General features: G+C 43.0%; 4 long non-coding RNA genes across 5 annotated transcripts in view; 2 read left to right on the top strand and 2 right to left on the bottom strand.

Annotated features, from left to right (window-relative positions):
• The window catches only part of LOC311518034, a 13,885-nt gene extending 13,716 nt beyond the window's left edge, over window positions 1–169 (bottom strand). The window contains exon 1 of one of the 2 annotated variants that reach the window (XR_014710865.1): window positions 96–169. This is a non-coding gene — a long non-coding RNA (uncharacterized lncRNA). The other variant, XR_014710866.1, reaches the window with a different exon arrangement.
• A 16,032-nt stretch (window positions 170–16,201) lies between these two features.
• LOC311518032 lies at window positions 16,202–24,857 on the bottom strand. The gene is made up of 4 exons (XR_014710863.1): window positions 24,789–24,857; window positions 22,385–22,472; window positions 20,112–20,238; window positions 16,202–16,517 (listed from the first exon to the last, which is right to left on the bottom strand). It is a non-coding gene; the product is annotated as an uncharacterized lncRNA (long non-coding RNA).
• A 5,062-nt stretch (window positions 24,858–29,919) lies between these two features.
• On the top strand, window positions 29,920–41,121 carry LOC311518033. Its single transcript, XR_014710864.1, has 4 exons — window positions 29,920–30,034; window positions 30,812–30,899; window positions 36,250–36,379; window positions 40,901–41,121. It is a non-coding gene; the product is annotated as an uncharacterized lncRNA (long non-coding RNA).
• A 27,033-nt stretch (window positions 41,122–68,154) lies between these two features.
• On the top strand, window positions 68,155–70,037 carry LOC311518922. The gene is made up of 3 exons (XR_014711145.1): window positions 68,155–68,247; window positions 68,752–68,878; window positions 69,843–70,037. It is a non-coding gene; the product is annotated as an uncharacterized lncRNA (long non-coding RNA).
• Window positions 70,038–72,089: the final 2,052 nt, after the last annotated feature.

The following is a 72,089-nucleotide window of genomic DNA, read 5'->3' on the forward strand; positions in this document are numbered from 1 at the left end:
TCTTCTCTTTCTGGATCTCACGGCCGTCTCCCTAGACAGAACATTAAAGAAAAAGTTAATAGGGTGAGCATGAAGGAAGTCACTTTAGTAGTTACCAGACTGAGGGTGCTGTCTGTAGCCAGGAGATGACAGTCCCACTCGCTGTCTCTCTCATCCAGATATATGAGCTTCACATGGATGCGTTGACCCAAACTGCCTGTTTTATACAGATTCTCAGGGCTTGGTTTCTTCTTGGCAAAGCTGCTGTGGGCCAATCAGAAAGTGACCCCTGCTTCTGGGAAAAATTTGAACTGTCCTACCACAATCTGGATGCTGGAATTCTTGCAACTCTGTCTCTGGAAAATTCCATGGTCTTTGTGCAAAACGTCTTGTGCCCTCCCAGATTGTGTAAGATATGTTAGGCCACAGTGTCTTGTGCCAAACATCTTGGGACATATAACGAACACCTGCTGGTTTAGCTCTGATCAACAACTTATTTCTGTAGGCCACTTCCCACAGGCCTCCCTGCGGTGTGGTCCTTGGCCAACTTGACACAACTCTGAGACCTTCCTGAAGTGGCAGTTTCCCTGTCAGCACTTTGAGCTGCCAGCAGAAATACCCAATCTGTAGGAGAGATACTTTGCATAAAGCCCCTTCACTGATGATGATTCTGTATGTTTTTTCATAACTTATAATGCTGCAATATAAAGTCATTTGACTCGTTGGCTTGGTTAATGACTGATAAGGTTGGGCACAATTAAATCAATATATAAGACAAATTGCTCTGCATGACTCTGTACCAGTAGCTCGATAATCTCTACATTTGATTTGTAAAATCATAGGATTGACTCGTGTTTACATATAGTAATAATTAATACTTATAATTATTAGTTTCAGAGTAACAGCCGTGTTAGTCTGTATTCGCAAAAAGAAAAGGAGGCCTTGGGGCACCTTAGAGACTAACCAATTTATTAGAGCATAAGCTTTCGTGTTTTTTTTTTGTAGCTCACGAAAGCTTATGCTCTAATAAAATAATTATTAGTAATAATAATGTTAAAATTAATCAGGCATTGTGGTTGTTTAGTCCATACTACATTTTAATTAAGTTCACCTTACACATTTTCACTTCCTATTGGTTTTGAATGTATCACATGTAGAATATAAACCACATGCTTTCTTCCCTTTGTTTAAATTAGTTAGACATTATAGGTGTCACCGTAGGTAGCGACACCTTAATTTGAGATTGGTCGACACATTTTTTTATATGCCCCTGTTTCAGTTACTTAGAAATTTGCCATATTTAAAGTGTTTTAAGTTCTCTGTGCCATGCAGTGAACAGAGAATGTTTGGATTGTTTTGTTTGTTTGTTTTTAGCAACAGGCCGTAGCAAGCTCTACTGAGGAAAACACATATGTGAAATGGGCTTTTTGATCATTTATAATTTAACCAAATCTGAATGGCTTTCCATGGAAGCAGAAAAGAACCTCCCTGGCTTCAGGGCTGCTTGCCTACCAAATATTGCATTTCTACTGCAATCCATGGAAGCTTTAGAATGCTCCAAAAAAAGAGCTGGAAAAATATAATAATAAAAAGAATTAAGCAACCTAACCCCAGCCTCAAAAATATCCCTCTATACTATCCCTGGATTTTATTTACTTCTTACCTGAAGCAATCTGGTACACAAAAACAGCAAGGAGAAGGTAAAGCATCTTTGCATCATAGTGCCATTTAAGATTTTAGCATCATTAGAGACAAAAAGCACACACACAAAAAGAGGAGCTAGATAATCCCCATATTTAAGGTGCTGGGGATTGTGACATACTGAGTTGCAGAAGTCTTGTTTTGATGGAAGTGATATTTAAAGTACGTCTGCTGCAATGAATAATACTGAATATTATATGAACAGCACCAGCATGTTAGGGAAATGAAATTAGCAGGTCCTTGCTTCCTTGTGGAAGTAACAACATCATTATTTACACCTGGCAAACATCTATGGCCTGTACAAATCCTTGTAGTCTATGGAAAGACCACCCATTGACAACGGTATGGAGAGGTCCTTAGTGCAGATTGAAACTCCAGCAAATAGCCTCCTCCCCCCGCCCCCCGAATGTTACTTGCAAGAGGGGATTTTGTGTGCATCTGAGTGTATCAGTTTTAAACTATTTTATCAACTTTTTTAAATATAGGATTTCCCCCCTGCAATCTTATGCATCCAAGCAATTACAGGAAGGTATAACATCCTTGTAAAGACTAAAAATAACATTTATAACAAGACAATCATGTGAGCCATTAATTTATGGAGGTTATTGTAGATCTAACATGATACATTTAACAGCTTTTGCCAGGACCAAGCTGTGATTTTTTTCCCATTATTTTTGTCATCACTAGCCACCATTATTAACAATAACAGTTAAAAGTATAGACACAAACTATTGATGAGTCAAGCTAGGCAAAACCCAGGGGGGCTGCTTGTGCTAAGCACCTCATAGACTCATTGACTTGAAGGCCAGAAGGGACCATCATGTGATCTAGTCTGATGTCCTGTGCATTGCAAGTCAGAGAACTTCACCCACCCACCTCTGGCTGAGTTACTGAAATCCTCAAATCTTGGTTTATAGACTTCAAATTACAGAAATTCTACCATTTACTCCAGTTCAAACTAGTAAGTGACACATGCCCTCTGATTCCTCTCATTCACATGATTCAAGAGGGCAAGAACGAGAAGACATTTGGCTTGCACCCTTGCCAGGAAAATTCAAGACAAATTCTAAGGGTTTTATGATGGATGCCATGGTTACTGGACCGATTGCACCTCTGTCCCATTACTGGCATCTCAGTGCCCCCCTTACGTATCAGGCCTCGGGCCCTGACTGGTCATGGGGTAGAATTATTTAACTGTCTGGGTATAACACCCCATCTATGCTAACTGCTTATTGTCATGCTTGTCTGACTGGAAACTTGCATCTCTTCCCTTTGGGGGCCTATGACCAGAGCTATCCAGTGACAAAGGGCCTTCTGAAAACAACTGGATTTAAGTAGCAAATGGAAGAAGGAATTAGAGAAAATGATTTTAAAACAATAAACAGCCAACACATGTTTAGACCCATCTCACCTTATGCTTCACAGCAAATTAAGCTAGACAGGCTTCCTTTCTGAGTTACAGGAGCAGAGCAAGCTGAAGAAAGGGCTTGTCTACATGGGGAAATCTACTGGTATAACTACACTAGTGTAATTATACCACTATAGTTATACTAGAACAAACCTGTGTGGAGACTCTTAGTCCCTAAGAAGGGTGCTGTTTCCCAGTTTAGCTTATGTCTCTTTGGAAGTGGTTTGGAGCAGGGGTGACCTGTCGATCTAATCCCTCAGTCATTGCACCCTATTTCAGTTGTCTGCTGTGGTTGGAGGGAGGCAGCAGTGATGGTCACCTCTCCTGCCACTTTCTCCACAGAGACAGGACAGGTACACAGAATGCTTCCCTGTCCAGTGGAGACACAAAGAACTGCCACAGCAGCCTGGCTGGCCAGCTCAGTCCCCTTCTTTTCCCAGAGGTGCTGATGCTCCAGCTGGGTCCCTTCCAGCTGCTGATGGGTGTCTCAGCACCTCTCCTTAATTGGCATCCAGCTTTTGCACTGTTGACCACAGCTGGCTTTGTGAGAGGCTGGGGTTTGTGGGTGTCCCAGGCATGGATGAGTGAACTGCTCCAGATAAAATGACAGTCAGTCCCTGCACAAATAATAAATGCCCCTTCTTCCCCTTCCTCTGCCAATAAACCCCACCTTGCCCTCTTTTCAGAACCAACTGGAAGTTGGAGCAAAACTTAACTGAAGTTTGAGGAAGATTTACTAATACTCAAATGCGCTGTAGATATTTAACCCATGTTATTGCAGGTTAATTGCAAAGGAGAAAATAACATAGGGGCTGTGCTCCTTTTTGCCTTTTTCTAAGGTATCAAGAAACCTGAAGGTTTTTGTTTATTCAAGTGCAGGGGAGGGTTCTCCTTTTGGTTTCCCTTACGAATAACAGGAAAGTCACGTCTGGTTTGCCTTCTTTTGTTGGAGGTCTCTTTGAAGGGCCCAAAGAAATGTCTGTGATGTTCCTCCTCCCTGAACTGCAGAAGTCAGTTTGTGGAGTCTTTAAAATAGAAAGATTTTCTCCTAAGTACCAAAAAAGCATTTGAATGAAATAGTTGTTAATAATAAAAATAATAAACAGGGAGGTTTTTAAATACTTCCTTGGTACCTGCAGTGTCCCAATGTTAACAGTTCCCTCTTTTTGTGCATGTGTCTATCTATCTGTTTTTTTACCTGAAGACAACAGAAGGGCTCAAAACCCAAAGGACCTTATCACAGTACTAAATATTGAGAAGGAAGTGTGAGCCATTGGACTGAATGAGCTCTTACCTGTCACTGGTTGATGAACTGGAGGAACAGACCTCCTGAGCAGACCTTAGTTGCACAGAGACACCTACTTTGCCAGTGTGCTCAGTTTTGGCTGGTTGGGGTTAAAATTCACTTATGTATTAGATGCAGGGGTAATGAAATCACATTGGTTCCTTCTGGCCTTGGGATCTATGAATTCATTAATCTGTGACATGTTGTTGTCCTTATTGTGTGACTAAAGGGCAGCAGAGCTGCATTTAATATACGCCCTATTTTGGGGAACTGAAACCTCACACTGTAAGCATGGAGTAGTGAGTCAACTCCAAGTGAAAGAAAGAGAGGGAGGGAGTGTTGGGTAGGAGAAAGGTGTTCCTACCTGTCTGTCAGGCTTTTGTTTAAGGGTCTAGAGGCTTTTTGACCCTTTCCTCCAATGTTTAAAGATAGGTCAACTGAGAATGGTTGTCACTCCTCAGTGATCATCAGAGCTGAAATCCCTGATAAATGGGTCAAGGGGCTTAACTATTAAAGATTCAACAAAACTTTTGTCAAAACAAAGGCACTTTGCTTGGTAACCTTCTGGTGCTTCAGGGTCCAGAGATGTGGTATGCAGGGGGTGCTGCCAGAGTCTTGGATGGACCTTGGACTCTCTTGGTTGTTAGGCTCCGTGCTCCATGATGGGAGCCTTGGCCAGAACTTGGATTCTTGGGGCAGCTTAGGGCAACAAGGACCCCAGAAGCACTATCAGACCCAGCTAGAGGAGAAGCTTTCAGGGCTGGCCAGGCTCCTCCCTCCATGAAATTTCATCAAGAAAGTTTGGCAAATTTGGTTTTGCAGAGTGAACCCTAATTCAAAAGACCCCAAATTTCTCAGAAACCAAAGACTGTGACTTTTGGCCAGCTATAGTCCAGATCCCCCTCCCACCGATGCAGAACAGGAGTGGAGAGCCAGGAAGCAGACCTACTAGTGGAGGGTGAGCAGTCAGTGAGCAACTGTGTGGCACCAATTGGAGGAGGGACAAAGTGGGACCAACTCCAGCAGATATTACATGATATCAAGCTAAAAGGTCTGACAATGCAGCTCGGTGGAAGAACAGCTTCACATACTTCCATTAGGACTGCCAACCAACCCAAAACTAATCACTAACAGTGACTAATTAAATTATACTCAATTAAAAATATTGGGCACGCATTAGCACCTTCCTTCCAGGAATATTCAAGTTCTGCTCATAATTAATTAGCCTCACACCATCCCTGGAAGGCAGACAAGTAGTTACCTGCTGTTCTAATTAAGCCAAAGGCTGTATCACAGAATTAACCTTAACCCTTTAATTATCAAATTAAAATTTTACACAAAGCAGACAAATAGCACATCTGAAATTAACGTGCATTGCAAATTGTCTGAGGTTCTCAAACCCCTCCTTGCATCCTGCCCTGTGAGCTTCCACGAAGAACACTGATGCGCTTCTCTAGCGAATGCAATGTTCTTAGCAGTATTTTGCAATTTTTACAAAGATTTGAATCCTCTCTCTAAGGGAGTGGATGCATAAAAATAGGAAAATGAACTCAAATATATATAGAATATTGATCAAAAGTACATAAAAGAGATACACAACCCACATACACATAGTCTGGTCCCAAGGCACTTCTCAGGGGGAGCTGTTCCCTGAATTCTTCTCTGCACCATGGAGCCTTGTGTAATGCCCACTGCAGTCAATGAGATCCTTTCCATTCACGTCGATCCATTGTCTATCAGGGTGATGATGTTTAATTGGTGTAGATGTTCAGGATGTGATCCTGGCCCCAAGGAAGTCAATGAGAAAACTCCCATTGACTTTCCTGGGGCCAGTATTTCACTCTAGACTGTAATTTCCTCCAGATAAGGATTTGTCAACTGTAATGATGACTCTGAAAACATGTTTCAGAGTAGCAGCCGTGTTCGTCTGTATTCGCAAAAAGAAAAGGAGTACTTGTGGCACCTTAGTCTCTAAGGTGCCACAAGTACTCCTTTTCTTTCTGAAAACATGGAATTTATTACTAATAATAACGTCACATAAATCCAGGCATAGCCAATAATCCTTGGCATCATTTCAGCCTAAATTCTTAAAACATCTCAAACATCACATGCAGCTAGTGAAGATAGCCACAAACTATCAGTAAGTTCTGAAGCAACTTCAGCTTTTAACAGTTTCTTCTATATTATTTTCTTTATGCCTTAGTGTTCATAATAGAGATACAGTAGATCAACTCTTACGTGATATGGCAGTATAACCTATTATTTTATAAACTGTATAAAGTATTAAAATCTATCTTAAGGATTTGGCAACAGAGCCCTGCAGTCTGAGGACGTTTCATTGTCAAGGTGATCTCATTAAAAGGAGTACTGTAATGCATTTTAGACAATGTTGTGAATTAATGATTAGCTACAGACATATATATATCTGTAACTAATCATTAACAAAGGTAGAACAAGGCATATTGTGCATTCAGATAACTAGAATTTCTGAATGAAGTGAATTTGAATAACTGGAATTATCTTGTTTTAACTCAAGTAGCTTTGAAATAATCAAGTTTTCATTGGGATAAACAAAATGCATGTAATTGTGTCACTCATCCATTAAAACTGGCATGAAGGCATGTTCTCCAGGGATCTGTATGGCCCTGAGTGGTCTTTCAAGATACCTAGAAAGTTCTTTCAGGTAGTTCAGTCACTCAAAGGGTTATAGCAGCTGTGTTCTTGTTTCTTTCTGGATCTCACAATCATCTCTCTAATTAGGACTTTAAGGAAAGTGTTAATAGTTTGAATAAAAGGGAAGCAACTTTAGTAAATACCAAACAGGAGATGCTCTCAGTAGCCTGGTGATGACAGCCCCACTCGCTGTCTCTCTCATCCAGATATATGAGCTTCAGGTAGTCATGCTTTGACTCATACTGCCTGTTTTATACAGTTTCTGAATTCTTGGTTTCTTCTTGGCAACACTGTCGTGGGCCAATCAGAACGTGATCCTCCGCACACACCTTGGAAAGATATGAAATGTCCAACCACAATTTGGACATTGAAATTCTTGCAACTCTGTCTCTGGAAAATCCATGGTGCAAAATGTCTTGTGCCATCCCAGATTGTGTAAGATTTGTGAGGCCACAGAGGTTTCTGCAAAATATCTTGGGTCATATAATGAACACCTGCTGGTTTAGCTTTACTCAGCAACTTACTTCTGGAGGCCACTTCCCATAGGCCTCTCTGCAGTATGGTCCTTGGCCAGCTTGACACAACTCTGTGTCCTTCCCCAAGTGGCAGTTTCTCTGTCAGGTCTTTCTTTGAGCTGCCAGCAGAAATGTCCATTTTGAATACAGGGCAGATTCTTTGTGTAAAGTCCTTTCACATTCCTTGATGATTCTGTATTTTTTTAAATATATTTTATCATGCTGCAACATAGAATCATTTGACTTATTTGCTTGGTTTATTACTAACAATGTTGGTAACAATTAAATCAGTATTAAGACTAATCACTCTACATGGCTCTGTATGAGTCACTGGGAAATCTCTACATAAAAGAGTAGGACTGCATCATGTGTTTAAAAATACTAATAATTAATAATGTTAAGGTTAATTGGGCCTTTTGGTTGTTTAGACCTTATAGCATTTTATTTGAGTTCATCTTACAGATTTTCACTTCCTATTCGTTTTGTGTATATCACGTTATTGAATATAAACCAGGTTTTCTTATCTTTGTTAAAATTAGTTACACATTGTAAGTGGCACAGGTAGAGATACCTAAAGTTGGGATTGATTGACACATTCTTTTATATGCTCTTTTTTCCGTTACTTAGAACTTTGCCAAATTTAAAGTGTTTAATGTTTCATGTACCAGACTGAAGCAAGACCATGTGCAGTGCACAGAGAATGTTTGGGGGGGGGGGGTAGCAGCAAGCCTGCAAGTTCTACAAGGAAAACACAGCTGTGAAATGGTCTTTTTGATCATTTACAATTTAAGTAAATCTAAATGGATTTGAATCAAGGCAGGAAAGGAACATCCCTGGCTTCAGGGCTGATTACCTACCTTGTTCAGCATTGTTCTGCCATATCTGCCCTGTCTGGCCTTGTTTAGTTTCAGACAGTCTGACTTTGCAACATATTGTTGCAAAATCCCCAGCATGACTGTTGCGAGTGCCTCCAGGCCGGAGGGCCAAGGACACTTGGGCCTAGTGCGAGGGGGCTTCATCGACACTCGTGATCTTCCATCCCCTCGAGTTACCTAGTGGCCATACCCAGTGTCCCCAACAGATACAACTAGTAAGGAATACATTGTAACCAAGGCATAGAGCCAACAACATTTCAACCCCACCCCTAAGCTTCAGACCATCCCTCCCAGCGCTCAGATTTCCCCTCTCCCTCCATAAGAGGTTTATTACCACTGAGCTGCTCTCTTCCATTGCTTCTTGGCAAGTCCTTTACAGTCCAGCTCCACTTTGACCGGCCCCAAAAATCTTTCGAAATAAAATTTTCTCAAACACAAAACCTTCAGAGCAACCCCCACGCCCACCAGTATTTTGTAGGAAGTGGGACTTGTGTGGGGGGGTGTCTGTCCCCCTTCTACAGCCTAGAAGGGAGACACTGGGGCACCCTTTTTCCTCCAGGGGCTTTGCCAATCCACTAATAAACACCTCCTCCCTCTTTCTTCACCCCTCCCCAGAATGTGTCTTGATAGGTTTGGTGATTGACAGAGAGACCACAAGGCTCCTGGTCCTAGGACCTTAAAGAAATAGCCTGCTTTCTCCCCAGATACGCAACTATCCCTCCCTGGGATCATTTCCTCTCTTTCAGCACCTGCTACTCCCAATTCTCAGCTCTTTATTTACTTCAGAATTCATGGAATGGAGTAGCCTCATGTTAAAGGGCTGGTGTACCCCATTATATCCCCACTTCTCCCCATTGGGAGGCAGTATTATATTAATCTCCCCAGAGAAGTGAAATCCCAACACTTGGCATAATTGAAGGCCGATTTTCAGTGGCTTAACATGGTCTGCAAATCTGGGTGGGAAAATGCATGGGGAAATGTTGACTTGCATGCCCTGCTGTGTTGCAAAGGCAGGCAGAAAACAGAAGCTGTTCAGAAATTTTGCTCATATGCTGTGACAAAATTACATTGGTTTGTTTGGCTGCCCTATTGCATTACAAACAGGTCTGTGTTATGGCTGTTTAGCAATACAATGTATTTGCAACAGAATGGCATCAGCTTTGGGAGGGGTTTGCAAACATCAGAAGGTCTGCAATGAGTATTCATTTCTGATGTGTTATTTATCTGCTTTGTGAAATGTTTTAATTTGGTATAGAACCATAGAACCATAGGGTTAGAAGAAACTGCAAAGATAATCTAGTCTAACCCCGTGCCAAAATGCAGGATTTGTTGTGTCTAAACCAGCCAATACAGATGGCTATCCAGGCTCCTTTTGAAAAACTTTAGTGAAGGCTATTCCATGACTTCCCTAGGCAGTTTGTTCCATTGTCCTACTGTTCTCACAGTTAGGAAGGTTTTCCTGAGATTTAAGCTAAATCTGCTCTACTGTAGTTTGAACCCACTGCCTCCATCTTTTTTTATGGTAGTCTTTCAAGTATTTGAAAACTGCTATCATATCCCCCTTAATCTCCTCTTTTCCAAACTAAACATACCCAGTTACTTCAGCCTCTGCTCAACTCCGGCAGAGTTCTGATGGCTACAGCAGTAGGAGTCACAGAAGCCCACTAGAGCAGAATTTCTCAAACTGGGGTCCGCGGGCCCCGCTGATCAACTCCTTCCCCTCCCTCCCAGTGCCTCCTGCACACTAAGAGTCTGGTGGCGCAGTGGGGCTAAGGCAAGCAGCCGACACGTCCCTGCAGGGCAGGGGGTCTCTGCGCACTGCCCCCGCCCTAAGAGCCAACTCCGCAGCTCCCATTGGCCGGGAACTGCGGCCAATGGGAGCTGCAGGAGCGGTGCCTGAGGGTGGTGGCAGCGTACGGAGACCCACTGCCTCCACTCCTGCCAAGACCATTGCCAGAGGGATGTGTCGGTCGCTTTTAGGAGCTGCCACAGCCCAGAGACCACTCCCCCACATTCAAACTCCCTCCCAGAGCCTGCAGCCAAACTCCCTCCCAGAGCCCACACCCCACACCACCTTCTGCCTCCAAACGTCCTCTCAGAGCCCAGAGCCTGCACCCTGCACTCCAACTCCCTCCCAAAGCCTGCACCCCACATCTCCTCCTGCACCCCAACCCCCTTCCCCAGCCTGGTGAAAGTGAGTGAGGGTGGGGGAGAGCGAGCAATGGAGGGAGCGGGGATGGAGTGAGCAGGGGGCAGGGCCTCAGAGAAGAGGCAGGGCAGGGGCAGGGCCTCGGGAAGTGGGCAGAGCAAGAGCTGAGCGAGGGGACTTGGGGGTCCCAGAACATTTTTAACTCAAAAAGGAGGTTCTTGGGTTGCTAAAGTTTGAGAACTGCTGCACTAAAGTGCTCCCCACTCTTTAAATGGATACTACCCAATTCCTATACACCACATAATGCCACCCTTCCCACACACATATATTCATGGCTCACAGTATCCTCCTAATTATGAGGGATATTTTGAGGTTTTACCAGGATTTAAAACCTCTCTGTAAGGGGGTGGCTGCATAAAAATAGGATAATAACTTTATATACACATAGAATATTTATCAATAGTACAGAAAAGAGATATACAACCAATACACACAAACAGTTGTATGCTAAACCACTTCCAGGGGGAGCTATTTCCTGAATTCCTCTTTGAAACATGGGGCCTCATTGAAAGCCCGCTGCAGTCACTGAGATTCTTTCCATTCTAGTCAGTTTTGGACCAGGTCAATGACGTTTAATTGGTTTAGGTGATCAAGATGTAATCCTGGCCCCACTGAAGTCAATGACAAAACTCCCATTGACTTCCATGGGGTCAGAATTTCACTCGAGATTGTAATATCTTCCTGGCAAGGACATGTCAGCAGTATTGATGACACAGAAAATATGAAATTTATTATTAATAACAATGTCATAAACATCCAGGCATGGGGCATAATCCCTGGCATACTTTAGGCCTAAACCATTAAAACACATCAAACAGTAGATGTGGAGTCTGTGGTTCACAGAGGAGTTAAATTGAGTAACAGCAACAGTCCCTAGCTAAACTGACCACAGTCTCTCACTAATTTCTGAAGTAACTTCATCTGTTATCAGTTTCTTCTATATTATATGCTTTATGCTTACAAGTTCATAATGGAGCTATTGTAGATCAAGTTGTGACTTGATATGGCAGTATAACATACTATTTTAGAAACTACATAGAAAATTAAAATTTATCTTGAGCATTCTGCAAGAGAGCCATCAGTTTAAGGAAATTCAATTGACACAGTGCTGTCACTAGAAAAAATATTGCAAGCATTTTGGAGAAAGTCAAACATTTTAAATAGAAACCGTGTCTGTGTGCGCACACAAGTGCATACGGGTGTGTCCACCTAACTAATCATAAACAAAGGTATGACACTGCGTTTTTTATAATAAAGAAGCTGATGCACTCAGTTGTTACGTTGTGAAGTCAATGAAAAGTGAAAATCTGTAAAGTGAATCCAACTGAAATATTATTAGGCCTGTATGATGCTTGGCTTGATCTTCTTCTGTCTGCCAGTTTCACAGCGATCTCATAACATATGTAGTCATCCTCCTAACTAACAAATAAAGTGTAGAGAATAATCAGGTATGGGTACAGAAGGGACAGCTATTTTGTTTTATAGTCCAGTAATGTTATCAATATTATTAGTGGTGAACCAAGTAAATAAGTCAAATTACTTGTAGCATGATGACCTATGAAACAGGAACAGAATCATTAAGGAATGTGAAAAGCGTTTAATGAATCTCTCCTGACTTCACAACAAACATTTCTGCAGACAGCTTAATGTGCTGACAGAGAAACTGTCATCTGGAGAAGGATACGGAGTTGAGCCAAGCAGGACTAGGACCACACCATGGTGAGGACTACACAGGAAGAGGCCTGCAGAAAAGGCCTTCAGAAGGAGACTGATCATCAGAACAACATGAGAAGGTGCTCAGCGTGTGTCTCAAGGCATTTTGCACAAACCACTGTGACCTAATGTGTCTTACACAAACTGGGATGGCTCAAAATGGGTATGCATGAAGAGGAATTTCATAGAGACAAGGTTGCAAGAACTCGGTTAAATTGTAATTTCCTGGAGCTAAAATATCTGGGTCAAAGAGACAGAGAATACGTGGCATTTTCTGGCCACTGAAACTGCCCTTTGTCTGGTAACAATTAAAATATCTTCCTCGATAAACACCTTATTAACTGTCCTTTAAAGTCCTATCTAGGGTAACTGCAACAAAATCTAGACTGAGTACAGAGTTGTCATAACGACTTGGGGAAATGAACTTCCTGAATTAACTTTTTATGTATATCAAGAAACCAGTCAGTGTGGCTGACATGAAGAAAATGGCCTCATGCCACTTTCAATCAATACCAAGTGAAAACTTGTTACTTTAAAGTTAAATACTTCTTTGAAAGTATGTACCTGAGTTAAAACCATCTGAATGTTTAAAATGTATGATATCTATTTGTTTTCCACTCACAAATTGAATCTCAGTTGTTTAGAAATTGCAGTAACTTAATACATAATTGAGACTATTGATGTCTAGAAATATCTATGCAGTACATCGCAAAAAGAAAAGGAGTACTTGTGGCACCTTAGAGACTAACCAATTTATTTGAGCATGAGCTTTCGTGAGCTACAGCTCACTTCATCGGATGCTTCTGACTATTTTCCTTATGAGCTGTAGAGCCCCCATGCTTTGCAAATGAGACATGAAATTTGGTGGGGGAATAGCCCTGCAGTCAGACAGGTACCCTTGCTGACCCCATGAAAATCCATTGGATTTGACTCAACTAGGACCAGTCTAAAATCACCATTACCCCTCCATGTTCTCATCACTGTATACTGCTATGACTTGTTGCTTAAACCCAACGTTCTATCTGCCATGCATATGCTCTTCCTAGCACAAACCACACAGAACAGAACATCCAGATGGGAAACAGACAAATGAAGTCCAGCCAACCACTTTCAAAATACCCTTTCTCCCAGGAGAAAGTATAGTCATCTGGGAGTCAAAAGACCATAAATTAAAATATAACTTCTTCTGCATCAACACTATTAATTCAATCAGCCCAACTTGTTATGTCATCAAAAAAAGATATCACGTTTGTTTGACAGGATCTATTTCCATAAACCCATGTTGCTTTGCATTAATTATATTATCTTCCTTTCATTCTGGATTAAACGAGTCCCTTGTCATCTGCTCCAGGAAAATGAATACCCTGCTCTGAAGTTAACCGGGAATATTTGCACTCACTAGTCAGCGATTGGGCAATTCCTGCTGTGCCTTTCATTTATAATCAAATGTTTTCTTATTCCTGTTCTTATGGATGTCCACAAAAAATCTCAGTGTGTCTTTTCTTTTGATGTGTCTAATTTTCCTGGCAGGATGTCTGGGAATCTGGGAGTCATCCTGTCTGGTGTAAACCAGGAGTGACTCCACTGAAGCCATCGTGATAACTCTGGTGTGAAACTGCCAAGAGGCAGAAGAGAAACAGGTGCATAACTTTTAATGAAGAGAGCAAAACAAGGGAAATATTTCAGCTATTTCTGCTGGTCATCTGATAGCCCAGAAAACCTTATCCAATCCCATCTTGTGTGAGCTTGAGATGTGGGCCTGTCCCAGATGTCTGCCAGTGTGCCAAAGGGAAAACCTGAGTGTGTGAGGTGAGCACCATTTGGCCCTGTAGGGTAAGATTTCACACAATGCTGTCATAAGTGCTGTGCTAAAATCCTAGCATGTGACATCAATGACGAGCCGCTGAGCCTCTCATTTTATTATTCTATCACACAGAGCACTCAGGTGTGTCTAGCAAGGATTGTTGTCTCCAAACCCACGTCCTGCTCCTGTCCATGGTTCCATTATCCCCTACATCCAGACTCTTATTTTATGCTTTGATCTATCAGAGTATAATTTAATTATCACATAGTAATTCCCAGCATCACTCTGTTTTCCTTTGCTATAATTCTTAGGCAGGAAGGATGGTTTATAATTCAGTCTTTAGAGGAGACTGAGAAAGTCAGGGGTTAGTTCCTTGCTCTGCCATAGAATCCGTGGGTGACCTTGGTCATGTCATTTGGGGACAGATCTGTAAGGGTATTTAGGTACCTAAAGATGCAGACATGTGCCCAGTGAACTTTCAAAAATCTATGCACTTGAGATGTCTAAAAAACTTTACAAATCTGGCCCTTTTGTCTCTGGCCCTCTGATCCTCACCTGTTAAATAGGGTCAATAATACTTCATCTGTCTCTTCTGGTTGCAATTTGATTGGCTCCAGCACAATACTTTCCTAGGAATATGTGCAGTGCTTAGCAGAATGGGGCTCTAATCTAGAGGCCTCTAAGCATAACCATAATAATAACCACTGAAGGTATGTTTTGAACAAAAGGTCCCCTGGTGCTGCAAATAACAATCTCGCATTGACTACAACAATCTGCATTTTGGCAGACCCTTGGGACAGGCTAGAATAAGCTCACACAAGAAAGCTTCCTAGATAATGTACCCACTGTGTTTGGCACAGGGTAGAATTCATGAATGTTGCTCTAAAGTTCTCAAGCCACCAAGAGACATGTCAGATGAAACCTATAGAAGAAGACAATTTCAACCTGACATGTCCACAGCCTTGGAGCACCCTCTGGAGTCTGACCCCCAACTCCCCAGCAATCAGACTCTCCATACACCCTAAGAACGGCCAGTTCCACCACTACATTTCTATTTTTAGATCGCTAGCTGAAGCAGAACTAGTGTGGGTACATCTACCCAAGCTGGAAATGCGACCTCAAGCCCCAGTGTAAAGTTACCTTTAGAGGATGTGAGAATTGATAAACTGTGCACAGCAGTGGAAAAGAGAGATTAAGGGGTCATCATACATGATTACTGTAATTTCAAATGTGTCTTAAACTGGTACTCCCGGCTCTCAACCACTCCAGGACAGCAGCGTCAGAAAGATACTTCTAATTTAGCATCATCCTCCAAGTAGGAATCTGCTGTCTCAGAGTACAACCTGCTGGACTTTAGTGACACTACAATGAATACAGTGATGGAAGGATGACAACCTCTGCCTAATTAAGGCTAGGATAAAAAATTTCAAATGTAGATTTTGTCACATCAAGTGGATTAAAAAAAAATCCGCCTGAAATTTCTGATGTGTGGTACAATGGTAAATTGTTGCTTCAGGGAATATCATGTTCCATTGGGAGATCATGTTCCATTGAAATAATCAGAAACTTTTCCTTTTGCAAATTTCATATCGTCTTTTTGTGCACAAAAGCGGGCTTGATTCTGATCTCAGTTATGACAGTTTTATACCATTGTAACTATGATGGTGGCTTCAGTGGAGTTACCATTGATTTACAGCAGTCTGTATAACAGGAAGGAGAATCAGGCCTTACACTGGAATCCAGATTGGCTTGATTTCCTCTGCTGTCCTCAGTGTGGATGATGAGTTTTGGAAGATAGGGAGGGGGTCTCAATCCCATGCAGCTCCACAGGGTTTGTTACTCACCGTATAGTCAGTCTGTGACTGAACCCAGCTCCTCTGACACCACAAACTGAAAGGATTTGTACAAGTTGTAAAAATTAAAGATCTACCTACAGGAGTTCACTGAAATCTACAGAGATGTGTGGACCGTGGTCTATAAACAGCCATTTGAGGAAATAACATCTGACAGGGCAGTTTTCAGGTTATTTTATTTTATTTTATTTTAATTTTTTTAAAAAAATAAACAAGATGGCTTTCTAAGGGTGATGAATGATAGAAACAGCCCCCTGGCCTGCCACCTACACATCAGCAAGATTATTTCAAACCAAGTTGTTTTGGTTAAAAGGAGAGTAACAAATCTGATATGGGCGATACAAGGCTCCTCTCTGGAATTTCTCCAGCTCATGAGGTTCTTTCAAGTCCAAATGAATTGCACTTCAGGGTTCCATTGAAGCAAGATCTGATGATTTTAGAAGCAAGTGGCTGTCTGCCAGATTCGCAGAGGTCCTGCCTAGACAATCAGAACCACCATTTCCTGTAGAAAAAAAACCAGAATCAGATGTTTTGATGATTTCCCATAGAACAGGAATAATATGATGTTTGATTTCAAATGAAAAGGCACAGGAGGAATTCCCAAGTAACTCTATGGTGAGTGAAGAGGTTCCTGGTTAACTCCAGCACAGGGGATTCATTTTCCGTACTGCAACATTCTGTTACAGAGTTTTAATGCGGATACCCGTATGTATCTACACAGGTGCTGCCAATGAAAACTGTACTGCAGAAAAGGACAACACTCATCCAGGTTCAGTTGTTCTATCACACACACCTTGTGCACAGCTGAAGCTAAAATGATGGATAACTACTTAGGTGATAAATAAGTTACTCTTAAAAAATGAAGGGAAATTCCAGTCTTATATGAAAGTTGACTCCATTCTGGTAGCAGTTGCACATTAGCGGCCTGGCCTTGTGATAGCGTGGGACTCTCTGCATTCTCAGTGAATCAACCAGGAGGGTTGCCGAGCAGCTGCATGGTCACTCCAGCCTGCTTCCCTTACTCTCATTCTGAAGGCCCAAGGGGCTCCCAGCTTCACATCGCCTGCCCTTGACCTACATCTCTGATGTTTTAGTAGGTAGGAAAATCTCTCACCCTCCCAACTGCTTCTTGGGGTGCTGTACTTGATGCAAAATTAATATATCCTGACTGGGTATCCTGAATACTTTATGGCTGATATTGTGGAAACAGTCCAAACATGAATAGAAAGGAATAGAGATTTACAGTGTGGCCAGTCTAACTTTAGATAGGAACCTTGATGTTTAAACCATTCAAACAAATTAGGTATAGTGCTCACATTGATGTCACCAAGCTTTTTACAACTACCTCCCTTGGTTAAGGGCTAAGATTTTGTACTGAGCTGCTTTAAGGACGGAGGGAATCATGAGCTCTTAAATGGCTTTAAATCCTTTGTGGACTGGTGCTGTTTTAATTATATAGAAGACTGAGCACTTCCGATAATATACCTGTGTCATATGCCTGGTCAGTGTGTCTTACATGTCCCCTCTGTGCCTGATCTAAAGCGAATAGGAGTCTATTACAGCCCCAGCTAGAGAGCTGGTCCTTCAGTGTTTAGATTCCCATGAGCTTCATTCTGGAGATGTCTGCTTCATTCCCCAATCTGTTGGGCAAGATAGCGCCGAGCACACTGATGTGTTCTACAGCATCTCCAGTCTGTAAGCTCTCATACACAAGCTACCATATTTTAATGTAGCTCCTCATATGCATTACTATTAGCAGCATCTGGACCCACATATACTGTAAGGAAGCCCAGTGACATGCTGCACAGTGCTGGTCTGACTGCAATTTTAATGAATATATTAGTTTCCACTCAAAAATTGTTCACACCAGGTCTGTCTGGAAGGACCCTTGAGTGAGCACTAGGACATGTGTCCAGTAACAATATTTTGAGTTAACTAGTTTGAAAATACTGTACCTTATTAATTTTTATACCTTCCCTTCACACACACAAACTTATATCCACCCTGAGGTGTCAGTAAACTCCAAACTCTGAGGCTTTTCTTTATTATAAAGCTGTAGCTTTACAGTTTGAAAGTTCCTGCAGACAGCAACCATTTTGTTCCCAGAATTTCATAGGTTTTAATGCCAGAAGGTACCAATAAATCTTCTAGTTTGACCTCCTGTAAGACATAGGCCATAGAATTTCCCCCAGTTACCCCTATAGTGAGCCCAGCAACTTGTATTTGATTATCTTCCACAATGCATCCATCCTTGATTTGAAGACACCAAGAGATGGAGAATATGTCATTTCCTTGGTAGCTTGTCCCAATGGTTAAACACCCTCACTGTAAACATTTTTCTGTTATTTCTAACTTGATTTGTCTGGCTTCAGCATGCAGCCAGTGGTTCTTGTTTTGCCTTCTCTACTAGATTAAAGAGTCCTTGAGAATCTGGTATTTTCTCCCTGTAAATATACTTAAGCACTTTAATCAAATCCCTGGAGACACCCACATTAGATGATGATTCCCCATTGACAAATTATATTATATTATATTATATTATATTATATTATATTATATTATATTATATTATATTATATTATATTATATTATATTATAGTAATGTGTGCTTTACTGAGATCGTATGGTGCTAGTTTTTTACTCAGAATCTTGTGCAGTATAAGTCAAGCTTTTTGAAATAATATAATTATGTTACATCCAGGCAGGTATCTTTATCAAATAACTTTAAAGTCATCTAAAAATAAATTAATGTTTTTTTAAGCAAGACTGAATATGCTAAAAACCCTGTTCACTGGCATTAACTATATTCCTAATCTTTAATTCTTTATTGATTGAGTCATCGTTTCTATTATTTTGCCAGGAACTGATGTCAAGCTCACTGGCCTATAGTTTCCTGGGTCATCTTGCCTGTCCTTTGTGCCCATTGGCATAACATTAACACTCTTCCCATCTTCTGGAATTTCCCCAACATTCCAAAATGTATCAAAAATGATCAGTGGAATTAAGATCTCCTCCCCCAACTCTTTGGGGATTCTGTGATGGAAGTTATCTAGGTCTGCTGATTTAAAAATATTTATCTCGAGAATATGCTGTTTAACATCCTTCTGAGTTACTAATGGACTAGATAAAAGTCATCATCCTCTTGTAATATCAGTACATCAACGTGCTTCTTTCCGCATACAGAATAGAAATATGTAGTGAACACTTCTGCCATCTATGCCTCATTATTCACAACTTTTTTCACTATCTAGAAATGGATCTGTACCATTGTAAAGATTTATTTTCTTCCTGATATTTTAATTCAATGCTTTCTTGTCCTTAGCCCTCCAAGCTATGGTTTCTTCCCTCTTGTCCTTAGCTTCCCTTTTCATATTGCTGCACTTCATTACTTCCAACTTAGATTGATTGCTATCTATTTCCTCTGTATCCATTTGTGATAGATATTGTTTTATTTCTTTCGCCTGCACTTCTCCTGCAGACTGATACACAGTAGACACAGCTTCTGCACGCTCTCCTCCAGACTTTTGTTTTTCCTGCTTGATTTTTGATTCTAAAATATAAAAGCAATGTAGACAAAGGTACGTTTGGGCCCCAATCCCTTCGTATATATGAAGCTTCGGCAGCATATGGAGGCTTTAAAAGTGCCACTAAGAGGTCTGGGGAAAATTCTTCCGAAGCATGAGCAGCACATGGTTGCCATAATAGGTCTGTGCTGTCCCTGTTGCAAATGCTGGGGTGATGCTGAAGATGTTGCTGGGAGCTGTCAGGTGTAAGGGGGCAATCCCAGCAGCACTGAGCACTGCAGAGAATCTGGGCTGCTCCAGGCTGAGGAGTAGCCCACAGGCAGCCTGGGTAAGGCTGCTATATGCAATAGAAGCCACTGGGGCAGTTCTAATACACGCTGAGGCCACTCTGCCCCCAGGTGGCCTAGAATGTGAGCAGCACAAAATTTGCTTGAAGCCTCCTTTGACCCGTGCCCATGGGCCACATGCGCTGAGCCTCGAAGAGCATTAAACAACAGCTCAGATGTAGGAAGGAGAGGAACAGTCATTTCTGTTCACACTGCAATGTTTCCGTTGTGGAATGTTGAACTTACCTGCGACAGCACAAAAAGCGTCCAGCACATCTGCTAATGAGTTTAGAATTGAAGGGACATCTCTTATAGGAGCAGAAACCCCTGCGGGATCGACAGAGTTTGAAGGGATCCTGAGCCTCAGAGAATTCTTCAGAAAGAAAAAGAGTCAGTCATCATTCTGCAGAGCCGGGTAAATAAGCTCTGTGATTCCAAGAGGACAGGCATTTCTCATTCACTGATGCCTGGCCATGTCAGCTCTAAAGTTCAAGTCCAAAAATGTATCACAGCTTTAGAGCTACATTAGTGCTGTGACTAAGAAGAGAATGGAGAAAGTTAATTAAACAGGGGCGCTGGCTCTCAGTCTGCAGGGTTGAGAACTGTAGCTCTCAGCCTGCTGTCCCTTGCTGCCCTCTGCCTTTAAGTGATGGAAAGCATTTAGCTGCTCAAACCTCCAAGTTCCCTGAGTGGCTGCTGCTGTGGGTTTGATTCCCTCTGTCTCTAGTAGTGATGTGCCAGGCAGTATCACAAATGCAATTTGGTGAAGCAGGGTTGAACTGGCTCAGCACCAGGTTGGATGACTACACATTTTTGAAGGAGAAGGGTTTGAAAAAATCCCTGCCGGTTTCAACGCATGCCTGTCTGGGAGAGTCTGTGCAGATTTTTTTTTCTAAAAATTTGCTTGGAAATAATGTCTTTATGACTAGTTGTCAGGTTTTGGTTACACTCAAAGGGCCTGTTATTTTGAAAATCCAGCCCCAATGTGCACACCCAAAGCTTGTAGAATATTTAGGTTAGAACATTTTTAACTGAAGGTTGTTGGGCAACCTAAACCAGCGGTTCTCAGGACAAATTTTTTGGTGGCCTCAGAGTATGGCCACCAACTCTTGCTGGTGCCGCTCTCACACTTTTTCCTAAAATACTTAATTAGCTTTAGGAAAACCAAATAAATGTGCACATATACATGTCCAAATCATTTCAATTTATTTATTGCTAGCTAGTAAGTCTGTTGTGAAAAGTGCTATTAACAAACATATAAGTATCACTTTCACAGCAGACTTACTCAGCCCTGGCAAGCCTGGAAACCAATTAAGCCCTGGATGGAGGGTTGTGGGAGGTAGTGGGGGCCAGGGGAGATGGAAATGGAACCCAAAGCCCTGCGGCCAAAACCCAAAGCCCCTCAGCCAGAGGACGGGGCCCAGGGATGGAGACTGAAGCCATATGGCTGAAGCCTGCCTCTGTGCAGCCATAGCCCAGGGCTGGAGCCTGAAGCCCCTCGGCCAGAGCTTCCTGCCCCACCACTCCAGGGCTGATGCCCAAAGCCTGAACTACACAACCCCTGGGAAGGTGAGGAACTCGCTGGCTGCATGCTCCTCTAGCATTGTGCCCCAGGTGTCTCCAGAGGGGGGCAGGGCCCAACCCCTGCTGCTGGCCCCAGCAACCAACACCAGAGCAGTGCATCCAGGAGCAACAGGGAGTAGGAGGGGCTGTTACTTTGCCCTCCCCCCGATCACAGCCCAGGAGGCTGTGGCCACAAGAAAAGCCCCTGGTGACCGCATGTGGCCATGGTGGCCACATTTGAGAAACGCTGACCTAAACAGATACCTTGTCATGACGGCAGACACTCTCCCACCCTCAGATAATATAATTTCTTAGAAAACTGCCAAGCACATAGGAATGGCAGATTCTTAGAGACAGTGGGGTTAAGACACTGAGATGAGGGGCTGCCATTTTAAAAGGTTTGGGTTCTGTTCCCAGTTGTGTAACCCGCCAGTGGGCTATGAGATCTGACTTTATAATACAGTTTGTGACAGGCACAGAATTAGGAACACTAGCCTGCTGCAGAAGTTAATTCACAATCTCCTGGCTCCAAACTCCATGTAGTTTGTCCTAAACCAAAGTGTATATTGAATGAGGTTGGTCACACTTCGTTTTATTTATATTTCATTTTGATATTCAGTTTTGTCATTGCCACTTCGAGGAAGAGTACATGCAATGCAGGTATAATATGGAGTGGTTTAAGCAGCAAGCCTCAGAAAGATCTGAGAAAAACCCGATGGAATTTTTTTTTCCCACTAGTCATAATTCAGTCAAACATTTTTCCTTGGGGGCATCAAAGACATAACACAGATCTCTGAACAATGACCCTGCCAAATTTCATGTATCCTCTACAAACTGCAGAGGTACTAATACTCCTAAGAAAAAAGTCAGAAACTTGTTTCTAATGGAAAGCATTAGGCAACCTTAGACTCCCAGAGATCCCTCTGCATCATCCCTTGCTTGCATTTATATCTTACCTGGAGCGTCCTGAAGCACAAGAAAGAAAACAGCAAAGAGCAGATAAAGGATCTTCATGGCTGAAGGTCAGCTGGGAACTCAGCGTCACTGGAGAGAGGAGACACCAAGACAAAGCGGAGTCAGAGTACCTATATGTACAGATCATGGGCATATGCTGAGTTCTAGAAATATTATTTTAATCCAAATTACATTTATAATATTTGTTCTGGAAACTCTTAATAATAATAATGATTCTTATCTATACAGCTCCATAGAAATCATAGAAGGATTTCAGAGAGATAGTTGTGTGAGGCAAATCACATTTTACAAACACAGGTTTTATAACTAATTTTCCAGTGTCTTAAATTAGGTTTCTTGTGGTCATCTCTTTCTCCTTAGCCAAAGTACAGACTCGAGAATTATCGAGCATTTACATATTTTAGTAGCCAATACAGAATTGAAAGCAATTTAGAAATTGCAGAAAGCGCAAAAAAGATGGTTGGTTATTCATGTTTATAAAATTTATAAAAATGAATTCCTGATTTGATGTTACAATTTACTAAAAAGTAACAAATCCTATTAATTCATTCAAAGCCTTATCATAGTTGTGTTACACGGACAAACTTTACTCTAGTTCTGTACTGTGCTGTGCAGGTAACGTTGATAGCAACAGAAACTGTGAATCCTTTAGTGCACATTCTTATCTATTGCTAATCAAAAGTGTTCCCCAGCGGAATTATGGAAGCACCTGTGACAGTTATAACCAACAGCTCTAAAGTTACAATTTAGAAAATCAGACAAGTCACTTAAGATTAAGAATTACAATTCAATTAATTTTCACACTTTATGCAGATAATGATTAAAACAATTTGAATTTCTCTCGAATTTTACCAGGATTCTTTGCTCTTCGGCCACTTGAACTAAATATTCAAAGTTAACTAAATATTCAGGTAGTGGGAACAATCTTTAGCTTACCAGCCAATTCAAAGCTTCTTCCTGCTTTTGGGAAAGAAACTGTCAATTTCTCTCAGCGACAAACTGTGCATGATAGCTAGGCTAAACTCTGAAGTATTCAGGGTGTCTCTTAGCTATCGTCTATGGAGGAGACATTCCCTTTTACAAATATTTCTGAACTTTAACGCTTATAATCACATACTGAGCTACCCTAAATTTCTAGACCATTAAGATTCAGTTTGGTAGTGAAAGATATGCATACATCACACATTCTATTACAGCACCCTCTGGTTTATCCAACTGGCCTGGGGGATATTCAAAATTTGGAATATTTGGATAAACATAAGAAGTGCTTCTAAATGCAGTGCTAGAAGCCAGAGGCAGCAGAAGAGGAAGGAGTGGTGCTCATTTGCATTTTGCCCCTGCATGCTGTGGTGATGGCAGTCCCCAAGGTGCTGCATGGACAGAGCACAAAGGGAGGCAGAGAGTAGAGGATAGAAAAGGGGAAGAAAAGACAGAGGAGAGAGGGGGAAAGAGGGTGAGGAGCTGCAGGAGACAGAAGCCTCCTTGGTGCTGCTTGAGCATTTCCTAGCTCAGACAATCCCAGGGGAGTGAGCCAGCCCTACCCCTCAAGATTTCTACTAGCACTTGTGGAGCCTAGGCCTATTGGTGTCATGACACCCTCAAGAAGCCACAAAGAGGCTCCTGTTTCCTGTGGCTACTCCCCCCTCCTCCTTCTTTCCTTCCCTTTTTCTCTCCTCTACTCTCCTTTGCTTTTCTTTGTTCCTCTCCCTCCTGCCCTGGTCTCTTTCCTCCTCCATAACTCCTGTTCTGTCTCCCTTTGTCCTCTCTCTCCTTGAACGGTTCTGCTTTCAATCTTTATCTTAACCCCCTTCATCTGTTTCTTTCTTGCCTGTTTACTTTTTCTCTCCCTCCCCACATATTCTCTCCTCCCCACCTTCTCCCTAATTCTTCCCTTTTCTCCTTGTCCTCATCTCTAACTCTGGAAATCCTCCCAAATCTCATTTCCCACACCCCTGAGGTTTGTTCATCAGTGGGTGATTAACTAACACAGCATGACAGAGAGGGGCACACTGTGCATTCAGATAGGTCATATTTCTGGATAAAGGGAATTCAGATAACTGGATTTATTCTGCAGATGGTTTTGCCTCAGATAGCTTTAAAATAACCAAGGTTTTTTGGGGGGGTAAACAGAACGTACGGAATTTTGCTCCTTATTGATTAAAATTGGCATGAAGAAGCCATGTTCTCCAGCTTTCCATGACAGTGGCCCAGGCCAGAATGGTTTCTCGAGATAGCTAGAAAGTTCACTCAGGTAGTTCATTCACTCAAGGGGTTATGACAGCTATGTTCTTCTTCTCTTTCTGGATCTCACAGCCATATCCCTAGATAGAACTTTAAAAGAGGAGTTAATAGGGTGAGTACAAGGGAAGAGAATTTATCAGTTACCAGACTAGGGGCACTCTCTGTAGCCAGGTGAAGACAGTCCCACTCACCGTCTCTCTCAGCTTCAGGAAGTGAGGCTTTGGCACAAACAACCTGTTTTATATAGGCTGTGAAGACTTGGATTCTTCTTGGCAAAGCTGCTGTGGACCAATCAGAAAGTGACCCCTGCACATGGGAAAGATTTGAAGTATCCAACCACAATCTGGAGGCTGGAATTCTTGCAATTTCTTTCTGTCTTGGGAAAATTCCATGGTCTTTGTGCAAAACATCTTGTGCCATCCCAGATTGTGTAAGACATGTTAGGCCACAGAGGTTTGTGTAAAATGTCTTGGGACATATAATGGACACCTGCTGATTTAGTTCTGATCAGCAACTTACTTCTTCAGGCCACTTCTCATAGGCCTCCCTGCGGTGTGGTCCTTGGCCAACTTGACACAACTCTTGTCCTTCCTCAAGTGGCAGTTTCTCTATCAGCTCTTTCTTTGAGCTGTCAGCAGAATTGTCCATTTTGAAGGTAGGAGAGGTTCTTCATATAAAGCCCTTTCACATTCCTTGATGATTCTATAAGTTTTTTCAAAGCTTATAATGCTGCAACATAAAGTCATTTGACTCATTTGCTTGGTTTATTACTGATAATGTTGACCACAATTAAATCAATATTAATACATAAAAACATAAGGACGGCCATACTGGGTCAGACCAAAGGTCCATCTAGCCCAGTGTCCTGACTTTTGATAGTACTTCTATCTTTTAACCAGTTACCAATCCATGAGAGGACCTTCCTGCTTATCCCATGACTTCTTACTTTGCTTAATAGCCTTTGGGGAGTGACCTTGTTGAAGGTTTTCTAAAAATCTAAATACACTATATCCACTGGATCCCCCTTGTCCACATGCTTGTTGACCCCCTCAAAGAATTCTAGTAGTTTGGTGAGGCATGATTTCCCTTTACAAAAACCATGTTGACTATTCCCCAACAAACTATGTTCATTTATGTGTCTGACAATTTTGTTCTTTACTATAGTTTCAAACAGTTTGCCCGGTATTGAATTCAGGCTTACCAGCCTGTAATTGTTGGGATCAGCTCTGGAGCCCTTTTTAAAAATTGGCACCACATTAGCTATCCTCCAGTCATTTGGTACAGAAGCTCATTTGAATGGTAGATTACAGACGATAGTTAGTACTCCTGCAATTTCATAAGTTCCTTCAGAACTCTTGGGTGAATACCATCTGGTCCTGGTGACTTATTACTGTTTAGGTTATCAATTCATTCCAAAACCTCCTCTAATGAAACCTCAATCTGAGACAGTTCCTCAGATTTGTCACCTAAAAAGAATGGCTCAGGTTTGGGAATCTCCCTCATATCCTCAATCATGAAGACCAATACAAAGAATGCATTTAGTTTCTCCGCAACAGCCTTATCGGCCTTGAGTGCTCCTTTAGCATCTCAATTGTCCACCCGGGGAACTATACCTCTATTACTATTGCAATATAATTCCACCATTATAGTTACTCCAATAAATTTCTCAGTGTAGACAAGCCCTTATGTTCTTTTTGAAAGCACCACAACTCTAAAGACAAAGCCTGGGCTCAGTTTCCCTTCCAGAGAAAGTGATCCCCAGTCTATTTGTCCCTTCTCAGGGAAATTCTTTTTACAGAACGACCCACCCCATGCATGCCTGAGCTCAGTTACCACACTGCCCAGTGCCTTTTTGTTAGCTGGACCGGGACAGAGTCTTCCTTTGCCTGAGATTGACTGTCTGGGCAAAACCAGTCAGGCCATCTAAGAGTATCTCCCATGATGGTTTTTCCATTGTTTGGCTGTTGCACTAACTCAGACTTAATGGCTTGCAGTCAGAGGCACTGTGGCTGTGGGGAGTGTGCTGAGATTCCCACCCTCCATCTCAAGAAATCCTAGACAGAAAACACATTTTGGGGACCAGACCAATGTTCTGTGCCAGGCACACCCACATTCATCACCATAGAGTTTAAACCTCCCCTTGACTTCCATGGGGCCAGTATTTCAACCAAGGTAGTAATTTCCTCCAGGCAAGGTTTGGCAGCTGTAATGATGACAGAAAAGATGGAATTTATTTTTAATAATATCATATATATCCAGGGACAAGCAAGTATCCTTTGCAGAACTTAGGGCTAAGCCCTTAAAACATGTCAAAAAGCAGATGCTGTGTCTGTGGCTCACAAAGATGTTTGTTTGAGTAACAGCAACAGCCATTAGGGAAGCTAACCACAAACTCTTTCTAAACTGTGAAGTAACTTCACCTTTTATCAGTTTCTTCTATATTATGTACTTTATGCTAGAAGTTCATAACAGACATAAAAGATCAAGTTGGGACTTGATATGTCATCATAATATACAATTTTAGAAATATATAGACTATATTTCTAATATATAGAAAATTAGTCTATCTGGCACAATCTGCAACAGAGCCTTGCAGTTTGAGAAAGTTTCACTGACAAGGTGATTTCACTAGAAAGAGTACTGAGAGCATTTTGGTGAAAGTTGTGTATTTTAAAAGAGCTGGCTGAGAAGCTGGCTGACTGGACCATTAATGTTGGTTTTCAGTAAGTCTCGAGCACCAGGGAACTTCCAGAAGACTGGAAGAAAGCTATTGTTGTGCCAGTATTTAAAATGAGTGAATGGGAGGCCCTGGGCTATTATGGGCCTGTCAGTCTGACATGTAGTGTTAGAAGCCAGAGGCAGCAGAAGAGGAAGGAGTGGTGCTCATCTGCATTTTGCCCCTGCATGCTGTGATGATGGCAGTCCCCAAGGTGCTGCATGGACAGAGCACAAAGGGAGGCAGAGAGTAGAGGATAGAAAAGGGGAAGAAAAGACAGAGGAGAGAGGGGGAAAGAGGGTGAGGAGCTGCAGGAGACAGGAGCCTCCTTGGTGCTGCTTGAGCATTTCCTAGCTCAGACAATCCCAGGGGAGTGAGCCAGCCCTACCCCTCACTATTTCTACTAGCACTTGTGGAGTCTAGGCCTATTGGTGTCATGACACCCTCAAGAAGTGGAGGGACACCAGAGCAGAGTGGGGAGGGACTACTCTCTCCTTCTCCCATGATGCGATGCCCCTATGTAGGGAGCCCCAACATTACAATGGCCTTCTTTGCTGCCATGTTGTATTGCAAACTCAGCTCTGTGTGAGGGCTGTTTAGCAATTCAATATATTTGCTAGAGAAAGGCATCAGCATTCTTTGTGGATGCTCGCAGGGCAGGATGTAGGGAGGGGGATGGGAACCTCTGAAGGTTTGCAATGTACATTGGTTTCAGATGTATTATTTGTATGCTTTGTGCAACAGTTTTATTTAATAATTAAAGGGTTAAAGATAATTGTATGATGCAGCACATGGTTTAATTAGAACAGCAGGTAACTGTTTGCCTGCCCTCCAGAGATGTTGTGAGTGTAATTAATTGTGGGAAGAGCTTGGATAGTCCTGGAAGGAAGGTACCAATGAGTGCCCAATATTTTTAATTCAGGATAATTAGTGACTATTAGTCATTAATCTTGGGTTGGCCCACCAATGGAAGTACATGCAGTTGACTCCAAAGCTGTAACCAGGGGGTTACATGGCCAGATATTTTGCCTTGATATCATGTTATATCTGCTGGAGTTAGTCGCACTTGGTGCCTCCTCCCATTGGTGCCACACAGTTGCAAAACTGACTGCTCGTCCTCCACTAGTGGGTCTGCCTCCTGGCTCTCCACTCCTGTTCTGCATCTGTGGGAGGGGGCTCTGCCTAGAACCTGCCAAAACTCACAGTTTTTGGTTTGCAAGGAAGTTTAGCATCAGAGGGGTAGCCGTGTTTGTCTGGATCTGTAAAAGCGGCAGAGTCCTGTGGCACCTTATAGACTAACAGACATATTGGAGCATAAGTTTTCATGGGTGAATACCCACTTCATCGGATGCATGTAAGCAGTAAGTAAAATCCAGGGATAGTACAGTGATATATTTGTGACCCTAGAATATGGCTGCCTAAAGTTTTCCATTTTTAACCTTTTTCCAATACTTTTTTTCTGAAGAGCTCTAAAGCCTCCATGGATTGCAGCAGAAATGTGATATTTTGTAGGCAGGGAGATTCCTTTACTACCTCCATGGAAATCTATTCAGATATGGCGAAATTATCAAAAAGCCCATTTTTCCAGTTGTTTTTCTCAGCAGAGCTTGATACAGGCTTATTGCTTTAAAAAAACCCACCCCAGATATTCTCCGTGCAATGCAGATGCCCTTGCTTCACCCTGGCACAGGAAACTTTAAACACTTCAACTTTGGCAAAGATCTAAGTAACTGAAAACAAGGACATATAAAAGAAAGTGTCGAGCAACCTCAACCTTAGATGTTGCTCCCTGTGCCACCTATAATGTCGAACTAATTTTAACAAAGGTAATAAAATATTTGGTTTATATTAAAGAGGGTGAAAATCTGAAAGGTGAATTCAGATAATATGTTATAAGGCATAAACAACCACAGGGTCCGATACACCTTAATTTTATTATTCTTAACAATTACTAGTATTATTTATTGGTATTTTTAAACATATGATGCAATCCGACTATCTCACAAATAAAATGTAGAGATTACACAACTCCTGGTACCGTACCATGTAGAGCAGTTTGTCTTAATATTGATTTAATAGTTATCAACATTATTAGTAATACATTAAGCAAATTAGCCAAATGACTTCCTTGCAGCATGATGAACTATGAAAACCATACAGAGTCATCAAAGACTGTGAAAGGATTTTACATAAATGGACATTTCTGCTGGCAGCTCAAAATGCTGACAGAAAACACTGCCTGGGAGAAGGACACAGAGTTGTGTCAAGCTGGCCAAGGACTGCACCGCAGAGAGGACTATAGAGGTGTCCCACAGAAGTAAATTGCTGATCAGAGTTAAAGCAGCAGGTGTTCATTATATGTTCCACGATATTTTACGCAAACCTCTGTGGCCTAACATGTTTTACACAATCTGAGATGGCACAAGATATTCCAGAGAGAGAAAGTAGCAAGATTTCCAACGTCCAACCTGTGGTAAGGCAGTTCAGATTTTCCCCACAAGCAGGGTTCTTTCCGATTGGCCCATAGCAGCTTTCCCAAGAAACCAAGCCTTCAGCAAGTGCATTAAACAGGCAGTTTGGGTCAAAGCATCACTCTCTGAAGATCTAATATCTGGATGAGAGAGACAGCAAGTGTGATTGTCGTCACCTGGCTACTGAGAGTGCCTCAAATCTGGTAACTACTAAAGTCGCTTCCATTATACTCACTCTTTAAAGTCTTTATAACTCTTCCTTTAAAGTCTAGGGAGATGATTGTGAGATGCAGAAAGAGAAGAAGACAGCTGTGATAACCCCTTGAGTGAATGAACTACCTGAATGAACTTTCTAGCTATCTCAAGAATCCATTTGGAGCCACTGTGATGCAAGGCTGGAGAACGTGCCTTCATGCCAGTTTTAATGGATAAGTACCAAATTCCATGCATTTTGTTTACTCCAATAAAAACTTGGTTATTTTAAAGCTATCTGAGTTAAAACCATCAGGATAATCTCAGTTATCTGAATTCCCTTTATCCAGAAATCCTAATTATCCGAATGCACAGTGGGTCCCTCCCGTAGTGCTGTGTTAGTTAATCACCCTCTGATGAACTAACCTTAGGGCTGTGGAAGCTGCGATCTGGGAGGATTTCCAGAGTTAGCGATGAAGACAAGGAAAAAAGGGAAGAATTAGGGAGAAGGTGGGAAGGAGAGAATAGGTGGGGAGGGAGAGAAAAGCAAACAGACAAGAAAGAAACAGATGAAGGGGTTAAGGTGAAGACTGAAAGGAAAAGGGGTCAAGGAGAGACAGGAGAAAGGGAGAGACAGGACAGCAGTTAAGGGAAAGAGAACAGGGCAGGAGGGAGGGGAATGAAGAGAGACAGAGGAGGGTAGAGGAGAGAAAAAGATCAGTATTTCCCAATGACCTATAAATACAGGGACTTTGTCTCCTCTCTGTCTTTGTGTCTCTTCTCTCCAGTGACACTGAGTTCCTGACCAACCTTCACCCATGAAGATCCTTTATCTGCTCTTTGCTGTCTTCTTTCTGGTGCACCAGGGTGCAACAGGTAAGAGGTAAATGAAAATGAGGGATGATACAGAGGGGTATCTGGGAGCACATACTAAGGTTGTCTAATCCTTTCTATTAGAAAAACATTTCTGATGTTTTCTTAAGAGCTCTAGCACCTCTTCAGTTTGCAGACAGTACATGAAATTTGAGAGGAATTATCCTGAGGTCAGGGATGTGTCTTTGCTGCCCCCGGTGAAAATCATTGAGATTTGACCGAATTATGACCAGTGGGGAGAAAAAATGTTTCCATCATGTTTTTCTCAGATCTTTTGGAGGGTTGCTGCTTTTACTGCTCCACAGTCTACCAGCACTGCATGCGCTCTTCCTGAAATCGGAAATCACACAATTGATTAACTGGATGGGATACAGACAAAATGAACTCATGCCAACCCTGTTCAATATACCTTTGGCCTAGGAGAAGGTGCATAGGTCTGGGAGCTAGAAGACTGTAACTTACAATGTATCATCTGCTGGCTAGTGTTAGTAATTCTATGCCTTTCACAACTTGTATTATGAAGTCAGGCCTCCTGTGCCACTAAGACGTTACACAGCTGGGAACAGAACCAAGGTCTAAAAAAAATGGCAGCCCTTCATCTCAGTGTCTTAGCCCCACTCTCTCTCAGAACCTACCACAACTATGTGCTGTTAAGGAAAAGTTAGCACATGTGACTCCATTTTGGTTTGGGGCCCACCATTGTCTAAAAGCAAGCATATCATACACCAGGAGGAGTGATCCTTAGATACTGAATCCCTGTGAAAATCCTCCTCCTTGTCTCCAGCCTGCCTTGACTCCCAGTATTTGTTTTTTGTCAGTCTCTAACTCCCTATCTCTTGGCCTTTGATGTGAGGCCTCCCATCCTGATAATAAAAGTTACTGATGCATGGCTTTAGGACCATGCTGTGTAATTAACATACTGGTTTAGCACGAGGAATGCACCAAGCAGGGATAGGTGGTAGATAAGAAAAGGGTTTGTTTATTGGCTAAGGTTTCCGATGCACGAGGGCAACATGCTTTGCTAAAAAGTATATAACCTTTGTATAATCTGTATTCAGCGTCCCCTCCTGGCTAGCAGGGGGGCACCACGCTCGAGCGTAATAAACTTAGTGTCTTTTGGGAACTCTGCAGTTGTGGACTTTGTTTATGTGCCTAAGCCTAGATTTGAACTGTGCGTGACCTATCAGGTATAATTCGCAGCATTGGTGTGCGTGTCCTACCAGGTGTAATTCGTAACAGTGCTTAGCTTTGTTCCTAGAAATGATATCATCAGCGTGGGACAGTGTTTGCAGCTGTAACGATGTACCCGTTTCAATTGCCCAGTGACCGCCAATTAAAAATGTTCTAATCTAACTATTCTACAAGCTTTGACTGTGCACATTTGGGCTGCATTTTCAAAACAACAGGTCCTACGGGTATAACCGGAGAGTGGCAATTGGTCATCAAGAAACTATTCCTAAGTGACTCTTCAGAAAAAAAAAAATCTACAGTCTCACAGACAGTCAAACTTTCAAAGGGGAAGGGACTTTTTCAAGCCCTTCTCTTTCAAAAAGCTGTAGTCATCCAAACCAGCGCTGAGCCAGTTCAACCGTACTTAGCCAAATTGCATTTATGATACTGCCTGGCACATCATGGTCAGAGCCAGGGGGAATCAAACTCACAGCAGTAGCCACCAAAGGAAGGTGGAGATGTGGGCAGCTACTTGCTTTCCACTTGTTAAAGGCATGGGCAGCAAAGGATGTCCATGCTCAGGCTGCAGATTGGAGAAATATACCTCCGAAAGCCAGCGGCTGATTTAATTAACTCACTCTGTTCCCTTCTTAGAGTCAGCCACTGAATTTGCACAGAACTACAACCATTCAAGTAGTAATGAAGCTGTGATAAACTTTTGCACTGGCAAATAATTGGGCTGACTTGGACAAGTGAAAGTGAATAGGAAATAGAAAAGGAGGACTTGTGGCACCTTAGAGACTAACCAATTTATTAGAGCATAAGCTTTCGTGAGCTACAGCTCACTTCCTCAGATGCATATCGTGGAAACTGCAGCAGGCTTTATATATACACAGAGAATATGAAACAATACCTATTCCCACCCCACTGTCCTGCTGGTAATAGCTTATCTAAAGTGATTTCCAGCACAAATCCAGGTTTTCTCACCCTCCACCCCCCCACACAAATTCACTCTCCTGCTGGTGATAGCCCATCCAAAGTGACAACTCTTTACACAATGTGCATGACAATCAAGCTGGGCTATTTCCTGCATAAATCCAGGTTCTCACATCCCCCCCACCCCCATACACACACAAACTCACTCTCCTGCTGGTAATAGCTCATCCAAACTGACCACTCTTCAAGTTAAAATCCAAGTTAAACCAGAACATCTGGGGGGGGGGGTAGGAAAAAACAAGAGGAAACAGGCTACCTTGCATAATGACTTAGCCACTCCAAGTCTCTATTTAAGCCTAAATTAATAGTATCCAATTTGCAAATGAATTCCAATTCAGCAGTTTCTCGCTGGAGTCTGGATTTGAAGTTTTTTTGTTTTAAGATAGCGACCTTCATGTCTGTGATTGCGTGACCAGAGAGATTGAAGTGTTCTCCGACTGGTTTATGAATGTTATAATTCTTGACATCTGATTTGTGTCCATTTATTCTTTTACGTAGAGACTGTCCAGTTTGACCAATGTACATGGCAGAGGGGCATTGCTGGCACATGATGGCATATATCACATTGGTGGATGTGCAGGTGAACGAGCCTCTGATAGTGTGGCTGATGTTATTAGGCCCTGTGATGGTGTCCCCTGAATAGATATGTGGGCACAGTTGGCAACGGGCTTTGTTGCAAGGATAAGTTCCTGGGTTAGTGGTTCTGTTGTGTGGTATGTGGTTGTTGGTGAGTATTTGCTTCAGGTTGCGGGGCTGTCTGTAGGCAAGGACTGGCCTGTCTCCCAAGATTTGTGAGAGTGTTGGGTCATCCTTTAGGATAGGTTGTAGATCCTTAATAATGCGTTGGAGGGGTTTTAGTTGGGGGCTGAAGGTGACGGCTAGTGGCGTTCTGTTATTTTCTTTGTTAGGCCTGTCCTGTAGTAGGTAACTTCTGGGAACTCTTCTGGCTCTATCAATCTGTTTCTTTACTTCTGCAGGTGGGTATTGTAGTTGTAAGAAAGCTTGACAGAGATCTTGTAGGTGTTTGTCTCTGTCTGAGGGGTTGGAGCAAATGCGGTTGTATCGCAGAGCTTGGCTGTAGACGATGGATCGTGTGGTGTGGTCAGGGTGAAAGCTGGAGGCATGCAGGTAGGAATAGCGGTCAGTAGGTTTCCGGTATAGGGTGGTGTTTATGTGACCATTGTTTATTAGCACTGTAGTGATGATAACACCATCCTGGCCACTATGGATGTAGAAGCCCTCTACACCAACATTCCACACAAAGATGGACTACAAGCCGTCAAGAACACTATCCCCGATAATGTCACGGCTAACCTGGTGGCTGAACTTTGTGACTTTGTCCTTACCCATAACTACTTCACATTTGGGGACAATGTATACCTTCAGATCAGCGGCACTGCTATGGGTACCCGCATGGCCCCACAGTATGCCAACATTTTTATGGCTGATTTAGAACAACGCTTCCTCAGCTCTCGTCCCCTAAAGCCCCTACTCTACTTGCGCTATATTGATGACATCTTCATCATCTGGACCCATGGAAAAGAAGCCCTTGAGGAATTCCACCATGATTTCAACAATTTCCATCCCACCACCAACCTCAGCCTGGTCCAGTCCACACAAGAGATCCACTTCCTGGACACTACAGTGCTAATAAACAATGGTCACATAAACACCACCCTATACCGGAAACCTACTGACCGCTATTCCTACCTGCATGCCTCCAGCTTTCACCCTGACCACACCACACGATCCATCGTCTACAGCCAAGCTCTGCGATACAACCGCATTTGCTCCAACCCCTCAGACAGAGAAACACCTACAAGATCTCTGTCAAGCTTTCTTACAACTACAATACCCACCTGCAGAAGTAAAGAAACAGATTGATAGAGCCAGAAGAGTTCCCAGAAGTTACCTACTACAGGACAGGCCTAACAAAGAAAATAACAGAACGCCACTAGCCGTCACCTTCAGCCCCCAACTAAAACCCCTCCAACGCATTATTAAGGATCTACAACCTATCCTAAAGGATGACCCAACACTCTCACAAATCTTGGGAGACAGGCCAGTCCTTGCCTACAGACAGCCCCGCAACCTGAAGCAAATACTCACCAACAACCACATACCACACAACAGAACCACTAACCCAGGAACTTATCCTTGCAACAAAGCCCGTTGCCAACTGTGCCCACATATCTATTCAGGGGACACCATCACAGGGCCTAATAACATCAGCCACACTATCAGAGGCTCGTTCACCTGCACATCCACCAATGTGATATATGCCATCATGTGCCAGCAATGCCCCTCTGCCATGTACATTGGTCAAACTGGACAGTCTCTACATAAAAGAATAAATGGACTCAAATCAGATGTCAAGAATTATAACATTCATAAACCAGTCGGAGAACACTTCAATCTCTCTGGTCACGCAATCACAGACATGAAGGTCGCTATCTTAAAACAAAAAAACTTCAAATCCAGACTCCAGCGAGAAACTGCTGAATTGGAATTCATTTGCAAATTGGATACTATTAATTTAGGCTTAAATAGAGACTTGGAGTGGCTAAGTCATTATGCAAGGTAGCCTGTTTCCTCTTGTTTTTTCCTACCCCCCCCCCCAGATGTTCTGGTTTAACTTGGATTTTAACTTGAAGAGTGGTCAGTTTGGATGAGCTATTACCAGCAGGAGAGTGAGTTTGTGTGTGTATGGGGGTGGGGGGGATGTGAGAACCTGGATTTATGCAGGAAATAGCCCAGCTTGATTGTCATGCACATTGTGTAAAGAGTTGTCACTTTGGATGGGCTATCACCAGCAGGAGAGTGAATTTGTGTGGGGGGGTGGAGGGTGAGAAAACCTGGATTTGTGCTGGAAATCACTTTAGATAAGCTATTACCAGCAGGACAGTGGGGTGGGAATAGGTATTGTTTCATATTCTCTGTGTATATATAAAGCCTGCTGCAGTTTCCACGATATGCATCTGAGGAAGTGAGCTGTAGCTCACGAAAGCTTATGCTCTAATAAATTGGTTAGTCTCTAAGGTGCCACAAGTCCTCCTTTTCTTTTTGCGAATACAGACTAACACGGCTGTTACTCTGAAACCTGAATAGGAAATGCCTGTCATCCTGGAAATAAAGCCCTTATTTGCCCTGCTCTGCAGAATGAGGGTGACTCTTTTTCTTTCTGCAGAATTCTCCCAGGCTCAGAATCTCAACAGGAGATGTATACTCCGGGGGGGTACCTGTTTCTATCTGAGATGCCCCCCTTTTGTAAGGACACTCATTGGAAGATGCTTCAGCGGTGGTGTTTGTTGTGCAAGGTAAGTTCAGCATTCTACAAGGCAGACATTGCAGTGTGAACAGAGGAACAGTTGTTCCTCTCCTTCTTACATCCAAGCTGTTTAATGCTCTCGGAGGCTCCGCACAGATGGCCCAGCCCAGAGGCAAAAGAGGCTTCAAGCAACATCTGTGCTGCCCACATTCTAGGCCACCTGAGAGCTGGACTGGCCCCAACATGTATGAGAACCATTCCTCTGGCTGCTCTTACATACAGCAGCCTTACCCAGGCTGCCTGTGGGCGACTCCACAGCATGGAGCAGCCCAGAGTCTCTGTAATGCTCAGTGCTACAGGGATTGCCCCCAGAGACCTGACATCCTCCGTCAATGTCTCCAGCACCACCCCAGCTCCAATGCTTGCAACAGGGACAGCAGAGGCCTATTATGGCAGCTGTGAGTTGCTCATGCTTTGGGAAAGTCTCCCACCTCCAAGTCCCTTTATGGTTCTTGTACAGTCTCCATATGCTGCTGAAGTTTCATATATGGGCAGGGGTTGGCACCCAAACACCCCATTGTCTACATTGCTTTTATATTTTAGAATAGGGAAGTCAAGTAGGAAAAACAAAAATCTGGAAGAGTGAGTGCAGACCCTGGGTCTACTTTGTATCAGTCTGCAGAGGAAGTGAAGGCAACAATTAGAAATAAAACAGTATCTATACCAAATGGGAAACAGGGGAAATAGATAATAGTCAATCTACATTAGAAGTGATGAAGTTTAGCCTTGTGAAAGGGAAAGCTAAGGACATTGTGGAAGAATCCATGGCTGGCAGGGCTAAGAATAAAATGGCATTTTAAAAAAAAATCTAGAAGAAAAGAAATCCTAACAATCATATGGGGCCATTCCTAGATGGCGATAAAATTGTTTATAATGAGGCAGAAAGGGCAAAGGTTGTTCCGTTCTGTATTTGGAAAGAAGCAGGCTGATGCACTAATAATACGTGAAGATGGTTACTACTATCTATCCATTAGAAAATAAGGAAGATGTTAAATAACATCTGCTAGGGATAAACATTTTTAAATCAGCAGAGCTGGATAATTTCCATTATGGAATCCTCAAAGAACTGGCTGAAGGGAGCTCTGTTGCATTGACCATTGGTAACAAATTTTGGAACATTGGGGAGATTCCAGAAGACCAGAAGAGTGTTAATGTTCTGCCAATAGGTAACAAGGGCAGGTGGGATGGTCTGGGTAACAATTAGTCTGACATCAGTTCCCAGCAAAATAATGGGAAAATGACTCCATCAATAAAGAATTAAAGATTAGGAATATAGTTGATGTCACTCAGCAGGTCTTTTAGGACATTAGGACTTGATAAACAAACCTAATGTAATTTTTAGATGACATTACAACCTTAGTTGAGAAAGGTAACTGTGTACGTGTAACAATTGTTATTGCAAACAGTTTGACTTAGCACTGCACATGTTTCTGAGTAAAAGCCTAGCACCATAGAACCTCATTAAAGCACACATATCATACAATGCACAACCTAAAATAGTTGTCAGTGGGGATTCATCATTGTATGTGGGTGCTTCCAGTGACTTGATTAAAGTGTATAAGTGTAACCCACACACCTCCTGGGTGAGGTGTTCTGTCCCATCTAGTGGCACCGAGACCACTTAGAGAGCAGTTAATGAGTCTGCTCTACAGCCTTAGCTAACAAGCAGTTGTCTTTTAGCTCATGCGGTAGAGGCTCATGCACTAAGCTCCAGAGGTCCCTGGTTCGATCCCACCCGCCAACGACCGGGGTTTGTGTCGGCGTTACATAAGCACAGTCACAGGGAGATAATACCAGGTTCTCAAGGGTTCTTTGATCTAGCAGAGAAGGCAGAACAAGATCCAATGGCTGACAGCTGAAGCCACACAATTTCAAGTTAGAAATAAGACACAGATTTTTAACAGTGAGGGAACAAACAGCCAAAGGAAATAGTGTATTCTCCATCTCTTGGTGTCTTCATATCATGGCTGGATGCCTTTCTGGAAGAGAATCAAATACATGTTACTGGGCTAAATAGAGGGGGTAACTGGAGGAAATTCTATGGCATGAGGTCAGACTAGATGATCAAATGGTCCAAATTCTGGGAACAAAATGGCTGCTGTCTGCATCAACAGAATATAAGGCTTTAAAACTGTAAAGCTAAAGCTTTATGACAAAGAAAAGCCTAAGAGTTTGGAGGTTACTGACACCTGAGGGTGAATGTAAGTTTGTGTTGTGCAGGAAAGGTAAAAAAGTAAATAAGGTAAAGTATTTTCAAACTATTTAACTCAAAACTGGCAGAACATTGTAATTGGGCGTGTGTCTCAGTCCTCACTCAAGTCCACACCACCAACCCAGTGTGAAAAATATTCAAGTGGAAGCTTACACATTAATTAAAAGTGCAGCCAGACAGACACAATGCAGCATTTCACTGGGCTTCCGTATGTTATATGTGGGTCCAAATGTTGCAAGTACTAATGCACATCAGGAGCTGGATTAAGAGTATCATTGTTCATGGGTGTGACATCTTTCAGACTGGAGATGCTGTAGAACACAGACATGTGCTAGGCGCTATCTTGCCCAACAGATTGGGAATTAAAGCAGAAACCTCTGAAGTAAATCACAAGAGGGGCTCTCTAACTGGGCCTGTAACAGACTCCCATTCTCTGTAGATCAGGCACAGAGGGGACATGTAACACATGCTGACCAGTGGGTGAGATCTGCATGCTATTGGAAGTGCTCACTGTTCCATATAAGTAAAACAGCACCAATCCACCCAGGATTTAGAGTCATTTAAGAGCAGATGAATCTTTCAGTCCTTAAAGCAGCTCAGCACAGATTCTTAGCCCATGATTCCCCCCCATTATGAAGACAAAGGGAGATAATTATAAAAATCTTGGTGATGTCAATGCAGGGGTGAAAGTAACTTAAAGGACTTTCCGGTACGCCAGAGTCCTGGGTGGGGCGTGGCCTCAACCGGAAGGGGCGTGGCCTCAACCGGAAGAGGCACTTTAAAGGGCCTGGAGCTCCGGCAGCTGCAGAGCTCCCGGCATTGTAAATCTCTGCTGGAGCCCGGTTGCTGGAGCCCCAGGGCTCTGGCAGCAAAGCTTGGGCGGGGATTTAAAAGGTCCGGGGCACCTACCACTGCAGGGAGCCCCGGGCCCTTTAAAGCACCGCCCAAGCCCCACTGCCGGAGCTCCAGAGGTGATTTAAAGGGCCTGGGGCTCCCCGCAGTGGCAGGAGCACCAGGCCCTTAAATCACCACCAGGGAAGCCAGTCCGGCACAGCGTACTGGCTCTTGCCAGTATGCCGTACCGGACCATACTGGCTTACTTTCACCTCTGTGTCAATGTGAACACTATTCATAAGTGTTTTTTTAATGTTTTAAACATCAAAGTTTAGATGGTGTAGAGAAAGTAGATAAGGAAGTGTTGTTTACTACTTCTCATAACACAAGAACTAGGGATCACCAAATAGAATTAATAGGCAGCAGGTTTAAAACAAATAAAAGGAAGTATTTCTTCACACAACACACAGTCAACCTGTGGAACTCCTTGCCAGAGGATGTTGTGAAGGCCAAGACCATAACAGGGTTCTGATAAATTAATGGAGGATAAGTCCATCAATGGCTATTAGCCAGGATGGGGAGGAATGGTGTTCCTAGCCTCTATTTGCCAGAAGCTGTGAATGAGTGACTGGGCATGGATCATTTGATGATTACCTGTTCTGTTCATTCCCTCTGGGGCACCTGGAACTGGCCACTGTCGGAAGACAGGATACTGGGCTAGATGGACCCTTGGTCTGACCCAGTAGGGCCATTCTTATGTTAAGGTTGCTATAGAAAGTTAATTTGGCAACTTTGCATTTCTCTAGCCATTTTTATTCCTGCTTTTATTGTTTTAGACCATATCTGTCATAAATTTTACAGGAGGCCTAGTTTGGTCATATTGTTGTATCAAGCACAGCTCCCCAAGAAGGAGTTGGGAGGATGAGAGATTTTCTCCCCCTACTAAAACACCAGAGAAACAGATTTAGGGCAGGAGATGTGAAGCTGGGAGTCCCTTGGGGTTGCACAGTGAGAACCAGAGAGCTAGGCTGGAGTGGCCCTAGTATGCAATTGTCCTTCAAACAGAGTCAGCCTTCAGTGAGACTTGGAATTTCCCTTACTCTTAAAGGATGAAGTTATTTATCACTGAATTAATTAGCTCTCATTTTAATTTCAGCTGTGCTCAAGGTGTCTTTGATAGAGCAAATGTACCTGGATGTGAGTTGTGTTTTTTGGCAGTATAGTTTTTATAGGCAGCCTGTTCGCCTGTTTAGATACATAAAATTATCCCTCTTAAAATTCTGTAACAGTATGTTGCAGTAGGGAAATGAATTCCCTGTGCCAGAGTTAACCAGGAACCCCTTCACACGCCACACAGTGACTGGGGGATTCCACTTGTGCCTCTTGATTTGAAATCAAACTTCATATTATCCCTGTTCTACAGGAAAACATTAACAAAATCTGATTCTCTTTTTTTTCCTACAGGGGACTGTGATTCTGATTGTCTAGGCAGGATATCTGGGAATCTGGGAGACAGCCACTTGCTTCTAAAATCATTGGATCCTACTTCAAGGGAACTCTGAAGTACTGTTTGTTTAGGCTCTAAAGAACCTTATGAGCTGGAAAAATTCCAGAAGGGAGACCTTGTATCCCCCATATAAGATTTGTTACTTTTCTTTTAATAAAAGCAAGATGGTTTGAGATAACCTTCCTGAAGTGTGTGTGTGTGTAGCAAAGGATCTGTTTCTATAATTTGTCTCTGTGATGGGTTGGATCACAGAAACCCCCTTGGGGCTACCAACTGATGTGCCAAGACTACTTCTGCCCCTGCTTTCCCTGCCCTCCCAGCTTGGGACTTCAGTGCCCTGCCTGGTTTGAGCCAGGCCTGCTAGCCTGCTGCAAACCCAGACCCAAGTCTGAACCATGCCCCCTAACAGCTGTAGGTTTAAACTGAAAGCAGCTTAAGAAGTGTTCCTGTCTTTAACACTCAGATGCCCAACTCCTAATGGGGTCCAAACCCCAAATAAATCTGTTTTACCCTGTATAAAGCTTATACAGGGTAAACTCATAAATTGTTTGCCCTCTATAACACTGATAGAGAGGTATGCACAGCTGTGTTGTCGCCCCCTGTCCCCAGGTATTAATACATACTCTGGGTTAATTAATAAGTAAAAAGTGATTTTATTAAATACAGAAAGTAGGATTTAAATGGTTCTAAGTAATAGCAGACAGAACAAAGTGAATTACCAAGCAAAATAAAATAGAACACGCAAGTCTATGTCTAATACAATAAGAAAACTGAATACAGATAAAAACCTCACCCTCAGAGGAATTCCAGTAAGCTTCCTTTTACAGATTAGTCTTCTTCTAGTCTGGGTCCAGCGATCACTCACACCCCCTGTAGTTACAGTCCTTTGGTCCAGTTTCTTTAAGATATCCTTGGGGGTGGAAAGGCTATCTCTTGAGCCAAGTGAAGACAAAATGGAGGGGTCTCCCAGGGGTTTAAATAGACTTTCTCTTGTGGGTGGATACCCCTCCCTCCCCCTGTATAGAATCCAGCTACAAAATGGAGTTTTGGAGACGCTTGAGCAAGTCACATGTCCATGCATGACTCAGTTTTTACAGACAGCCATTACCCATCTGCTATCTTGAATGTCTCCAGGAAGACTTCTTATGTGGATTGGAGCCTTCCAAGATCCATTGTTCATTAAGAACAATGAAAAATCAATCAGGTTCTTAAAAGAAGAATTTTAATTAAAGAAAAGGTAAAAGAATCACCTCTGTAAAATCAGGATGGTAAATACCTTACAGGGTAATCAGATTCAAAAGACAGAGAATCCGTCTAGGCAAAACCTTAAGTTACAAAAAGACACAAAAACAGGAATATACATTGCATCCAGCACAGCTTATTTTACCAGCCATTAAACAAAAGGAAATCTAACGCATTTCTAGCTAGATTACTTACTAACTTAACAGGAGTTGTAAGGTTGCATTCTTAATCTGTTCTCTGCAAAAGCGACAGACAGACAGACAGACCCTTTGTTCCCCCCCCCTCCAGATTTGTAAGTATCTTGTCCTCTCATTGGTCATTTTGGGTCAGGTGCCAGCTTCTTACCTTAGCTTCTTAACCCTTTACAGGTGAAAGGGTTTTGCCTCTGGCCAGGAGGGATTTTATAGCACTGTATACAGAAAGGTGGTTACCCTTCCCTTTATATTTATGACAGTAGCATACAACATATTCCAGTTATGTCATATATACATTCATCAGCATATTTCCATAAAACCTTATGGAGTGCACCATCACAGTGTCCTTTAGAGAGCCATTTAGTTTTTCTTTTTTTAAATTAAAAATAAAATGCCCTTAAAACATCCCTCTCACATGTTGTTTCAACACCTGGGTATTTTTAGACCATGGTCCACATATCTCTGAAGGTTTCAATGAGCTCCTGTGGGTAATCTCTATTTCTTATTATTGTTACAAATCCTTTGAGCTTGTTGGTATCGGGGGGCTGGGTTCAGGTCACAGACTGACTGTACAGTGTGTCACACCCACCATGGAGTTCCATGGCACCTTAGACACACACACCCCTCCCTCCACACCTCTCTGCTCCAAAACCTCATCTTCTACATTGGGGAGAAAAGGGAAATCAGGCCAAACTGCATTCAGGTCTCATGCCTGATTCACTTCCCTGTTACACTGACTGCTGTAAATCAGGATTAACTCCACTGAAGCCATTATTGTTACACTAGCATAAAACCAGTATAATTGACATCAGAATCAAGCACAGGATTGTCCATAAAAAGGTGGGAACTAATTTAGGAAAGGTAAAAATTTCTGGTATTCCAACTGATCCCATGATACCCCTTTTAGCATATAGTCTTCTTTGTTAGCCTGAGATAGAATTTGGGGTTTGACCTTTTGCTACTCTTATATCTTATACTAATACGTGTGAAGAACAATGAACAAAGAAACTGTGTGTTGCATTTCCCACAACCAGATGGGACTTTTAGTACAATGGGAAGAGATAAGGGATAGATCAGTTAAAGTGTTACAGGGCATGGTGGGAATGTAATATATGAGCACACCCGGGAAGGCTGCCTGGCTCTTCTCACAAGCCAAGGTCAAGCAACCAGTTAGGAGGGGCAAGGGGGGAATTGAGGGGGAAGATATAAAACACTAAAAGCCAAAGAAAAGCCTGGCCTTGGCAAGAAAACAACCCCACTCCTTACCCCTCCCATGGGGTACAAAAGGGGTGGGATGAAGACCACAGACCAATGACCCCCCAAAGTGGAACATGACCATAAGTTGTAAGGGGTGTGACTGGGGTGTGCACTGCAGGTATATTTGGACCTTCTAAGAAGAAGGAGGTGGGAATAGGGAATAGGGAAATGGGGACACAGGCAAGGCTCTGCGGCATGAGAGCTGGGAATGGGATGCTGGGAAACAAGGCTCTGCGGTGTCAGGGTTATGGTATACATGCTTGCTGGAACTAACCCCAATAAACTTTGTATTGCCTGCACTTCGAACTACTGGTCTTCTGTTTTCTGTCTGCATGACGAGAACCCGGGGAGAGGGTGTTGGTCCTGCTTTGAGCAGGGGGTAGGACTAGATGACCTCCTGAGGTCTCTTTCAACCCTAATCTTCTATGATTCTATGAAGGGAAAGTCCTCCAACAACTTCAAAATTAATTTCTGATTCCCATCTTCACGTTTCCCTGAAACTCACCTCTGTCATTGGACCATAAATCAGAAATTCCCGGTAGATTTTTTTTCACCCTTTAGACGTGTGGGATTTACATTTGAACATTTACAACAGCTTTAATTTGTCAGAGGCTGTCGCCATTCTCCAGTTGTCTTCGTTGTTCTGTCGCTAAAATCCAGCAGGCGGCACTGTGAGACAGCAGGTTCCTACTTGAAGGAAGATGTTCAACTAGAGGGAGCACCTTTCTGATGCTGCTGTCATGGAGTGGTTGAGAGTCAGGAGTGCCAGTGAAAGACACTTTGGAAAGGTTGCTAGATCATGGATGATGAGCCCTCTGACCTCTCCCTTCCCCAACCGTGCAGAGCTTATCAACTCTGGCGTCCGCGTAAGGGTGTCTTTAGACTGGGGCTTGAGGTGTAATTTCCAGCTCAGGTAGATGCACCTGCACTAGTTCTGCTTCAGCTAGGGCACAGGAAGTAGAAATGTAGCTGTGGCAGCAGTCGCGGTGGAACTGGCTGACCAGCTGGTGTGTGATCCCTTCTGAAACCCGACACGCCTACGCAGGGCGGCTAGCCGAAGTTACATCTCTGCCTCCAGAATAGCCATTCGCTTACGGACAGTTGGATTTGCAGGAGGTGGGGACGGGGTTTAGGGGGTTTGGGCAGCTAGGAGTGGTTGAAGCTGTTCTTGGGGTGTAGGGAGAGTTTGATAGCTCAGGAGGTGGGGATCTAACTCCAGAGGGTGCTCAGAGGCTGTGGTCATGTCAGGTTGAAATTGACTTCTTCTCCAGGTTACATCTCAGGTGTCTTGCTGGCTTGAGGGCTTTAGAGCAACCTCCATGAATTCTACCCCATGCCAAACTCAGTGGGTACATTATCTAGGAAGCTTTCTCGTGTGAGTTCATAGAATCACAGAATATCTGGATTAGAAGGGACCTCAGGAGGTCACCTAGTCCAACCCCATGCTCAAAGCAGGACCAATCCCCAATTTTTGCCCTGATCCCTAAATGGCCCCCTCAAGGATTGAACACACAACCCTGGGTTTAGCAGGCCAATTCTCAAACCACTGAGCTATCCCTCCCCGAGTTAATGTGGCCTGTCCCTAAGGTCTGCCAAAATACAGGTTGTTGTTGTCAATGACTGAGTATTACTATAGAGCACCAGGTAATTTTTGTTCAGACCATACCAGCTATTATTATGGTCGTGCTTAGAGGCCTCAATCTAGAGCAAAGCCCCATTGTGCTAGGCACTGTACATTTACCTAGTTAAAGACAGTGTCTGCTTCAAATGGCTTGCAATAAAAAAAGTCAAGACAGAGACCATATTATTAACCCAATTTTACAGTTGAGGAGCTCTGACCCTGAAAGGGTGAAATCCTGCTCAGCTCATTCACTCAGGTTTTCCCTTTGGCAACTGGCAGACATCTGGGACAGATCTCAACATGGGATCGGATAAGGCTTTTGGGAGATCATGTGATCAGCTGAAATAGCTGAAACATTTCCCTTTTGTAAACATGTTCTAGTATTTTCATAGAAATCATGGACCTGATTCATATCTCATTATGAAAGTTTCACACCAGTGTAACGATGATGGATTCCGTGGAGTCACTTCTGGTTTACACCTGTCAGTGTAACAGGGAGCAGACTCAGGCTTTAACCTTAAAGCAACTTAGCCGGAATCCTTCTCTTCTCCTCAATGTGGCCTTGTTTTGGGGAATCTCTCAGAGCTCCCATGTGCACAGTGAAAGGTTTAGAGGTTTTGTGTTGTCATTTTAAGTTCTGTGAGGGGAAACTGCTGGCTCTAGCCATGTCTGGGTGCTCTGGGACAAGAGAAGGAGTCATGGGGGTTGGGAGGTTTCAGAGCAGTGGAGAGAGTCTAGGTGCCACTCAGCTCTGTGGCAAAGACTACATACCATGTGGTCAGGCTGTGACTGAACCTAGCTCTGATAACCACACAAACGGATTTGTAAGAGGTGTAAGGAATAGATGAAGGGTTGGAAGGGACCTCAGGGGGTCATTTAGTCCAACCCCCTGCTCAAAACAGGATCTACCCCAACTAAATCATCCCACCCAGGGCTTCATCAAGCTGGGCTTTAAAAACCCGTAAGGATGGAGATTCCACTACTTCCCATGGTAACCCATTCCAGTGCTTCACCACCCTCCTCGTGAAATAGTTTTCCCTAATATCCAACCTAGACCTCCCCCACTGCATCTTGAGACCATTGCTCCTTGTTCTGTCATCTGCCTCCAAGAACAGCTGAGCTCCATCCTCTTTGGAACCCCCCTTCAGATAATTGAAGGCTGCTATCACTCGCTCTTCTCTTCTGCAGGCCTCGCTCTTCTCTTCCGCAGGTCTCGCTCTTCTCTTCCGCAGACTAAACAAGCCCAGTTCCCTCAGCCTCGCCTCGTAAGTCATGTGCCCCAGTCTCCTAATCATTTTCGTTGCCCTCCGTTGGACTCTCTCCAATTTGTCGACATCCTTTCTGTAGTGGGGGGCCCAAAACTGGATGCAATACTCTAGATGTGGCCTCACAAGTGCTGAATAGAGGGGAATAATCACTTCCCTCGATCTGCTGGCAATGCTCCTACTAATGCAGCCCAATATGCCATTAGCCTTCTTGGCAACAAGGGCACACTGCTGACTTATATCCAGCTTCTCATCCAGTGTAATACCCAGGTCCTTTTCTGAGTGGGCATGTCTCCCCTTCAGCCATTTTACATCGATCTTCCAAAATGTTCTTTGCTCAGATCATCCCAGGCTTCCACACTTCATTCTTAAACTCTTTGGTAAGATCTCCCATCCTGTCCTTCTCTTCTCTCCTCCTTCCTAGAGGGGTTTCAGCAGGTCTTACCAACTCCCCTCAGAGGGGAGCAGGTCTCTCATACCCAGCTTTCTTAGCATTCTATATTTCCCACGATTGCTGGTCACAAGCCCCAGAGTCTCTGGTTTTGGTAGAGACCATGTCCCAGAAGTGAGCTGAACTTGTGTCACACACGTAAACCAACTACAGCTGAGTGAATTTTGCTCAGACTCTCCCCAAAAATCCCCCTTTGGTCATAGAGAGAGCATAGAATGTTCCTCCCAAACAGAAAACCTTTCCAGAAATGGGCAACCATGTAAGAAGGAAAGCTTAGAATGGAAAAAGATTGGCAGATGACTACTACCAAACTGTATGTGTTATACCAATAAAATAAAAACCAGCAGGATCTTATTAAAGGGAAAAAGGCAAAATACCACATTTGTTGTGAATACAGAAAGAATCCTAGTAAGCAGTTAGTTATAGCTATAACATGCCATTCAATCTCATATTTATTCACACATTCATTCATACAAACACACACACACGGGTTCTGCAAGGTTGTTATCATAGTTACCAGCCTTAGAGTTGCTCATGCCAAGCCACTGGCCAGGTGGCCTGGACATGAGGAGGGAGCAGGGCCTTGTCAGATGCTCATCTGATGCTTCTGGAAGTTGGTTTGCAGAATCAGACCCCAAAGTTCTCACTTTTTAGAGTCTATTTTTATAGGAATTTCTTCCTATGCCAGTCTATGGGAATTGCTTCATCATGCTGTTGCTGAATCAATCAGCAGATAGCACATTCCTGACGGCTCCAAGATGTTATCTTGTTCTTTGGTTCTCCCATCCTTGAGGCTGTTGGGTGGATTCCAGTCTGCCCTCTGGGGGGGTCCTCTGGTTATTTCCACTTGACGCCTTCTTCAGCCGATGGACACTGGATTCTTAGGCTGGCACCTCCCTGATCATTCAGTTATTATCCACACCAAGCATCCATCCACATACATCCTCTATCTCTATTTTAATCACAATTGTTAATACAACAAAAGGGTGGGGAGTCTCTGGGTGCTGTTTCTGTCGTTAGAGTATTGCTTTGAGTCTCTCTCTCTGTGAATTGCTTTGAGAACAGACTCTGTCTTAGAATGTACTAACACAGTTAGCAGCTTGCAAGTTTCACACATAGAGGGAGAGAAACAGCACCAAAAACCAAGAGACCTCTTAATTAGTAATACCCTGGAATTTAAACTGTGGGGAATCAAACTCATTTGTGATTTTAATACAGAACTTCTTTAATATGATCCAACATATGTGTCTTCCCCTTGCATAAACCCTGGCTTGTAAGTCCTCCTGGGGTTTGAACAGCACATGAGGGCACCTTTAAGTTATTATTTCTTGCCTTACACTCCTGGTACAGCACAGTGTAGTGGTAGATAGAAGAGACCTTGCCTGCTCCTGGGTCAGCATTTTAGACTGCTTGCATTCCTTTGTTCACTAGCCAGCTGGTGCGCTAATTACCTCATTACAGGTGCAAATGATCCCCATTAAACTACACCCAGTTCCCCTGCATGTTCCAAGTGACTGAGGTGCAGTCTCCCAGAAGAACTTGCACTCCTTCTGGGGCAGAAGAAGCAATCGGAGCTGCAGCAGACAGCGATCTCTCCTTCTCCCTCTCCCTCTCCCCCAGCAACTGGAACCAGTTCTCACGGGGGGGTGGGAGGAGGAAGGAGCTAAAAACCCCAACAGCTGATGGTGGCTCCCCCATCCCATCTGTGAGCAATGGGGATGGGATGGTACCACTGTTTCCCACCTCCCCCCTGCAACACCCAGCCTGAGAAAGGACAGAGGGGGTGTGAGGGGCTCTAGCAGCCACCTCCCCAGAATGAAAGGGGGTAACAGGACCCTGCTGCAGTCCCCTAAGGCCTGGGAGAGGGAGCCAGGAAGAGCATAGGTGAGATTGAACGAAGATGTGGCTGAATTAATGGGCAGGGGTTGAACTGATTGGGTGGGGCCTATGGGGGGATAGAATTAGCTGCCGGACGGGGGACAGTCAGATGTGGGGGTGAGAGACCCTGTAGCACGGGCCAGCATCACCTTTCCCAATAAATCTGGGGCAAGATCATCATGATTTTGGGGGGTCTTACTCATGATTTTTTGATCTCATAAGTGGGTAAAACACATGATGTTTGATCTGTTGATGTTGGCGTAACTGCGACATTATGAAGCAAAATATAATTTTTAAAAAGATGTTTTGTAAGTAATTTTAATTTACCAGTTACTTATATTAGGTTTCTCACTGTTCTTTGGATCTTTATTCCTTAGTTAAAGTACAGAGTGGAGAATTATTGCACAGCTATGATTTGTATTAGCCAAATAGAATTGAAAGCAATTAAGAAAGTAGGAAAAAAAAGAAAACTAGGTGATTACATGCTCTTGTTCATGAAATTTATAAAAACAAATTATTTATGTGAAGTTACAATTTACCAGGGAAAAACTAATTAAATCATTTTTTTCAGAGTCTTATCCCTGTCTTTTTACGTATACAAGCTTTATCCTAGTTCTACATGTAAGTAGGGTCTGAATGAGCTCTCCCCTGACATCTGGTAATGAGCTGGGAAAACGACTTCAGGAGCAGACTTTCATAGACACACCTACCCTGCCTATGTGCTCTGCAGATGAAGCTGCTTTGCCAAAGTGATCAATTTTGGCTGGTTTTGGGTTACAAATCATTCGAGCAATCTCCAGCAATCTAGGCATTTTCGACTTGTATGGCAATACAGTGAATATCCTGGCCTATGCAGATGATCTGGTCCTGATCGCAGACAACCCTGAGAGTCTCCAACAAATGCTTGATGTTACGAGCCAGGCTGCCAACTGGATGGGACTCTGCTTCAATGCCAAGAAGTGTGCATTCCTTCATATCGATGCTAGTAGAAGGGACTCAGTCCAGGTGATGCCATTTCAGATCTAGGGTGAACCCATGATTTTCCTTGAAGACGGGCAAGCGTACCAACATCTCGGCACGCACACGGGTTTCCACATCAAGCAGACACCTGAGGATACGATTGAGGAGATCTTACAAGATGTGGCCAGGATCAACTCCTCCCTATTGGCACCATGGCAGAAGATTAATGCCTTAAACACCTTCCTGCTCCCCCATATTTCATTTGTCCTGAGGGGATCTGCTGTGGCGAAGGTGCCCCTTAACCAGGCAGCCAATACCGTAAGGCACATAGTGAAGAAGTAGATGTTTCTCCCCCAGAGAGCCAGCAATGAACTGGTGTACATCTTATCAGAGTGGTAGCTGTCTTAGTCTAAATCCACAAAAACAAGGAGGAGTCCAGTGACACCTTAAAGACGAACCAATTTATTTGGGCATAAGCTTTCATGGGTGAAAAATCACTTCTTCAGATGCATGGAGTGAAAATTACAGATACAAGCATAAATATACTGGCACATAAAGAGAAGGTAGTTACCTTACAAGTGGAAAATCAGTGATGCAAGGCCAATTCAATTAGCGTGGACGTGGTCCACACCCAATAATTGATGAGGTGTCAATACCAAGAGAGGGAAAATTGCTTTTGTAGTGAGCCAGCCACTCCCAGTCCCTATTCAAGCCCAAATTAATGGTGTTAAGTTTGCAAATGAATTGTAGCTCTGCAGTTTCTCTTTCAAGTCTGTTTTTGAAGTTTTTGTTGTTGAATTATGGCTACTTTTAAATCTGTTATTGAATGTCCAGGGAGATTGAAGTGTTCTCCAACTGGCTTTTTGTATGTTATCATTCCTGATGTCTGATTAGTGTCCATTTATTCTTTTACTTGTGAGTGGGGAAGTATTGCCTCTCAGAGGTGCCCAGGGGTGGTGAGTAATTTTCCCAGGTTACAGGGTGGGGGCTCAAGCCGGTTCTGTGTTGCATTGTTGAAAAGGAACCCCTAGATTTTGAACCGGACCTTTGTTGCTGCCGGCTCCACCTGGCAGAAGGGTTTCAAGAGGAACCAGTAGATATTGAACTCAGTCCTTGTTGCTGCCAACACCACTACATGGTTATATATATTGCACTGTGCAGGTCACTTTGGCACTAACATGGATCAATAAATGCAGAATTTTATCCATTTCTAACCAAGTGTGTTTACCAATGGAATTATGGGAGTGCTAATGGCAGCTAAACCAAACAGTTCTAAAGTTACAATTTACAAAATCAGACATGTTACTTAAGCAATAGAGTGACAATCGAATTAATCATCGCACATTAATCCCCAAACATAATATGCCGATAATATTTATCCCAATTTATCTGGGATTTTGTCTGTATTGTATTTTCTCAGGCAACTTTAGATATATAATCAAATAGTGGTTAAGAAATGTAGTTTACAAGCCAATTGAAAGCTTCTTCCTCTTCTTGTGTAAGAAGCTGTCAATTTCATTGACCACAAAATCTGAACAATTTCTAGGCTAAACTCTGAAACACTCAGGGGTTTCTCTCGGCTATCTATTGCTGTTGATCAGTGCTGTTTCCTGTTACAGATAGTTCTAGACTTCAACAATCTTAATCGTGCTAACTGAGTTACCACAATTTCTAAACAATTCAGGTTAAATTTGTTTGTGAAATGCAAGTATACATCATATATTTTAGTCATCTTGATCATTTTAACTCATGTATGTACTTTCAGAGAAGTACTTAGCTTTACAATAATCATCTTTTAATTTGGTAAAGAAAATATATGTATTTTTGATATTTATATCATTGAAAGTGGCATAAAAGATTGGAAACGTCCAACCAGAATATGAGTTGTCTCTTCTCACCAACCAATGACAAAATGAGGCATCTCTTATGGATTGCTGCAACATTTTCTCTGTAATAATCCATGAGCTTTCGACAGAACATCTTGTGTAAGACATATTAGCTCACAGTGCTTTGTGTAAAATGTCTTGGATATAAACTGAACACCTACTAGTTGAGCTCTGATCATCAACCGACTACAGATGCCTTCCCCAGGTCTCCCTGTGGTGTGATTCTTGTCCAATTTGACATGACTCTGTACCCTTTCCCACATGTATCATCCTCTGTCAGCACTTTGAGCTGTCTGCAGAAATGTCTATTTTGAAGTCAGGAAAGATTCTTTATGTAAAGTCTTTACATGTTCCTTGAAGATTCTGTACTTGTTACATAGCTCATAATGCAGTAATATAAATGATCTGATTCAGTTCCTTGGTTTACCACTAATTTACAATTATTATCCACAATTATTTAAATAGTAAGACAAAACAGCTGTCCCATCTGCACCATATGTGTTTATTCTTTACACTTCTTTTTATTCGTAGAAGAATAGGTACATTTCTTATGAGACCTCTTTAGAACTGGCCATAGGACAGATGATCGGTCCAAGTGTTATAGGGTCCTTATCATATTTCAATGGGATTCACTTTACATATTTTAACTTTTCATTGGCTTCACAATATATCAACTGATGGTATCACCTTCTTTATCAAAATATGCTTTGTCATACCTTTGTTAATGATTAGTGAGACATTATTTTTATACATTTTATTTTATATATTTGTACCCAAAGGTGTCCAAACTGATTTCTACACTCCATGTGGCTATGCAACTTCCTCAGACTGCAGGGTTCTGTTGCAGAGTACTCAAGATAGCTTTTATTTTTTTATCATCTCGAATATTATATATTATACAGCCTCATAACACCTTGATTTACTCTATCTCTGTTACAAACTTCAAAATATAAAGCATATATAGAAGAACCTGATCAAAGATGAAGTTACTTCACAACTTAGAAAGAGTTTGTGGTTTGCTACCGACCGTTGTTGTCACTCAATCTAACTCCTTTGTGAACCACAGATACAACATGTGCTGTTTGACATGTTTTAAGGATTTAGCCCTAAGCTATGTTAAGGATTATGTTCTATGTCTGTATATATGTGACATTATTAGTAGTAATAAATTCCATATTTTCTGTGTCATCCTTACAGTTGACAAATCCTTGTCTAGAGAAAATTACAATCTAGGGTGATTTGCCCCATGGAAGTCAATGGGAGTTTTCTGTTGATTTCCATGGGGTCAAGATTACATCCTGGACATCTACACTGATTAAACATCGTTGGTCTGGTACAAAGCTGAACAAAGTGAATAGATAGTCTCGTTGACCAGTGGGCTTTGGATGAGACAACATGGTTCAGAGAGAAATTCAGGAAGCAACTTCCTCTCAGCTGCCCTGAAATAGGCATACAGCATAGAACAGTGGTTCTCAACCAAGTGGGTACATAACGGTCTTTCAGGGTGTACATCAACTCATCTAGATATTTGCTTAGTTTTACAACAGGCTACATAAAAAGCACTAGTGAAGGCAGTACAAACTAAAATTTCATATGACTTTTTATACTGCTGTATATTCTATACACTGAACTGTAAATACAAGATTTTTATTCCAATTGATTTATTTTATCAAATGAGATGTTCAGGTAAAAATGAGAAAGTATGCAATTTGTGAGTGACAGTGTGCTGTGACACTTTTGTATTTTTAGGTCTGATTTTGTAAGCAAGTCATTTTTAAGTGAGTTGAAACCTGGGGGTACGCAAGACAAATCAGACTCCTGAAAGGGGTACAGTAGTCTGGAAAGGTTGAGAACCACCAGCATAGAAGGCTGTCCTTTAATCATACAATAAGGATAACAACACTTCATAGATTAATGAATTCCCAAGACCAGAAGGGACCAATGTGGCTTCACATCCCCTGCATCCAAGGTTTAAGTGAATTTTAACCCAAACCAGCAGAAATTGATCACCTTGGCAAAGCAGGTGTGTCTATGCAAATAGGGTCTGCACAGGAGGTCTGTTCCTCCAGCTCATTGACAAAGCCCTGGCTGGGATGATTTAGTTGGGGGTTGGTCCTGCTTTGAGCAGGGGGTTGGAGCTGGCCTGCAGCACAGGTTTGCGCTACCCCTGCCACCTCCTCTTCTTGTTCCCCCTTGCTTCTAGCACTAAATTCTCTTGCCCATTTGTTAGTCCAAATGCCCAGTTATCCAAAATTCTGGATCTTGCCAGGCCGGTCAGATAAACGGGATTGCGCTGTAATAGAATATTTTATGTATACTTGTATTTTGCTAATAAACTGATACTTGGTTGTCTAGAAATTAGGGTAGCTCAGTATGTGATGATGAATGTTAAAGTTGAAAAGTATTTGTAAAAGGAAATGTCTCGTCCTTAGAAGATAACTGAGAGAAACTTGAGTGTTTCTGAATGTAGCCTAGAAATCACATGGAGTTTGTGTTTGACTGAAATTGACAGCTTCTTTTACAAGAGAAGGGAGAAGATTTAATTGGCTGGTAAGCTATTTGAATATTAAGTTATCATAGAATAGTTAGTTAATGTGGCCTAAGAACTTAGAATACTGGTAAAATTCGAGAGAAACTGGAATAGTTTAAATCAGTATCTGCATTATGTGTTTGTGCTTTAAAGAATGATAACTAATTGAATTGTTATTCTTAGTGCTTCAGTAACTGTTCTCATTTTCTGAATTGTAACTTTACAGCTGTTTGTTAGAACTGCCACAGGTGCTCCCTTAATTCCACTAATGAACACCTTTGCTTAGAGATGCATTAAAGGCTTCATAGTTCCGTGTTGGAACCAAAGTCACCTGCCCAGCATAGTACAGAACTAGGGTAAAATTTGCCTATGTAACAAGACTGATGAGGCCTTGAATGACTTGATGTGACCTGTTATTTCTTGGTAAATTGTAACATCACATCATGAATTCATTGTTAGAAATGTCATAAACATAAAAATCCAACCACCTTTATTTTGCTCTCTGTAATTTCTGAATTGCTTTCAATTCTAACTTGATGAATATAAAATGTGGTTGTGCAATAATTCTACAGTCTGTGTTTTGTCTAAGGAATAAGAGATTACTACAAGAAACCTAATTTAAGACACTGGAAACAAAACACATTTGTAAACTGTATTTTGCCTCTCAATCATGTTTCTCTGAAATCCTCCTTGTATAGATGACAATCATTCCTATTAAGAGATTACAGAATACATAAATGTCATTTTGATTTAAAATAATATTTCTAGAGATCAGTATTTTCCCATAACCTATAAATAAAGGGACTCAGTCTCCTCTCTATCTTGGTGTCTCTTCTCTCCAGTGACGCTGAGTTCCAGGCCCACCTTCAGCCATGAAGATCCTTTATCTGCTCTTTGCTGTTGTCTTTCTGGTGCTCCAGGGTGTGCCAGGTAAGAAGTAAATGAAAACAAGGGATGATACAGTGGGATATATGGGAGGCTATATGAAGATTATCTAACCATTTCTATTAGAAACATGTTTCTGACATTTTTCTCATAAGTTCTAGCATGTCTTCAGTTTGCAGACGACACATGACATTTGAGAAGAATTATTCTGAGGTCAGGGAGGTGTCTTTGCTGCCCCACTAAAACTTAGATTTGACTGAATTATGACCACTGGGGGGAAAAAATTCCCATAATGTTTTCCTCAGATCTTTCTGAGGCTTGCTGCTTAAATTATCCCACAATCTACCCGCACAGCACGTACTCTTCCTCAAACAGGGAATCACAGAATTGAACAACCGGATGGGATACAGACAAAATGAACTCATGCCAACTCCGTTCAATATGCCTTTGGTCTAGGAGAAGGTGCATAGGGCTGGGAGGTGGAAGACTATAACTTAAAATGTAACTTCTGAGGCTCACTAGTGTTAGTAATTCCGTGCCTTTCACAGTCTGTATGATAAAGTCGGGCCTCATGTCCCACTAACAGGTTACACAGCTGGGAACAGAACCTGGGTCTATAAAATGGCACCCCCTCTTCTCAGTGTGTTATCCCCACTCTTTCTCAGAACCTGTCACTACTACGTGCTTGGCTGCTTTCCTAGAAATAATATTATCAGGATGGGACAGCTGTGACAATGGATCCATTTCAGTTGCCCAATAACCTCCCATTAAAAATGGTCTAACCTACATATTCTACAAGCTTTGGTTGTGCACATTAGGGTGGCATTTTCAAAATAACAGGTCCTTTGGGTATAACCAAAGAGTGGCAATTAGTTATTAAGAAACTATTCCTGTGTGAGTCTTCAGAAAAAAATCTGCACAGTCTCACAGACAGGCAGGCGTTCATACCAGAAGGGACTTTTTCAAGCCCTTCTCTTTCAAAACGTTGTAGTCATGCAACTCAGTGCTGAACCAGTTCAACCCTAATTAGCCAAATTGCATGGATGATACTGTCTGGCACATCATGGTCAGAGCCTGAGGGAATCACACCCACAGCAGCAGCCACTAGAAGAAGGTAGAGATGTGGACAGCTACTTCCTTTCCATTGCTTAAAGGCAGGGGGCAGCTAAGGATGTCTGTGCTCAGAGCACCAGTTCTGAACTCTGCGGCCTGCAAGCTAGCACCCTGTTTAAGTAACTCGCTCTGTTCCCTTCTTAAAGTCAGCCACGGAATGTGCACAGAACTACACCCATTTGAGGAGTGGTACTTAAGCTGTGATAAGCTTTTGCACTTGAAGATAATTGGTCTGTCTTAGCCAGGTGGAAGTGAATAGGAAAGATAGATAGAATAGATAACATATAGAATAGATAAGTTCATGGAGGATAGGTCCATCAATGGCTATTGGCTAGGACAGGCAGGGATTGTGTCCCTAGCTTCTGTTTGCCAGAAGCTGGGAACAGGCGACAGGGGATGAATCACTTGATGATTACCTGTTCTGTTCTTTCCCTCTGGAGCACCTGGCATTGGCCACTGTCAGAAGACAGGACACCGGGCTAGACGGATCTTTGATCTGACCCAGTATGGCCGTTCTTATGAGCTTAAATGCCTGTCGTCCTCTAATCACAGCCCTTATTAACCCTGCTCTGCAGACTGAGGATGACTCTTTGTCTTTCTACAGAATTCTCCCAGGCTCAGAATCTCAGCAGGAGATGTAGACTGTGTAGAGGTTTTTGTTCCCTTGGGAGATGTCCTCCTACTGTGATATACATTGGAAGGTGCTCTTGAGTCGGGCACTTTTGCTGTCTAAGGTAAGTTTAGCATTCTAAGGCAGACATTGCAGTGTGTACAGAAATACCTGTTCCTCTCCTTCTTACATCCAAGCTGTTCTTTAATGCTCTCAGACGCTCCACACACATGGCTCAGCCCAAGGCCAAGGAGACTTGAAGCCACATCTGTACTGCCCACATTCTGAGCCACCTGGGGACTAGAGTGGCCCCAACATGTATGAGAACCATTCCTCTGGCTGCTCTTACATACAGCAGCCTTACCCAGGCTGCCTGTGGGACACTCTACAGCTTAGAGCAGCCCAGATTCTCTGTAGTGCTCAGTGCTACAGGGATTGCCCCCAGAGACCTGGCAGCCACCACCAACTTCTACAGCACCACCCCAACTCCAGTGCTTGCAACAGGGACCTATTATGGCAGCCGTTTGCTGCTCACACTTTGGGAGAATCCCCATGAGTCCCTTTATGGTCCTTTTACAGCCTCCATATACCGCCGGAGCTTCATAGAATCATAGAATATCAGGGTTGGAAGGGACCTCTGGAGGTCATCTAGTCCAACCCCCTGCTCAAAAGCAGGACCCATCCCCAATTAAATCATCCCAGTCAGGGCTTTGTCAAGCCTGACCTTAAAAACTTCTAAGGAAGGAGATTCCACCACCTCCCTAGGCAACGCATTCCAGTGTTTCACCACCCTCCTAGTGAAAAAGTTTTTCCTAATATCCAACCTAAACGTCCCCCACTGCAACTTGAGACCATTACTCCTTGTCCTGTCCTCTTCCACCACTGAGAATAGTCTAGAACCATCCTCTCTGGAACTACCTCTCAGGTAGTTGAAAGCAGCTATCAAATCCCCCCTCATTCTTCTCTTCTGCAGACTAAACAATCCCAGTTCCCTCAGCCTCTCCTCATAAGTCATGTGTTCCAGACCCCTAATCATTTTTGTTGCCTTCGCTGGACTCTCTCCAATTTATCCATATCCTTCTTGTAGTGTGGGGCCCAAAACTGGATACAGTACTCCAGATGAGGCCTCACCAATGTCGAATAGAGGGGAATGATCATGTCCCTCGATCTGCTCGCTATGTCCCTACTTATACATCCCAAAATGCCATTGGCCTTCTTGGCAACAAGGGCACACTGCTGACTCCTATCCAGCTTCTCGTCCACTGTCACCCCTAGGTCCTTTTCCGCAGAACTGCTGCCTAGCCATTCAGTCCCTAGTCTGTAGCTGTGCATTGGGTTCTTCCGTCCTAAGTGCAGGGTCCTGCACTTATCCTTATTGAACCTCATCAGATTTCTTTTGGCCCAATCCTCCAATTTGTCTAGGTCCCTCTGTATCCTATCCCTGCCCTCCAGCGTATCTACCACTCCTCCCAGTTTAGTATCATCCGCAAATTTGCTGAGAGTGCAATCCACACCATCCTCCAGATCATTTATGAAGATATTGAACAAAACCGGCCCCAGGACCTACCCCTGGGGCACTCCACTTGACACCGGCTGCCAACTAGACATGGAGCCATTGATCACTACCCGTTGAGCCCGACAATCTAGACAACTTTCTACCCACCTTATAGTGCATTCATCCAGCCTGTACTTCTTTAACTTGCTGACAAGAATACTGTGGGAGACCGTGTCAAAAGCTTTGCTAAATCAAGATACAATACATCCACTGCTTTCCCTTCATCCACAGAACCAGTAATCTCATCATAGAAGGTGATTAGATTAGTCAGGCATGACCTTCCCTTGGTGAATCCATGCTGACTGTTCCTGATCACTTTCCTCTCATGTAAGTGCTTCAGGATTGATTCTTTGAGGACCTGCTCCATGATTTTTCTGGGGACTGAAGTGAGGCTGACTGGCCTGTAGTTCCCAGGATCCTCCTTCTTCCCTTTTTTAAAGATTGGCACTACATTAGCCTTTTTCCAGTCATCCGGGACTTCCCCCGTTCGCCACGAGTTTTCAAAGATAATGGCCAATGGCTCTGCAATCACAGCCGCCAATTCCTTTAGCACTCTTGGATGCACTTCATCCGGCCCCATGGACTTGTGCACGTCCAGCTTTTCTAAATAGTCCCTAACCACCTCTTTCTCACAGAGGGCTGGCCATCTATTCCCCATGTTGTGATGCCCAGCACAACAGTTTGGGAGCTGACCTTGTTCGTGAAGACAGAGGCAAAAAAAGCATGGAGTACGTTAGCTTTTTCCACATCCTCTGTCACTAGGTTGCCTCCCTCATTCATTAAGGGGCCCACACTTTCCTTGGCTTTCTTCTTGTTGCCAACATACCTGAAGAAACCCTTCTTGTTACTCTTAACATCTCTCACTAGCTGCAGCTCCAGGTGCGATTTGGCCCTCCTAATTTCATTCCTACATGCCCGAGCAATATTTTTATACTCTTCCCTGGTAATATGTTCAACATTCTACTTCTTGTAAGCTTCTTTTTTATGCTTAAGATCCGCTAGGATTTCATCGTTAAGCCAAGCTGGTCGCCTGCCATATTTACTATTCTTTCGACACATTGGGATGGTTTGTCCCTGTAACCTCAACAGGGATTCCTTGAAATACAGCCAGCTCTCCTGGACTCCTTTCCCCTTCATGTTAGTCCCCCAGAGGATCCTACCCATCCGTTCCCTGAGGGAGTCGAAGTCTGCTTTCCTGAAGTCCAGGGTCCGTATCCTGCTGCTTACCTTTCTTCCCTGTGTCAGGATCCTGAACTCAACCAACTCATGGTCACTGCCTCCCAGATTCCCATCCACTTTTGCTTCCCCCACTAATTCTTTCCGGTTTGTGAGCAGCAGGTCAAGAAAAGCTCCCCCCCTAGTTGGCTCCTCTAGCACTTGCACCAGGAAATTGTCCCCTACGCTTTCCAAAAACTTCCTGGATTGTCTATGCACCGCTGTATTGCTCTCCCAGCAGATATCAGGAAAATTAAAGTCACCCATGAGAACCAGGGCATGCGATCAAGTAGCTTCCGCGAGCTGCCGAAAGAAAACCTCATCCCTCTGGTCCGGTGGTCTATAGCAGACTCCCACCACTACATCATATATGGGCAGGGGCTCGGGCCCGAACACCCCATTGTCGACAGAAGTGTGCTAGGCACTATCTTGCCCAACAGACTGGGTATTAAAGCAGAAACCTCCTAAGCAAAGCACAAGTCTCTACGGCTCTCTAGCTGGGGATGTAACCGATTCTCCTTCTCTGTAGCTCAGGCACATCGGGTACAAATAACATGCACTGACCACTGGGTGACACCTGCATGTAATCAGAAGTGCTCACTCTTCAGTATAATTAAATCAGCACCAATCCACCAAGGATTTAAAGCCATTTAGGAGCTGGTGAATCCTTCAGTGCTTACAGCAGCTATGTACAGACTTTAGCCCTTGATTTCCCCCCTTTTTGAAGGCCGAGGACAGTAATTATAAAAATCTTGGTGACATCAATGTGAGCACTATTCAGTAGGTTTCTTAATGTTTTAAACATCAGGGTTCCCATGGAAAGTTAGCTTGGCCACATGCCATATCTCTGGGGGCCTTTCTATTCCTGCTCTGCCTGTTTCGCACAGTATCTGTCATAAACTATACACGTCGCCCAGCATGGTCAAATTAATTTTGCAGCACGGACAGGTCCCAGAGAAGCAGTTTGGAGGGTGAGAGATTTTCCCCCCTACTAAAGATACAGGTTGAGAGCAGGTTTCAGAGTAACAGCCGTGTTAGTCTGTATTCGCAAAAAGAAAAGGAGTACTTGTGGCACCTTAGAGACTAACCAATTTATTTGAGCATGAGCTTTCGTGAGCTACAGTTCACTTCATCGGATGCATGCCGTGTGAGCTGTAGCTCACGAAAGCTCATGCTCAAATAAATTGGTTAGTCTCTAAGGTTGAGAGCAGGAGAGGTGAAGCTGGGAGCCCCTTGGAGTTGCAGACTGAGAGCCTGGGAACTCAGCCAGAGTGGCCATGCCAGCAGCTTCTCAGAAGCAACTGCCACCCAGTGGTGTCACCCTTCATAGAGAATTGGAATTTCCCTTCATTCTTTAAAAGTAAGTGATTTATCACCTAAGTAATTTTAGCTTCAGCTGTGCACAAGGTGTGTGTGGTAGAACAACTGTACCTGGATGTGAGTCGTGGTTTTCTGCAGTATAGATTTTATAGGCAGCCAGTTCACCTGTTTAGATACATATGACTATTCCCCTTAAAACTCTGTAATAGAATGTTGCAGTAGAGAAAATGAATTCCCTGCACCGTAGCTGAAGAACCTCTTCACCCACCACAGAGTGACTAGGCAATTCCTCCTTTTGATTTTAAATCAAACTTCATATTAGCCCTGTTCTGTGGAAAAACATAAACAAATCTGATTCTCTTTTCTTTGTACAGGTGAATTATTGACTGATTGTCTAAGCAGGCTCTCCGGGAATCTGGCAGACTGTCACTTGCTTCTAAAATCATCGGATCTTGCTTCAATGGAACTTTGAAGTGCTGTTTGTTTGGGCTGTAAAGAGCCTTGCGAGCTGGAGAAATTCCAGAAAGGAGCCCTTGTATCACCATATAAGTTTTGTCACTCTCCTTTTAATAAAAGCAAGTTGGTTTGAGATAATCTTGCTGGTGTGTGTGTGTGTTGGTGGGAGGCAAGAGGGCTGTTTTCATCATTAGTCTCCTTTCAAAATCCATGTAGTTTATTTTTTAAAATTAAAAATAAAACATCCTAAAAACATCCCGAGCACATGTTATTTCAACACCTGAGTGTTTGCAGACCATGGTCCACCCATCTGTGTAGGTTTCAATGGGCTCCTTTGGGTAGATCTCTATATCTTATAATGCTTACAAATCCTTTCACTTTGTGATGTCAGATGGTCTGGTTTCAGTCACAGCTTGACTGTTCGGTGGAGCTCCATGGCAACCTTCTCCCAAGCTATGTTCTAAAACCTTATCTTCTACACTGAAGAGAAAAGGGAAATCAGGCCAAACTGCATTCAGGTCTCATGCCTGATTCACTTCCCTGTTACCCTGACTGCTGTAAATCAGGAGTAACTCCACTGAAGCCCTCATAGTTACACTAGCATAAAATTGGTGTAATTCACATCAGAATCAAGCACAGGATTGTCCATAAAAGGATGGGAACTAATTTCCAAAAGGTAAAGGTTTCCGCTATTTCAATTGGTTACATGATATCCCAACATTCATTTCTGGTCCCATCTTCAAGGTTCCCTGAAACTCACCTCTGCCATTGGGCCATAGGTCAGAAATCTCAGGCAGATCCTTTTAACCCTTTAGATGTGTGGGAATTACATTTTGAAAATTGATCACAGCTTTAATTCGGCTGAGACTGTCGCCATTCTGTGGTTGTCGTCATTGTTCCGTCACTAAAATCCAGCAGGCTGAGCTGTAAGACAGCAGGTTCCTACTTGAAGGAAGATGTTCAACTAGAGGGAGCATCTTTCTGATGCTGCTGTCGTGGAGTGGTTGAGTGTCAGGCGGCCAGTGAAAGATAGGTTGTAAAGGTTGCTAGACCATGGATGATGAGCCCTTAACCTCTCTGTTCCCCAACTGTGCAAACTTATCTTTCTAAGGGTGCCTTTAGACTGGGGCTTGAGGTGTAATTTCCAGCTCAGGTAGATGCACCTGCACTAGTTCTGCTTCAGCTAGGGCACAGGAAGTAGAAATGTAGCTGTGGCAGCAGTCGCGGGGGAACTGGCTGACCAGCTGGTGTGTGATCCCTTCTGAAACCCGACACAGCTACGCAGGGCGGCTAGCCAAAGTTACATCTCTGCCTCCAGCGTAGCCATTTGCTTACGGACAGTTGGCATTAGCAGGAGGTGGGGATTTGGGCAGCTAGGAGTGGTTGAAGCTGTTCTTCGGGTGTAGGGAGAGTTTGATAGCTCAGGAGGTGGGGATCTAACTCCAGAGGGTGCTTAGAGGCTGTGGGCATGTCAGGTTGAAATTGACTTCTTCTCCAGGTTACATCTCAGGTGTCTTGCTGGCTTGAGGGCTTTAGAGCAACCTCCATGAATTCTACCCCGTGCCAAACTCAGTGGGTACATTGTCTAGGAAGCTTTCTTGTGTGAGTTAATGTGGACCTTGCCAGACACACCTGACAGCTTTGTGTGATAGAATTATCAAATGTGTGGCTGAGCGGCTCGTCATCGCTGTTACATGTTGGGATTTCAGCCAAGCTCTTACTACAGCATCCTGTGAACTCTGACCCCAAAAGGGTGATATCCTGCTCAGCTCACTCACTCAAGTGTTCCCTTTGGCAACTGGCAGACATCTGGGACAATGGGATTGGATAAGGCTTGGGGGAGCTCATCTGACCAACTGAAATAGCTGAACCATTTCCCTTTTGTAAACTTGTTCTAGAATTTTCATAGAAATCATGGACTTGATTCAAATCTCCATTATGACATTGTCACACCAGTGTAACAATGATGGCTTCAGGGGAGTCACTCCTGGTTTACACCCGTCAGTGTAACTGGGAGCAGACTCAGGCTTTAATTCTTAAAGCAACTTGGCCTGAATCCTTGTGTTTTCCTCAATGTGGCCTTATTTTGGAGAATCTCGCAGAGCTGCCTATAGTCCCATGTGCACAGTGAAGGGTTTAGAGGTTTTGGGTAGTGATTTTAAGTTCTGCAAGGGGAAACTCTTGGATCTAGCCATGCCTGGATGCTCTGGCACAAGAGAAGGAGTCCTGGGGGTTGGGAGGTTTCAGGACAGCAGGGTGAGTGTAGGTCCCATGCAGCACTGTGGCAAAGACTACAGACCATACAGTCCGGCTGTGACTGAATCCAGCTTTGAGAACCACAGACATCAAATGGATTTGTAAGAGCTGTAAGGAATACATGAGGATCTGCCCACATGAGATAACTGAAGCATACAGAGATGTACAGAGCATGGGCTATAAATACCCTTGTGTGGCATTAACAAGCAAGAGGGACTTTTTGAAGGTATTTAATTTTATTTTAATTTTAAAAAAGATAAAAGAAATAGATATGTAAGGAGAAAAACAGCCCCCAACCTCTACCTCCTCCACCCACCACAACACCCGTGTACAAGTCTCAGCAATGTGATCTTACACCAACTTCCTTTATTAAAAGGAGAGTAACAAATCCCCTATGGATGATGCAAGGGCCTCTTTTGGGAATTTCTCCAGCTCACTAATTTCTCTGCCGCCCAAATAAACAATGCTTCTGACTTACACTGAAGCAGGATTCAGTGATTTTAGAAGTGAGTGTGTGTCTTCCAGATTCCACAGGTGGAGATAAAATGAAAAATACATATTTAGGTTATGAATAAGTAACTGCGAGCGAATGCAGGGAAACTCCAATTCCATCTCAAGACCGACCCTATTTTTGAGACAGTTCCATGCTAGCAGCCCTGCCTGGTGATAGCAGGGATCTCTGGGCGTGCTCAGTGTATTGGCCAAGAGAGCAACCCTGCAGCTGGCAGCATGATCACTCTACCCTAGTTCCCTGGCTCCCATGCTCCGGGACCAAGGGGCTCCCAGCTTTATAACACCTGCCACAAGCTGCTACTCTGGTGTTTCAGTGGGTGGGAAAATCTCTCACCCTCCCATCTGCTCCTCTGGCACCTGTCTCTGCTGTAGCATTAATGTGACCTTGCTGGGTGTCCTTTGTGGTTGTTGGAATATCCTCTGCAGTTCATGGCACATCCAGTAGGTAACATATATATATAATTTTTATTTAAAATACACAACACTGTCCAAAATGCTTACAGTATTTCTTATAATGAGGGCAATGAAATTTCCTCAGACAGCAGAGCTCTGTTGCCGAATACTCAAGGTAGATTATAATTTTCTATTTAGTTTCTAAAATTGTACATTATGTTGCCATAACAAGTAAAGAGTTGATCTACCGTGTCTCTATTATGAAATTCTAGGCATAAAGAAACTGTTGCCGAATACTCAAGATAGATTATAATTTTCTATTTAGTTTCTAAAATTGTACATTATGTTGCCATAACAAGTAAGAGTTGATCTACTGTGTCTCTATTATGAAATTCTAGGCATAAAGAAAATAGTGCAGAAGAAATTGACAAAAGATGAAGTTACTTCACAACTTAGTAAGCGTTTGCGGTTAGCTTAGCTAGCGACTGTTGCTGTTAGTCAATCTAACTCCTCTGTGAACCACAGACGCAGCCTCTGATATTTGACATGTTTTAAAAACTTAGGCCAAAATGATTCCAAGGATTCTGGCCTATGCCTGGATGTATATGACATTATTATTAATAATAAATACCATATGTTGCGTGTCACCATTACAGCTGAGAAACCCCGTTTGGAGAAAAATTATAATCTAGAGTGAAATACTGGCTCCATGGAAGTCAATGATAGTTTTCTTGTTGACTTCCATGGGGCCAGAATCACATCCTGAACTTGTATACCAATTAAACATCATCGCCCTGGTAGAAAATGTATTTAAGTGAATGAAAAGAGTCCCTTTGACTGCAGTGAGCTTTGGATGAGACCCCACTGTGCAGAGAGGAATTCAAGAATCAGCTCCCCCTGAGAAATGGATTGGCACTAGACTTTGTGCATGTGTGTAGGTTTTGTATCTCTTTTATACACTATGGATCAATATTCTCCATGTATTTAGTTTATTTTCCTATTTTTGTGCCACTACACTGGTACAAGGAGATTTCAAATCCCTGTTAAAATTTCAGAACAACCCCAATAATAATGAGAGCCATTAATATATGCCTGTGGGGAAGGAGCATTATGTGGTGTATAGCAGTGGCTCTCAACTTTTCCAGACTACTGTACCCCTTTCAGGAGTCTGAGTTGTCTTGTGCACCCCCAAGTTTCACCTCACTTAAAAACTACTTGCTTACAAAAACAGACATAAAAATACAGAAGTTTCACAGCACACTGTCACTGAAAAATTGCTTATGTTCTCTTTTTTTACCATATAATGATAAAATAAATCATTTGGAATATAAATATTGTACTTACATTTCAGTGCACAGGATGTAGAGCAGCATAAACAAGTCACTGTATGAAATTTTAGTTTGTACTGACTTCGCTGGTGCTTTTTATGTAGCCTGTTGTAAATCTAGGCAAATATCTAGATGAGTTGATGTACCCAATGGAGGACCTCTGCATCCCCCAGGGGTACAAGTACTCCTGGTACAGAACCACCGGTGTATAGGAATTGGATCACCTTCTGATTGGCCGACAGCAGCCTTGCCAGGAAGAAACCAAGCCTTCAGAAACTGTATAAAACAGGCAGTTTTGGTCAAAGCGTCACTCCCTGAAGCTAAAATATCTGAGCAAGAGAGATGGTCATCACCTGGCTACTGAGAGTGCCCCTGTCTGGTAACTACTATAGTCACCTCTCTCGTAATCATCCTGTTAACTTTTCCTTTAAAGTCCTGCCTAGGGAGATGGCTGCTAGATCCAGAAAGAGACGAAGAACACAGTTGTCACAACCCCTTGAATGAGTGAACTACCTGAATGAACTTTCTAGGTGTCTCGAGAAACCACCTGAGGTTGAGCTGGAGAATATGCCTTCATGCCTGTTTGAATGAAAAAGTAGCAAAGCTACACGTGCTGTGTTTATCCCAATGACACGTTAGTTATGTTAAAGCAACCTGAGTTAAAATCATCTACAGGATAATTCCAGTTATCTAAATTCCCTTTATCTGAAAATCCTAGTTAGCCAAAGACACAGTGCATCCCCCCTGTAGTCCTGTGGTAGTTAATCACCACTGATTTACTAACATGAAGGCTGTGGGAACTATAGTTTGGGAGGATTTCCGGTTTTAGGAATGAGGACAGTCAAAAAAGAAAGGGGAAGAATGAGGGAGAACCTAGAGAAGGAGAGAAAAATGGGGGAGAGTGAGAAAGAGCCAACATGGAAGAAAGAAAACAGATGAAGTTGAAGACTGAAAGGGGAAGGTTTCAGGGAGAAAAGGGACAGGCAGAGACAGAGGAGGAGTTAAGAAAACAGAATGGGGCAGGAAGGCAGGGAATGAAGGGAGGCAGAGAAGAGAGGGTGGAGGAGAGAAAAGGGGATGGAAAGAAGAAGAGATACAGGAAGAGAGGGAGTAGCCGCAAGAGACAGGAGCCTGGTTGCTGCTGCTTGAGCACTTCCAAGCACTGTCAGCCCTGGGCTCCACAAGCGAGGGGTAGGACTAGGTCCATCTTCCAGCACTGTCAGTGCTGGGAAATTTCTTAAACAAGATCAACTAATGACCTTTATTCTTCTTTCTGTGATTTCTTATTTGCTTTAAGTGTGGTCTCAAGCATATAAAATATGTAAATGTGCAAAAATTCCCCACTCTACACTTTGAATTTGCTGGTAAGTGAAAAATTATTTCCACTATTTGAATATTTTGTGAACTTTGAATATTTTCTGAAAGTGGCTTAAGACTGTAGGATATAGGTAAAATCCAGAGAAACTGGAATAGTTGCAAAAAGAGGTTCTCAGCCAGGGGAAGGGACATGTCAGACTCTCAGGGGGCAGAGTTGAGCCTTCTCGAAATTCAGTAATTATACAGTGTTACAACTCCACTCACTCAAATCTAGCCCTGCTGCCCTTCCCCATCATGACGGAGGGGCATCTGAGCCAAATTTCAGTGGCACTGAGGGTGGTCAGGCCAAATTTGAATGAGTGGTGTTGCATTCCGATATTCCTGGTAACAGGACCACTAGTTCAATGTTAGTAGCAAAGTCACCTCCCCAGTGTAGCATAGAACCAGTAAAAAGCTTTCCTCAATAAGAAGACTGTGATTAGACCTTAAATGAATTGATGTGATTTACTATTTCTTAGTACATTGTAGCATCACATGAATTTATTTTTAGAAATTTCATAAACATGAGCATCCAACCACCTTTTTCTTGCTTTCTGTAATTTCTTAATTTCTTTCCATTATATTTGGGGTAATAAAATACATAAATATGTCATAATTCTCCAGTTTAAACTTTGGCGAAGGAAAAAGAGATTTCCATGAGAAATCTAATGTAAGTAATCAGTTAATTAAAATTATTTACCAAACATCTGTTTTTAAAAGATATCTTGTCTGACACACCTGTATTTATCTGAAATCCTTCAAGGACATCTATGGTGCTGTGTGGATAATAATCTTTATTCTTAAGAGATTGCAGAACACATACTAGAAATGTCATTTCAATTAAGGCAATATTTCTTCAGCTTAGCATGTCACAATCCCTAGTGCCCTAGTGTCCTCTGTCTACTCTCTGTCTCAGTGTTTCTTCTCTCCAGTGACGCTCAGTTCCTGGCCAACCTTCAGCCATGAAGATCCTTTTCCTGCTGTTTCCTGTGGTCTTCTTGGTGCTCATGGATGCCCCAGGTAAGATGTAAATGGAAATGTGTGATGATATAGAGGAATATCTGGGAGCACGAAGGTTGTCAAACAGTTTCCATTAGAAAAACAACTCTAACTTTTTTCAGCTCCCACGAAAAACCATAGAGATTTGACTGAATTATGACCAGTCAAAAAAAATATCCATGCCCCCTCAGTATTTTCCTCAGAGCTTGCTGAGGCTTCCTGCTTAAGCCACACTACATTCTATCTGCTCAGCACATACTCTTCTTATAACTGAACATCTGGATTGGATGCTGAGCAAAGGAAGTCTAGCCAACCCCTTTCAGTATGCCCCTGGGATTGTGAGAAGGTGCATGGGGCTAGGACTGGCTGGGAGACCATGACTTAAAATAGAACCTCTCCTGCTGACTAGTGTTAATAATTCTGTGCCTTTCACAATCTGACTTATTATAAAGTCAGGCCTCATATTCCACTGAAAGGTTACATCTGCTCTGCAGAATGATGATTAAGACTCTTTTTCCTTCTCAGGGTTCTCCCAGGCTCAGCTGACCTGAAAGGAATGTGCGCACCATGCGGCATCCTGTTACTTTAGAGGATGTCCCGCCAAATCTCTATACCTTGCAAGATGCCATCCTCAAGGTGTTTGCTGTCGAAAGTAAGTTCAGTGTTCCACAAGGGAGACCCTGCAGTGTGAACAGAAATGTTCATTACTCTCTTTCCTTTTAAGAGCTGATGAATCTTCCATCCTTAAAGCAGCTCAGCACTTAGCCCTTTATCTGCCCCCTTTTGAAAACCAGGGGAGGAAACATTGTTCAGAATCAATTTTAATGTTTTAAGCATGCTCTGTAAATTTGACTCGGCCACATTGCAAATCTGCAGCCCTTTCTAGTCCTGTTCTACTTCTTTGCGCCTGTAGGTGCCATAAATTATACAGGCCACTCAGCTGGTCACATTAATGTTGCAGCAGGAACAGGTCTCAGAGAAACAGTTGGGAGTGTGAGAGACTTTCCCACTCACTAAAACACCAGAGAGGCAGATTGGGGGTCAAGAGATGTGAAGCTGTGAGCTCCCAAAGCCTGAAGAGTGGGAGCCAGGGACCTAGGCTGGAGAGGCCATGCAACCATCTGCAGGGTGATTTTCCTGGCCAAGTCACTGAACATGCCCAGAGATGCATGTTCTCAGCAGGCAGGGCTGCTAGCATTGAACTACCACAAGATCAGAGGCTTCAGACAGGAATTAGAGTTTCCCTGCATTCTTTCAGAGTTGTTATCTATCTTCTAAGTAAGTATGTCTCTTTTTAGCTTCAGCTATAGACAAGGTGTGTTTGATAGAACACCTGTACGTGGATGTGAGTCATACTTTTCTAAAGTATACTTGTTATAGACAGCCAGTTCTCCGGTTTAGATAATATAACTATCCCCTTTGAAACTCTGTGACAAAATGTTACAGTAGGGACAATGGATTCCCTGTGACATAGTTAACCAAGAACCTCCTCATTCAGCATTCTGTGAATGGGCAATTCCTCCTGTGCCTTTTGATTTGAAATCAAACATCATATTGGCTCTGTTTTAGTGGAAATCAACAAGAAATCTGAGTCTCTTCTCTTTGTTCATGTGTAGATGGACTGATTGTCTAGGCAGGATCTGGGAATCTGGCAGACAGCCACTTGCTTCTAAAATCATCAGATCCTGCTTCAATGGAACCCTGAAGCGTTGCTGTTCATCTGGGCTGTAAAGAACCTTGTGAGGTGGAGAAATTCCAGAAGGGAACTCTTTCAGCACCCATATAAGATTTGTTATTCCCCTTTTAATAAAAGCAAGCTGGTGTGAGAGCATCCTGCTGAAGCGTGTGTGTGTGTGTGTTGGTGGGAGGCAAGGGGGCTGTTTCTATCATTCTTCTCCTTTAGAAATCCATCTCATTTATCTTTTTAAATTAAGCATGCAATAAAATACCCTTAAAAATACCAATTGCATGTTAATACTGTATATGAGTATTTATAATCCATGGTCCACCCATCTCTGTAGGTTTCAATTAACTTCTATGGGTAGATCTTTATTTTTTACAATTGTTACAAATCCTATTAGTTTGTGGTGCAGAGGAGCTGTGTTCAGTCTCAGCTTGATTGTAAAGTGTGTGGGTAACCCTCACCACGGTGCTCCATTGCACCTAGACCTTCCCTCTGCTCTGAATTGCCATTTTCCACAATGAGGAAATCAGGCTAAGTTGATTTATGGTCTGAGCCCTGATTCTGCTCCCTGTTCTTCAGATTTACAGCAGTGTGAACTCCACTGAAGTTAGCGTAGCTATGCCGGTGTAAACTGGTGTAAGTGAGCTCAGACTCAAGCACATGATTGTTCATAAAAAGACGAGTACAATTTACAAAAGAAAAAAGTTTTCAGCTATTTCAATTGGTCACAAGATATCCTAACGGTCATATCTGATCCCACTCCAAAAGTTCCCTGGAACTAATCTTAGCCATTAGACCATTCAACAAACATTTCAGGAAGATCTTTTTTTTTTTTTTAACCCCTTCCATGTGGCGGATCTACATTTGTAAATTGATCACAGCCTTAGGCAGAAGCTCTTGTCTTTCCATGATTGTCTCCATTATATGTCACAAAAGTCTAGCAGGCTGCTCTGTGAGACAGCAGGTTCCTATTTCAAGGCTGACGCTCAATAGGAAGGAGCATTTTTCTGCTGCTACTGTCACCTAGTGGTTGAGAGCCAGGTGCACCAGTGAAAGACTTTAGAAATGTAGGCCAGGGTGTGTCACACAGCAATAAGACCCCAGACTGGGTGTGGGCCAGCTGAACTCAGTCTCAGGCTGAGGAACTGTTTAATTGCGGGGTAGAAGTTTCGTCTGGAACCCAGGCTCTAGGACGCTTCAAGGTGAGAATATCCCACAGCTCAGGTTGCAGCCCAAGTCTGGAAGTCTACATCGCAATTAAACAGCCCCTTAGCCTGTCTAATTGCAGCGTAGACATACGCTTAGACATAACAGCCCACAGCAATATCTCTCGCATCACCCAAACCAGTGCCTGCGACAGAGACAATGGAGACCAATTATCTTAGTTGTATCCCCTCTCATGCTGTGGGAAAATTCTTCCCCAGCCTCTTGTGGTGTGATATCTCCCATACCCTGCTGGAGCAGCACATTCAGGCAGGGTTTGGGGCTGGAAACAACTGGTTGCCTACACTGTGTTTTCATTTTAGCATAGAAAAAAACACCATGGAAAACAAAAGCAAAGTCTCTAGGATAGAATGTAGGGTGTTTGTCTCCCCTATAGCTGTGTGTATGAGAAATCAAGGGAACAATTACAAATTATATATATATATTGTGACAGACCCAGACCGATTGAGTGCAGGAGTCTGGTCAAAGGAAAACACACTGGACACTGGCTGACTAGTGTTCTGTTTCCTGAGTGACCAGGCCTGGGGCTACCCCAGAGCAGTCAGGAAGGTGCTAGAAGCAATTAAGTCAGGCAGACTCCATAAGACACCTGGAACCAATTAAGAACTGATTCCAAGCAATCAAGGGAAACAGGGTAATCAGATCACCTGAAGCCCATTTAGAACTGGCTGTCACTAGCTTAAAAGGAAGCCCCTTCAGTGAGGGTGGCTGGTAGGAGCTGGAAGTAAGAAGATATGTTGTGGGAAGACTGGGAGAAAGAAGGTGTGAAGTAAAAGAGTTGGGAGAACAAGCAGGGTCAGGTACCTAGGAGGGGCTGTTTGCGGAAGTAGCCCAGGGAAGGGCTATAGCTCCAGTAGCATAGGAAAACTCTCTGTTGCCGCTGTCAGTTAGGGTCCCTGGGCTGGAGCCCAGAGAAGAGGGCAGGCCTTGGTTCCGCCCAACCTCTACACAAATG

This window comes from Lepidochelys olivacea (genome assembly GCF_965140295.1).
Source record: "Lepidochelys olivacea isolate rLepOli2 genome assembly, chromosome: 3".
Taxonomy (NCBI): domain Eukaryota; kingdom Metazoa; phylum Chordata; order Testudines; family Cheloniidae; genus Lepidochelys; species Lepidochelys olivacea.